General features: G+C 32.8%; 2 protein-coding genes across 5 annotated transcripts; one reads left to right on the forward strand and one right to left on the reverse strand.

Moving 5' to 3' along the window:
* The first annotated feature begins 3,624 nt into the window (after positions 1–3,624).
* On the forward strand, positions 3,625–16,775 carry LOC134240293 (metal transporter CNNM4-like). Its single transcript, XM_062722398.1, has 6 exons — positions 3,625–4,936; positions 6,751–6,894; positions 11,207–11,335; positions 12,203–12,358; positions 13,565–13,645; positions 15,033–16,775. Exons 1-6 carry the CDS (start codon positions 3,625–3,627, stop codon positions 15,659–15,661), a joined length of 2,451 nt encoding a protein of 816 aa, XP_062578382.1. The 3' UTR covers positions 15,662–16,775.
* Positions 16,776–22,172: 5,397 nt separating this feature from the next.
* Positions 22,173–53,061, reverse strand: LOC134240296 (protein phosphatase 1 regulatory subunit 3B-like). 4 transcript variants are annotated; one of them, XM_062722400.1, is made up of 3 exons: positions 52,872–53,061; positions 47,102–47,298; positions 22,174–24,483 (listed from the first exon to the last, which is right to left on the reverse strand). In XM_062722400.1, exons 2-3 carry the CDS (start codon positions 47,172–47,174, stop codon positions 23,486–23,488), a joined length of 1,071 nt encoding a protein of 356 aa, XP_062578384.1. In that variant the 5' UTR covers positions 47,175–47,298; positions 52,872–53,061; the 3' UTR covers positions 22,174–23,485. The 4 variants fall into 4 exon arrangements, with proteins under 4 accessions (XP_062578386.1, XP_062578385.1, XP_062578387.1 ...); XM_062722402.1 differs by lacking the exons at positions 47,102–47,298; positions 52,872–53,061 and adding an exon at positions 28,319–28,339 and having other exon boundaries at positions 22,173–24,483; XM_062722401.1 differs by lacking the exons at positions 47,102–47,298; positions 52,872–53,061 and adding an exon at positions 27,488–27,638 and having other exon boundaries at positions 22,173–24,483.
* Positions 53,062–58,401: the final 5,340 nt, after the last annotated feature.

A 58,401-nucleotide genomic window follows, 5' to 3' on the forward strand; every position in this document is an offset into this window, starting at 1 on the left:
ATGTTGTGTTGCTCAGGTCGTTTCCATCAACCTGTATTCTTGCTGGTTGTTTGATGTTTATTGACATAACTTCAGTTTTCCTGGTATTGATTTTTAATCCAATTTTTTCTGCATTACTCTGTAATTTTGATGTTTTACTTTGCATATACTTTTCTAGATATGATAGTAGAGCCAAGTCATCTGCGTAGTCTATGTCTTCAAGACAGGTGAAAAGAGTCTATCTTATTCCTGTGTTATTGCCACTAAGGATTGATTTCATTACCCAGTCAACTGATAGTATACAAAGGAGAGCTGACATCAAACATCTCTGCCTCACGCCAGATTTTACAATGAAGCAGGCATCTGATGAGCTGCCTGTAGAGCAATTAAACTCCAAGTAAAAAACTTTAATCAGTTCTACTATCTTTGATAGCATTCCATAATGTCTTAAGATCTTCCAAGCTTCTAAGCTTTCTCTGTAGATACTGTCAAAGGCTCTTTCAAAATCTATAAAATTTATTAAAAGCTATATCTTTGCCACTCTGTACATTGCTCTATAATATTTCATATGGTAAACACCTGGTCGCAACAGCTTTTTCCTTTCCTAAAACCTGCTTGCTCTTTCTTATTTTGGCATCAATTGCAGTTTTAATTCTGTCGATTATTAATTTGATAATAGTAAGGTGATGCCCCTCCAGTTAGTGGAGTTATCTAGATATCCTTTCTTTGCCATTTTAATGATATTTCCTTTGGACCATGTCGTAGGTATTGTGTTATTATTCCAGATCTTGGTGAATAACGTGTGTAAAATGTCTGCTGCAAGGTTTGGATCTGCTATAATAACTCTGCTGGCAGTTGGTCATTTCCGGGTGCTTTGTTGTTCTTAAAGGCTGTTATTGCTTTGTATAATTCAGTTTTAGATAGTTCCTCTGTTTCAATTTCTAAATCAGTGTCAACTTCCGGTATGTATACAAGGTAGCGTTTTTTTTTTTTGGTTTTTTTTTTTTTTGCTTTTTACCCACAGCTGGGGACTAGGATTGCAGGCATCAGAGCATATCCAAACACCGGTGGGCCGTGCATGCCGTGCATTTAGGGGAGGGGTCTGGTCTCCTCCAAGACCTTGTGGTTCTGCTTGGGGCCGCAAGGTACCCACTTTCCATCTGCTACCTCGAGGAGGATCCCATATCTGGGCTACAAAGTTCTAACTGTGGAGAGGCTGTACCTGGCAGGGAAGACATATTTTTGCTTCCTTTTCACAGCAAACACAGATAAAATGCTTACAACGTGGTCTTTTTAAAGACTCTGTTAATTTTCCCTTTCAATGCCCATGTTATGATCTTGCCAGGAAGTCTTTAATTACATGTATACTGGTGTCTCATTATATCGCGGTACTTAAAACTTTTGCACAAAAAGTCTAATTCCAAATTTTACTTTAACTTTCACCAAATTATATTCATAAACCAAACTATGGCCTAACATTTTAGTGTCAAATTATTTCCCAAGCTTGCATCATTTAATTTGTAGTCTATTTCTAAAATTCAAAGTCTTATTTACCTCCTAAATTGGGGAGTCTCATAGTATCCCGGTATAGGAAAACATGGAAACTTGAAGTTGACATGGACTTCAATTCTTATTTTTTTTTTATTTTACGATGTAATTCTATATAAAAAATTAACAATTATACAAACTAAAGACTTTCAAACATGAACTTCATTATGGATTTTGCTAGATTCCAAGTTCAGTGGTCTAAATATAATAAAAACGGGAATGAAAATCTGTAAAAGTATGTTTAATTTGAATAAAAACTTTTCCGACGCATGTTTCATACTTTTTAATCATCACAAAAATTTACATTCAGATGACAGACATATAGTTTTTTTCAACAAAAAGGATATGAGCTTTGTATCTGATTTTTTGGAATATACCGCGATACAATGGAACCCGCGATATAATGAGAATGCAGTATACATAATTATATGAGTGACCATGACATACCAAGAGATGTCAATATTGTATTAACTGATTATGATTGTCTATCTCTTAGAGAAAATATGCTGTTCTTTGACTAAGTTCATAATTTAAAAAAAAACAAAACAAAACAAACAAAACACTAAAAGATTTTAGAATGTGAAACTATGCAAGTAATGTGCAGTGTCTTTCAATCTTGACCTTCAGGTTGAAAGTACTAAAAATCATACGAGTATGAGCCTTTCCATCTTTATTTTTTTGTTTGTTTGTTTTTCTTTTTTTTTCATTGGTTAAATATATAAATTTTATTGTTTTTTTTTTGTTTTTTTGCCTACTTTTTACTCATTTTTTCTCCAATTTTGTAATCTTTAACCCTTTCAATATTAGTTTATAATCATGTCTTTGTATAACTTCAAATATGTACAGTATTTACATTTGTACCTTGGTCTCAAATGGAGAGAACTAACATAGGCCGCTCAGTTGTTCAATCTATGTTCATTGTATACTTCTTTGTATATTATGAATAAAATACCTCTTAAACTGTTAGCCAGGGGTGGTGCTGAAAGTGAGTGCGACAAGCACAGATACAGACAAACACACACACTGTATGCATCACACAGTCATTATAGCAGATTGTGTACATGTAATCATAACAGTTTTACTCTGTCTGGTGACTAAACATGCAAAAAAAAAAAAATAATAATAATAATGAATAAATAAATAATTTAAATAAATAAAATCCTGAACTTTGAGGACCGGTGGTTTTCGGTCGTTTTTTTTTCTTCTTCCCTTGGCCACATGTTCCAATTGCATTAATTTTAAAAGCACTGGATGCTCAGCTTTCACCATTGTCACTCGGACACCAAAGCTTTTCCAGACACAGCAAACATGGAAGTGTGATTTGCTGGCATGCAGAATCTATTTGAGATAGTTCAGTTGACATTACTAAAGGATTTAAAGTGAGACCTGGTGACATTGTAAACACACCTCGAGACCGAACTAACTTTGACCTGGTCCCATTTTCAAAGTTTAATCGATAAATATTGTTAAAGAATTAAAACTTGAGCAAGAGTACAAGTTGCTTGCTTTGTTGGCTTTTGAAAAATATTGATATTTTTTTTTTTTTTTACATATATACATGTAGAAACTTGTATATCGTATTCCAGTGTGTATTTAATGCTGAACATGATTCGAAATAAGAATTTTTACGTCATTTCGACCTTGACATGACCTTGACCTTTATTGTGGAAGTCAAATTTGTACTTGATATTATCATTTAGTGATATGGTCTTAATAAATTGAATCTGTGGAAATTTTATTAATATTTTCTAAATATGATAAACACTAGAAGAATCCCTCCTAAGACCTTACATTTTTTCATGTTGTTATTCCATTTTTATTAAAAATCACATGTACACGTACATGTATCTTAGAATGTTTCTCAGTTTGATCGAGTTATCTGTCTTTGTTTGCAAAAAATGGACGTTCTTATAGAATCAATACCATATTGATGATTAATACAGATAGAAGGTTTTTTTATTTGTTTATTGGCTTTGGTCTTGAGACAATTTTTCTTTTCCATTTTGATTTTTCTGTTACTACGGTATGATAATCCGGGACTAGAAACTCACTATCGATTCCGAATTTCTCTTTTAGGCAACTTCCTGTTATAATAAGATGGCTCCTCGATATGTCAGGTTTTTCTTCAAGTTTATTTTCTTGTTAAATTTTACGGATGTTTTCGGTGTAGACCTGCCACAGTTATCTGCGATTTTGTCCCAGGAGGCGGTCAGTACCAGGGATGAGACTGGGACGCTTGTTTTGACCGCCGGGACAAACCAGCGAATCGTGTTAGTCGGGAGCAACTTTGCCAACACAAGCAGAATAGCTTTCACGACTGATGTCCGTTCGCAGAGGGAAACATGTGATGGTCAGAGATCACAGACATTTGCAATACTTTCTATTGCACAAAATGGAACGTTGGCAACTGTTGTGGTCAATTTACCTCTTCCAGAAAATGGAAAGTATTACCACGTATGCTATTCCATGGAGGGGGTAGAGAAGTGGGAACATGGAGGCAAGGAAACGTTGACTCGCTTTGCTGTCAAGGACAAGGAGACTACACTTCTCCCTCTATGGCTGCAAATTATATTTATTTGCTTCTTGTTAATGCTTTCAGGCTTATTTAGTGGATTAAATTTAGGTTTAATGGCATTGGATAAAACTGAACTGAAGCTTATTGCAAAATGTGGATCAAGTTCAGAGAAAAAGTATGCAAAAGCTATTGAACCTGTGCGTAAGAGAGGAAATTTCCTTCTATGTACACTTTTGTTGGGAAATGTGCTTGTCAACAACTCTCTAACAATATTGTTAGATGACCTCTCTAATGGTTTGTACGCTGTTATTGGTGCAACCTTGGGCATTGTAATATGTGGTGAAATTATACCTCAAGCCATATGTTCTAGACATGGGCTAGCTGTAGGAGCTCGGACCATTTGGATTACAAGACTTTTCATGTTACTGACCTTTCCTCTTTCTTTTCCAATAAGTTTGTTATTAGACAAAATCCTTGGGGAGGAAATCGGAAATGTGTATGATAGAGCAAAGCTATCAGAGTTAGTGAAAGTGACAAAAGAGTTCAATGATCTTAAGAATGATGAAGTTAATATCATATCAGGAGCATTAGACTTGTCAAAAAAGTCTGTCACAGAGGTTATGACGAAGATTGAAGATGTTTTCATGCTTGACATCAATAGCATATTAGACTTTGAAACTGTGTCGGAAATCATGAAACGTGGGTATACACGTATCCCTATTTATGAGGGTGAGCAAGGCAACATTGTAGCTCTTCTTAACATCAAAGACTTGGCATTGATTGATCCTGATGACAGGACACCAATACGAACTGTGATCAAATTTTATCAGCATCCCCTCATTTTCGTGTTTGATGATCAGAAACTTGACACCATGTTGCAGGAGTTCCGTCAAGGTAAATTTAGATAACATTATTCCTTTCACTGAAAATTTCTAAATTACACCATTTTACAAAAAAAATCACTTTGCAATTTGAATGTCTAAGATTGTCTTAGCCTTGAGAAAATTAAAAGTGAAAGTGCATTCTCTTGTATGAAATGTGGGAATGCAATGTGTGTGAGCTTTTAGAATACGTTGAATTTCAGTTTTTACCATGTTTACACTTAGTTTTGAATTAATTAATATTTCGCTTCAACATATTTGTCTGCTTAATTTATGCAAAGGGAGTGTATTAATTACTGAGAGTCAGAGGGTCATTTTTCAACATGTCATGCTAAACATAACTTTTTATACTGTAACTGACTGTATAATATGTAAAGACAAACATATGCCGCATTAAATGTGTGTTCTCTAAAACTATTTTACATAACTGTACATTTAACAGCAAAATTTGTCACTGTCAATTAGCATGTTTCATGCTTATAAATATTAATTATTTCCCTTCTGTGTTGTAGTGGATATATAATTATTTGAATTCATTTTTATAAATATTTACATACTGAATATAGTGATACACCTACAATTTAATTTTTATGCAGTGTATAACTGTTGTAGACTTGTAGTTTTATATAATGATTTTGCTAGTACTAGTAGAAAATTTGTAACATGTGATCTTGTTATGTAATGTATCAGTTATATTTCATGTATCATGATTATTGCAGTATTTTGGTTGATAATATTTATGTCAACATAATTAAGGAAATCATGCATGTCAGTTTTGATTCCTAAAACATATCACATGATCAGCTTTGTACAAAATTTGTTGACTTTATCTTGAAGTAGAATTCTAACAGTAGGACATAAAATACTAATTAAATCTTCAGTAAAAATTGTCTGTTCTGCAAAATATTTGCAAGTTTGATGTGTGCTAGCTGTTGACGGGAAATCTTTACATTATCACTGCAAAAAATATGGGCTCTAAACACATAATTTTATTACCAAAAAATATCAACAATTTACAAACACTTAGATTTATATAGTTTGTATTAATCTATTATGTGCATCTATTATTGATATAGCCTCACTACAGTGTATGATTTTAATTATGTAATGGATACATTTTGATTATAAGATTGTACATGTTGATCAATATAAGTAAAAATTTCAAAAGTATAGCACCTAGGCACTTCTTGTATTTGATATTCCATGTTCCCTTTGCCCTATTGCACAATGCAGGGTTGTACATTGTACATGTAATTTATAACTTAGTGTCTCATTATACTTTGTATTCTTATATATGACCTATCTTCTACTTGAAGCTAGTTAAACCTGTCTTGATGTATCCTATTGTCTTATTATAATATCTTTGAAGCACTTGATGTGTCACATTTATATACTCATTAATCATTAACTATTGACAGAGTCCTTGGTGACTTAGATTCCCACTTTCCTTTCCGAACCAGTAAACAAGACAGCAGCGATAGTTTAGAAACTTAATTTTAGTTTTAGCCTTTTCTTTAATCAGATTTGATTTCTCTTTTTGTATGGTTTGTGCTTTTATGTGCTTTTGTATGTCATTGATTTATGGGATTTGAGACCCTCACTGAGGTGATTGAGGTCATATGAATATGAATATTTTTCTAGACTAGTAAATCATGTATGATCAAGAAGAAGAAAAAATAATCGAAATTTTAAGGATATAGAAGCTAGCTAGTTATTATTTTTACATTTAAAACATTTTAAGTAGTGCAAATTGTCAAAACTGCTTGAGTATAAAGTAAGCTGGAAATACATGTATATAAATGTATGATGTGTTCTTTTTTGTAACAGGTCACTCCCACATGGCAATAGTGAGGAGGGTTAATAATGAAGGAGATGGGGACCCTTACTATGAAACACTAGGTGTCTTAACTCTGGAGGATGTCATCGAGGAAATCATCCAGTCAGAGATCATAGATGAAACAGATATCATAAGTAAGAACCAATCAAAATATTACTGATATCATAAGAACGAACCTATCAAATACTGATATCATATGTAAGAACAAATCAAATCGCTAGAACATGCAGAAAGAAATGAGATCATTGATAAAACAGATCATGAGTAAGAAGTTAAGAACCATTCAAAACACAAGAAAAAAAAAAAAAACTTTTGACAATGAGCAGTTTAGTTATTTTATATGAGAAATCATTTATCATAATATTGAAGAGATAAATGGCTTAAATTAAAAAGTAAAAAGTCAGATTATGTACAGTTGAACTTCAGTATCTCAAACTCTGATATCTCTAATACATATGTACCATAAACTGATTTGGAAGTCGAAACCACTTACTGAATTTTTAAAAACTTTAAAGTTTGTAAGCTGTGAATGCCATTCTTTAGGATATTAAAATAGGCTGGCATCTAGTACTAAATATTGTATCTGGGATTTGATATGCATTCAATATTACTCATTACTTTCAAACAGAAATTTGATGATAGTGGTACAGATCGAAGCATGCACATTTTTGCATTTAAAAAATGGTCAGGGAAAAAGTTGGTTAAATGAAATGTGTTTAATACCGGTAGTTTGAACAATGCCTTGTGACAGCCAGAGAGATTCGATACTGGTAGCTAGTACATGTATATTTCAGACCATGGTTAGATGTTAATTACTGGGTTCTTTAATGGGATACACCATGGTGTCATTAGCTCAATTATTCTCTAGCTTTTAAAACCCATCCTCAGCATTGCGGAAAAAAGCTCCTAGATCAGAAAGGTGGATCTCATTGATTTCACATCAAGACTTGTGCTGAATAAGCAGTTAGACATTGGTCAGAAAGAGCGCTGAACTTTCCAATTTATTTTCTAGCAAGAAAACAAAGTTAGTTACAAATCAATAAGGAACACTTAGGTAAGAGACCTGTATACATGGTAAAACGCTTTAATCATTTGGGAAAAAAATGAATATAAATATATTGTAAAAGTGTCATGATACATTTTTCTTTTCAATATAAAATCTTTAATCTAAATACAGTTTTGACATATTATAGTCCCTACAAGTGTAATTGGAGGGGGCTGGAGATCCTTTCTGTGTCTGTCCCTCTGTCTGTATCCCACTTGAATTTTGCACTTTTTTTCTAAACTCAAGGAGGTATTGCCCTTATTCTTTGGTATGTGAGAAAACATTGATCAATGAGTAACAGAGCAGGCTTTCATTTCAGTCCGCTTCAATAATATTTGATTGAATTACAGCCTTTTTAATTTTTTAGAGACTACACTTGCTGTCATCTTTGCTAGCCAGGTTTTATAATCTTCTCCTCTTCTCTTTCTGTGAATAAAAAGAGGAGTGGATTGTCACATTTGACTGGCAAAGATCGTAATCTCTCAGAATATGATTTTGGTGGTAGTTCAATCTTCTTTACATCAAGGTTGTACAAGACTTGACGTCATATTTTTTTCCTATCCTTAGGCCATTAACAATTCTCTAGGTTGTATAAAGCAACAAATGTCATTGGTGTCACCTATGTTATGAAATTAATGAGCAGGAAAGATATAAAATTTTTTTCATGGAGGCTACATTGTAACTGAATTAAAGTACAAATGATTAATTTTATTAGAAAAATTATGTAAAGTTATTCACATGAAAAAAAAAGATGCAGACCATCAGCTATTAAAACTCCCCGCCCTCTGCATATGTTGAATTAGTAGCAGCCTTTTTTTAAATTTTGAAACTTGTTTACTTGAAACTTGTTTATTTAATTAAACGCCTATTTTTACATAAAACGTATTCAATGGCGTTGTACATTAAGAAAATAAAAGATATTTACATATATACATAAATTATACATATTCATAAAGTCCTTTTTTTTACACATAATACTACATACATACGAAGAATTAAAACAAGGAATTGAAGTCTCTGAAAAAGTAATTTTTTAATTTGTTTTTGAAAATGTCAATTGATCCTGAGTTTTGAATACTGGTTGGCAGTTCATTCCACAGTTTGGGGCCGATGGTACTAAAACTTCTGTCACTAAAGGTTTTTCTCTTATTAAATGGAACATTATAATGACTTTCAGAATTTCTTGAAGAGCGTAAATTGACATTTGATGTTTTTTTCGTTAACAGTTCTTTTAAATACTCCGGTGCTTGGCCAACAGAACAATTGTACATGAATGTTAGAATTTTAAAAGATATTCTGCATTTGATTGGTAGCCAATGAAGATCAGAAAGGGCTTTCTTAGAACTGTCATATTTTTTGCGGTTTAAAACTAGTTTTGCGCACATATTTTGAATTCTTTGCATTTTGATGATTTCTCCTTGCGATATACCATACAGAATCACATTGCAATAGTCCAAATGGGATATAACTAAAGATAAAACTAAGACTTCTGTTGCTTCGTAATACATGTACATGTAAATACATGTACATGTAATACATGTACAAATATACAGTGTAGTTCAAAAAAAACTCAAGAAATCTGAGGATTCAAGATATGGAGGGTTACTAAAAATACTGAAATAAAATACATAAGTATTTAGAACTCCCACGTTTCTCAACATGTTCACAGTGTTCGAGATAATGATCTTTGAGATACTGAACTGCTAAAGTCCAAGTGTCATTACTGCTAGTATAGCTTGATCATGCCCTAAAAATAACATGATGCAGACATTTACATAAGTTCAAGGTCGCCTGCGTGGGGCAGTGGTTAGAGTGTCTGCTCTAGAGTTGCGAAGTAAGGAGTTGATCCTTACGTCGTGGGTTGGAATCCCACTATGGAATGTGGAGACCGGCCCTTCAGATGAAATAAACCAAGGTCCCATGTCGCAGTACGTGCTGGCATGAAAAAGATCCCTTACTGCTCAATGGCCATGAGTGTCAAGCATAGGACAAAATTTGCAGCTATCCACCGGTAAAGTGGTGGCATCTCCATGTGAGTGAAAAATTCTTAAAAGGCTATATTAAAATCTAAAAAAAATAGGAATTTTTTTAAACATTTTTTAAGATTTGAGTTTTATCACTACAATTAAAAAATAAACTGGAGAAAAAGATGCGTACTCTTGTTAACTGAGTCAATTGACTCAATTCAGTGTCACAGATTCTCAGATACTGTATGCATACTACACATTATGTAAAGAAATGCCTTGAAGACAGCAGCCAATATCACAGAGCTGTTTACACACAAAATCTGACAGGGCTGACCTTTTGTATCTGCAAAATTACTTATTTTGCATATTTTTCAGAACAACACGCCTTCATCAAAATAAGAGAAATCTGATTTATTCTAATTAATTCTAAAGATCAGGATATTGTCTTACTTAGGAAAAAACTTCAACAATAAGAACATTTTCTTTAATGAATATACTAAAATCAAGCTTTGTGAATAATTGCAATGCTATATTGCCTTTCCGTGCAGAAATATAGTCATATTAAAAATAAGGGGTATACAGTACTTCATCACTGTAATTGAAATAAATGCTAGGTCAATGCTAACACATTAGAGAGGTATCTCATTTATTTTGTACTTTATGGTTGATACTAATTAAGTCCCATTAGGATTGTTATGGATAAGTTTCTTGGCAGGTTTTGTAAGTAATTACTTCTTTTGAATCATTGCTTCTGCAGAAACGAACTGCGGCCTCAGCAGAAGTGTTACAGAAGTAAAGTAAAGGGTTACATTCTCTTCTCGGCTGTTAGCATTAACAGTGTTTTCTATAATAAGGTTTTTTGACATCATTAAGCTCCCCATATTATGACAGAGTTTGATATTAAATTGATAGCCTATATTTGTATTTTAATGAGTGGATACTATTGTCCGATGTGTGATTGATCAATACCTGGCTGGCGTCTGGCAGAGAATCGATTCCAATAGCAACCTCTTCATGTTCACTTGAAATCAATGGGGATATGCATTTTATTACTGGAAGAAAAAATATGAATAGCAATGACTCATTATTCAATGTGTTGCTGCTTTGATGCAGGAGTGTTTAATATCAACAAAAAAAAATATCGGCATAGATTTTGGCATGTATTGGGAGTTAAGAATCAATTGCACATAAGGAACATTGGTTTTGGACATTTTAATTTTTGTAAAGTTAATTAAAATTGAAAGGAGGAAACAAAATCATAAGGGTCAGTTCAGAAAAATTGACATACATGTAAACTTAAAAACTTATGGCCATTCTGAGCACAGACTTAGCTTGCTCAGTGAGATATCAAATATACATATATGTAATTGTATTAACAAAGAATTTTTGCAAATTTTCATCGATTAAATAATAATATAATTTGTTGTCTTATAGTTGACAACAGGAAGAAGACTCGACGCACCTTGGCTAAGCAGGACTTCAGTATGTTCAACACGTCGGAGACCACTTCTATACTTATCTCCCCTCAGCTGGCTCTGGCTGCATTCCGCTTCTTGTCAACGTGTGAGTGCAGGAAAATTTAAGTTTGAAAATCAGATCTTACCTCTGTAATAACTGTAGATCTGCATTAAGAGTTACTGTGCATTTATAGATTTCTTTGCAAGCAAATTGATATTTAAAACAAAAGAAAAAGAAAACCTTAAAAATAACAAATATGTACATTGATTTTTAGCTCACCTGAGCTGAGAATTCAGGTGAGCTATTCTGATCATATTTTGTCTGGCCTCTTTAACTTCTCACAATTTCAACCCAATAGATCATCTGGATTCAAAATTCTTCAAGTAAGGGCCTTGGCCACCTTTAGGGGGAGATAATTAAAAAGTTCATTAAAATTTGATAAGTTTGTGATATCTTTCAAAAACCTTTTTTGAACCACTTGAAAAGAACTATACTAGAGTCTATATGATATAAAAGGAAAGGTCTTTTAAAATCTCTCTCTTCTGAACCACTGGACCAGAAGTGTTAAAATTTATTTGAAAGGTTCTTGACATTAAAATATATTCAAATCAGGATGTAAGGGGGCAGGGTTGGGCCACAATGGACAAACAAAGTTTTACACAGGAATAGAAAGGAAATTAAGAAACTTTCTAAAATTCTTCTTCTCAAGTGCAGCAATTGCATGATAAGTCATAGATTTGAAAGTATGTATGTAGTACATGTGTATAGATTAAAGTTTGTTTTAAATCTTCAACCCCCAGGAGTAGGGTTGGGCAATAAATGAGAATCAAAATTTTACTTAGGAATATACACCATGTACACTGGGAAAATTTGGCTTATGAAGAGCATGCAGGGGCAAGGTGACTCAAGTGAGTGTATGAAGCAATGTTGTCCATGGGTCTCTAGTTTTATTTTGTGATGCATGTATTTCAGCTGTTGATCTGTTCAAAGAAGAATTTGTGTCAGAGAATGTGCTGAAGAAACTGATTCGCCAGAATGTTGTGGAAGAGATTGTCAAGAAAGAAAACTCTGATCAATACCTCTTCAGGGAGAATGTGCCCTGTGATTACTTCATACTGATTCTGCAAGGTAGGATTGTGGAGTTATCTTTCTTTGACTTGTATTAGAGAAAAAAAGGAAGTCATCTATTTTCTTTACCTTTGGTTGTATTTTAAGGTTCAGTATTATGTTCTCTATCAAAGAACCTGTACACATATTAAAATAAAAATATTTACATTTAGTGTAATTTTCTTTGCGAAATCCATAAGTAATCCACGATGTTCAAATCTCTATAACACACGCGAAACCTTGTCACCGCGCGCTAGAATATACTGTAGGAACTATACCGGTATGCCTTTTCAATACTTTATGAACACCAAAATGTTCATTGTTTGACACAATTTAATAAATAAAAATTATCCCTGTTGAATTAACCTAACAATACAACAAATGTGGATTTAAAATTAATGTGTCCCTTTTTTTCCTCGCAATGTTTGTTTGCGTTATTTAACTTCAAGACGTCACAAACGTCACAAACATCTCTTACGTCTATAAAGCACACCAGTTTTGAAGGGCACTAAATTCACATGAAAGATAACAGAAATAAACAATTATGAAGAGGAAAAATTAAAGAATGTAAATATAAGTATTGAAGTCATATTTTGGGATGTCTTAGATCCTATAACACACCTGGCCGGGCCGACAAATTATCATACTGCGCTAACGCACGGTATTCAATTTGTTGGCACGGCCAGGTGTGTTATACATGTAGGACCGAAGACATCCCATAATATGAATTCAATGCTTAATTAACTTCCTCATCAATAGAGTACAGTAAGCTAAGTACAGATTTACAGGTTAGATTGACATTTATTAAATGTTCTGAAATTATGATACCAAGTAATGTTGATTGTTTATGATATGCAGGTAACATAGATTCTATTTGATATGCAGGTAAATTAATGTTGATTGTTTATGATATGCAGGTAACATAGATTCTATTTGATATGCAGGTAAATCGATGTTGATTGTTTATGATATGCAGGTAAATCAATGTTGATTGTTTATGATATGCAGGTAAATTAATGTTGATTGTTTATGATATGCAGGTAAATTAATGTTGATTGTTTGTGATATGCAGGTAAATCAATGTTGATTGTTTATGATATGCAGGTAAATTAATGTTGATTGTTTATGATATGCAGGTAAATTAATGTTGATTGTTTATGATATGCAGGTAAATTAATGTTGATTGTTTATGATATGCAGGTAAATCAATGTTGATTGTTTTTGCAGGTAACGTTGAGGTGACGGTTGGTAAGGAAGGATTGCGGTTTTTCACTGGACCATTCTCTTATTATGGCAGTCAGGCATTGAGTATGTATATTGTTATAGGAATATCTGTCTAAAGAATTTATATACATATAGTATAAAATGTATTTCAGGGAAGCATTTCCAAAATTCATAATTATCTTTCAATTTATAATTATTTTTTTTCATCATAAATGACCAAATGTCAAATGGTGCTTTTCTGTTTTGTGGAGTATTTCAGAATTATAGGTTATTACCAAATGATTTACTGTATGCAGGGAAATTTTCGCCCCCATTTTATTTTCGCCCCTTTCGCCCTACCCTCATTTGGGCAAATTTAAAACATTATTATTATTATATGAATTAGGCCAGATAAAATTAATCTTTAGATTCTCATCCCCGCCCGCCCCTCTCAAAGTCTCCCGCCCCGGCGTTTTTTATTTTGATTTTTTGGTGTTAATAAAGGCATTTTCATGTATTTTTATTCAGTAAGAATTTGGATGAAGTTTAAGAGTTATCTCCCGTCTGTATTAAAAGTCGCGTGTCGCTATTTATAGCAAAAGAGCCATGTGAAGAATGGAGAAAAATCGGCAATAAATGTCAGGAAAAGATTATTTGTCAGTATAGAGAAGGCAGAGAAATAATAATAGCATAAACACATCTAGATACCATCACTGGCATGAGCAAGTTTTTTAAAGATTTTTTAAAACTATAAAGTATATAATAAAAATAGACATGGAAAATGACACCTGGTCAAGTTTTAACGATCTCCAATTTACTGTGTGTGATTTTGATTTGATTAAAAAAAAAAATAAAACATCGTAGGCAGACTTTAGAGAATGTTTAGTGCTAAGAAAATATTAAATCTTAAAACTGTTCAGGCCTAGGTTTTTTCGGTAGGATATATTATTAGAATATTTTATAGATTTTGTAAATATGACCTATTTTATTGTCGAAAATGTCAAGTCTCAAGAACGATCCAATTTTTGAGGAAGGTGGAAATATATGATATTTTACAGAAAACAGAGGGATTTGTAGGTAAAACTTAAGGATATTTAGGGAAAGGCCGATTAGAAGTGATGCATACAAAATTTATTGGTATCAGAACCCCACCTCATTTAATTTTTGTTTTGCGGGTGCCGTATATGTGTACTTGATAATTTGTTAATTAACAATAAATATCTAATAATTTAAGCAAGAATTTTCTTTAAATATTTAAAAGAATATGAAAAAAAATCTACCGTATTCATATTGGCATTGACATAATAAAAATATGTGTACAAGAAATCCATGTTTTGTTGATACTTACAATTTAAGAATTATAAAAAATAAAAAATAAAATCCGCCCACCCGCCCCGATTTTTTAGCAAATTAGGATGAGAATCTAAAGATTAATTTTACCTGGCCTTATTGACAATTAAGTAATCAATCTAACTTTTTTTAATTTTTTCAGAGATTACTGACAACTCTCTGATTTATCCTAGCAGTACTGAGAGCCTGTATAGTAAGTTAGAGCCCTACATACCAGATTTCTCAGTCAGGGTAGAATCAAACCTACTGTTTGTTAGGGTACGACGTGCCCAGTACATTGCAGCTAGAAGGGCAACCATGATGGGCAAAACCAATGTCAAGAGTGAGGATGAAGCCTTTGCCAAAGAGTGGCACAAAGCAAAAATCTTATCTAACCTATCTAATAATGACAACCACCATCTTAACGGCAGTCGTAATCCTGATAAAATGAGGAGGGCTTCGAGTCTGTCGGTTCCGTTCACCAACCAGATACAAACCAGAACCGACTCAGGTGAATGGAGAGTCCACAATTCAACGGATGGAGGCATCGTCATCCACAACATGTCTGGAGACCATGGTAAGGTTGAGACTAGAGAGCGATCCGCTACAGAGCCAAATGAGAACGATTTAGCCCGTCAGTGTCTGGAGTCGAAGGTCAGCTCAGGTGACAGCGATAGTCTAGGATGGGAGGATGCAAAATCAGACAATGAAGGTCACCCAGAACAGCATGAACACACCCCCTTAATAACAACCACCTGTAAAACTGGTGACAAAGATCAAGAGTCTTCATGACACAGATTCTGTTCTCCATCATCAGAGGATGAACACAGAGGTTCTGCTGCTATTTCTCTTTCTTCTCTTTGATATTTTCTTGTTCCGAAAAAAAAAAAAAACTTTGAAAATGTAGACAGTGTATTGTTATTTCCAGTATTGAGGAATATTGTTATGTTTTAATGGCGCTTTTCAATACTTACTTGTTTGACTGATCAATGGTTTGAAGTAAAGATACTTAAATTATTGTTGTTTATAGACTGAGCTCATTATGTCAGTTTTCTGTATAAAAGCATATCATGCATTTGTTAAAAAAGATATGTACGTGTATTAACTTTTTTTTCAAGTGAATTTTCAAGGAATGTTACTCATTTTGTACTTGTAGTTTATAAAAAGAGACACAAGGTGGTTTGCTTTTTGTAACACTTATTTGTTTGCATTTTTCTTTTCAAGACAGACATCACTTGATAGTTACGTCTTTTATCTTTTAATTTGTATATTATTTCACTGTTAGTAATGTCATAATAATGTGTTTTACAGTTTCAGCAATGACCAGAGTAGATAGAATACAAAAGGTTAAAGATATCTAAAAAAAAAAGTTGTTTGAAAACCCTCATCATTAGCTTGTAATGTTACTGTCTAAACAAATTTATATGAAATTTAAAAGAGAAAAGGTCATCTTTTATCACTATATATGATTCTCTCTTTCTTAATTGTTGTGGCAATTCTGCAGTTTTATGCAAATATAATATGTAAAGTCAATGTACAGCATTGTTAATATCCGTGTTATTGTTCAGTGTGTTTTCTAAGTGTTTTCTATTGTGCTGTTCTGTTTCCCTCCTAAAATCATGTTTATTTTAGTTATAGATGATAAAAACATGTATGGATAATTTATTTTCCATAGACACGATTTTAGCAAGAGTTATTTCCCTTTGGTTGCCATATTGGAGGCATGCAAGAATAAAGAATTCCTTCATCATTAAACAAATTTTTACTTGTCATAGTGGGCAACTGGGTGAAGATAACATAATTTTTCTTATGAATTTATGTTAACACAAGCTTCCTGTAATTCATAATTTTAGAATTTAATGATTTTTTGCCATTATATTTCTGCCAAGTTTAAAATCGGTTGCCCAAAGAGGCTTGTTTGACTTCCAGTATGGTGTCGGATGGGAAATAACCCCTGCAAATTCAGACCTATTGAAAATATGAAGATGTAAAATATGTAAATGTAGTATACTGCTTGTGGCATTACCTATATGGAAGTGAATATTTTAAACCCTGTCTTGTGAAGCACCCAGTATTATGTGAAGGTATGCGAGTGTTCAATATCTTTAAAAGAAACCTATATGTCTTTCCTCATTACTAACACAGAGTAGTTTTTTCTTCACCTGAACAAAACAGTCCAGCGAGATTATTCTATCGTGAGTTGTTTGTTCTCTGTCTTTCAATTACCTTTTCATATTTTTATCTTCACAAGAACCCTGCATCAGTTTAAACCAAACTTTTCCAAAACCATCCTTCAATAAGATGATATAATTTTTATAATTGAAGAGTCATGCTTTCTAGGATTTGGCCACAATATTACGTCTTGAACGGAATTTTAAAAAAAGGGGGATTTTTCAGTCTGACTAAAGTCAGCCCCTACTATTTCACTTGATTCGAACGAAGTGAAATTGTAGGGGCTGACTTTAGTCAGACTGGGGGATTTTTTTGTCCCGAGAGAAGCAGGACCCAAATGCAGAAAGCAGAACCAAGGAATACAGGTGAGCACTGTGGCCTTTGTTTTTAATGTTTTGAATTCAATTTGCTTTCCAAGCATATTTTGGAAAAAATGCAATGAACAAATGCAACAAGATTGTGAATGAGCAATTCAAACTTTATTCAAATTTTTTTTTTTAATCTCAGAGTAAATAAACATTGAGGTCGAATGTTGGAAGATGTATGTTGTTTTTCTTTGTTATGTTTAACATAGTTTTGTAGTTTATTGTGTCTGATATTAATTAGTTATTTGCCAGTAATTTGTACAGTTCATATTGTCTCCTGACATTCCATACAAAACTTAATTTGTGCAGAGTAAATTGTTACATGTCTCCTAGTTTATCCTCATATTAACTACATGTATGTATAATTTAATCATGACTTGGGGGGAAAAATTGCAAGTTTATAGATATTTTTCAATGCAGCAAATAGAAGTATGATACAATTTTACTATTAAATATTATTATTGATATTAAAGTAATCCTACACAAATTTAAAATGCTTAACTTAGAAAAAGTCATTGTAGAAAGTACTTAGAGCACAATAGTTATTTTATAACATAGTTTTAAATGCATTCTTATTTTGCTTAGATATGAGTTAAAATATTATGATATTGTTTTTATTTTTCTATTCATAATTTATTTTATACATTCTTGTGACAAGCCGTCCAAATGTAGAAAGTAGTCACCAAAAATAATAATTACTTTGGGATCAAAATGTCTTTATTAGTACAAAAAATGTAGTAATTTTGTTAATTTAATAGTTAGTTATTCAACAAAAATCCTATATCCTTATCATGCAACTATAACCCCCCTTTCTAGTCCTGTTTTATGAGTTTTTTTAAATGAAAAGTTTATTATTTAAATAATTTTGAGAGGAAAAAAAGAATCTAAGGAATAACCAGAAAAAAAAAAAAAAAGGATGATTTTTAAAAATGATTTGTATTAGGTGTTATATGTAGAATACTGTATACAGGGAAATTTTCGCCCGTGTTTAATTTTCGCCCCATTCGCCCTAGTCTGGTGTGGGCGAATTTAAAACGGGGCGAATTCAATGTAAACAGTATAATATCTTAAATCAAAAATCTTTTTGGACGAATTTAAAACGGGGCAAACTTGTTTTCAGATGTGAAAGGGCGAAAATAAGACGGGGCGAAAATAACCCTGTATACAGTATTTGTTCAAAGGAGGAGAAGCCATTTTCTTTATCTAGACAGGTATAAAAAGAATAATTGAAAACTATTTTCAAAGTCTGCATTGCCCAAGATGATGTCAGATATTGTAAAAAGAAAATCAAATTTTCTTTATCTAGACAGGTATAAAAAGAATGATTGAAATTGAAGGGAAAATATTCACTCCTAGAACAGATTATTTAAAACTTTGTAAACTCCTACTTTGTGCAATGTTGTTCATCATTGGTGCATCTTACTTTTTTCATACAAATTCTTATTTTAAATTGGTATTCAAGCTTTTCCATGCTTTTATAAGTCAGTTAATTATAACAATCCTTCATATTTCATCTACATTAGAAACTTGTCTTTAAAACCCCAAGCAATATCTTTTAGCAGTATTCAACATGTATAAAGTATATCATAGTTTTCAGTATTGTGGAATATTTTATCTCTCTGTGAACTGCCAATTTTTTTTTATATATATATTCTTCTTATACTTAAGTTTGAACAGTGTTTGTCCAAGTTTTTTTTTTCTGAAAGAGAGGGAAGGGGGAGGGGAGATAATTAGTAGAGATATTTATTATTGTAGATGGTTGTTCACATTCTGTGTCTTTGGCAAGTCTGTAAATTTTCATGTGCCGATGTAATTGTATTCACCCTACAGGAAGAGAAGTCAGGGTATTGTGTAAAAAGAGCTTTAAGGTAGTGGATTTTTGTGTTTGTGTAATGATTCATCAATACTTACCATAGCACCATCATAAGACATGCATTACGCCATCAAAAATGTTTCCCATGATTTTATCTTATTTTTGCACCAATGTAAATGATTTTATGAAAATAAAAGAAGTTGAGACTTTTGCCGCTTACACTGTCCACTGCTATATTCAATAATTGAGACCTCTTTGTAAAGTTTAGAGTTCACTTTGTCTATAATTAAATGTTTATTCTGGAAGAGAAAAAATGGGGATGGGGTGATGAACTTTATGAAATTTTGTAGTAAAATGGTATTGTTTTACTTACAACAAATTGTTACTTTTATATATTTTGAAACTGTTAGTAAAAAAAGTGTAAATTGTTCAGTTTTACATGTAGTAGAATGAATTATATATATGTACAGTGTATACGTAAAATAGCAAGGAGAATGTCATTGTTTTTCCCCACCTTAAACTAATGTTCTGTATTTTTGTGATGTGTACATAAAAGTTAACAAAAATAAAGACTTTTAAGCAGGGTATTTGTTATCATTTATCACTGCTGGAATATAGGAAAATATAGCCAACTTGAACAATAAATTCTGAATGTTTTCTTTCACGGTGTATATTTGCTGGCATATAATTATTACATCTACCTCTTCTGTAGTATGTCTTCTTGTCAGATTGATAATGAACATGGATAAGTCAACATCATAAGAAAGATATAAATGTATAAACGTATTGTATGGAACATTTTATTTGAGGAATATGTATCAAATATTGTCACTTTTCTGAAGATTTTTGGCCATGTTGCTAGGAACTCTGTTCTTCAAGAGTCCTCATGAAAATGGATCTTTTAATTCCTCGTGTACAACTCCAGTGTATTAGAGCTGTTGATAATGCTTTCTAGGGATTTCTTTCTCAGTCATGATGCCCTATGTACATTCTTCTTAGTTTAGCGTTATTCATTCCTCTTTTTATTTCATAAAGCCACATCAGATTTTTGTAGAGTTGTTTAGATTTACAAGGAGAATTTGAGGCTTGTTTAAAATCCAGGTAGTGCATTCAATGGAATATTATAATGTTTTTAAGAGTTATCACTCTTTGCTCATTTTGTTGTTTCCAAGTTTTGTAGATACATACAAAAGATTTTTACACCAAATTGTAATTTTATGATCTTTTCCTAATACAAGTACTTCGCTCTTTGCCAGAAGAGTTATTACAGTGTAATTACAAGTAAATGCAAGGTGAATTTCTTCACATTCTGGTTACAAGGTACGTTTGATTGAATTTATTCATATTTGAATTTTCATCCTTGATATTATTTCTATCCTTCTTGTAGTGGAAAAACTTTTTGTACAATTGAAATGGGAATTGACCTTTTATTTTACCAAAATTGTAAAATTCATGTCAAGAGGTTTTAAACATTCTTGCTATAGGGTGCGACTAAGTTGGTCATGTCACCTTCAACATGTTAACTTTTAAAAAAGGTCTTGTAGAATTTTTTTGTGCAGTATATACTACAGTAAAACTCAGATGTGAAGAACTCATTTATACTGAAACTTCAGTTATTACTATTAGGATCTTTTAACAGTTTTTGTAGTCCATGACTTTTCTCTAGGTTCCTTATCCAGATGAGTATTAAGAATCTCGGTTTTATGGAAGCAAACATCAAGGTCTCGGCTAAAAATTTGAAAATATGCAACCATCTCTAAAATCGTAGAGGTCAAGATCCATGGTGAAGGCCCCAGAGTAAGGCTAACTTGATGTAAGCCTGGTATATTATAAGCATGTTGACTCATGTTGACATACTTTTTTTCAAGCTAAACAAATGTCAAATGAACAGGTTTTTGATATTTTTTATTGCTTTTAAATGATTTTTCTCTACAGGAAAACAGATCTTATATATGACTCAAAACTTCACTCATTCTACATGTACAAAGTGCAGAGTAATCTCTCTCACATGATAACAATATATTATTTCTATTTAATAGTATACATGTAGATATTACCAGGTATGTATTGATTAGCACCCAACAACAGATATATATTATGTATATGTACACCATAGCAGACGAAAAAAAAAATTGTCTACCATGTTGCTTAATTTACAAAAGGGAAGCTATTTACAAAGGGGACCAGGCTGTTCTTTATCTTATCACAGTAACAAGGTTTTATTTAAAGCAGACAATGAATAAGGATAGAAAATGTAACATAAACTTCACTCGCTTAAATCCCCTTTATAAGAAAAAAAATAAAGCAAACGTCAGTACCATAAAAATAACATACATGTAAAACTGAACATGCAGAATGGCACTGAAATCATCAATAATTTCAAAGAAATTCTACCCAAATCTAAGAAATGAAATGTTATTTAGATTAATAATTACCAATTCGTAACCGTTAATTGATTCGTTGATGAGATAAAAAAAGTTAAGACACTTGATTTTCATTATGACAAAATTTACAGATGGAGATTCTACATAAATTACCAGTTATCTCCCCCTGGAGCAATTCTTGTATTGGAATAAGCTCAATCAAGGAAAATGGAACTTTTTCATAAAAATTTCAAACTGAATGATGAACTGTAACGCTTATATGGATTTTAAACATCAAGGGTTGAAAATATTAGTTAATATAAGCTTTAAAACTATGACACTGAAAGCAAGTACTAGAAATAATATTGCAATGATTTGATCGTTAAAGCTGTGAAACAAAATTAAGGCCAAAAGAAGAAATAGTCTTGTTTCCTGTCCCCTGACCGAAAAAAATAGGGTAGGTAGGTAGCGAAAAAATTTTATTTTGAGAAAAAATTTTATTTTCAAAATTCAATGAATGCAGGACATATAACAGATAATAAAAATAAAACAGTATGTTTAACAGTTTACAAAGCAAGTTTGTTAATGAAGATTTATAAGGTAAAAGTATCCTGTACACTTGTGATGTATTTAGTTCTATGAATATTGTTGGTCGACTACAGTATTTCAGGAAAATACCCCCCCAAAACGAAAATGTAATAAAAACTTTTAGGGTCGGAGGGTAAAATATAGGGTAGGTCGGGTGACAGGAAACAAGAGTATATTTTATTTTGGCCTAACAACAAAAATTAATATCGATAACAAAACAATAAAAGCAACAAAGTATTATTACTAACCTACATAACCTGCAGGTGGTTGTTTTCCACCCATTGTTGATTAAAGAAAAATCAATATTATGACAAAATATACAAGTCCTCCAACTGTAAGAGTTATCTTTCTTTGTGTTTATTGTTATGCGGGGTGGGTAACATCAAACTACTTGATAATGCCCATGGTGTGACTGTGTGAATGGTTAATGGAGATGCCCTATAGTTCACAGATAAAGAGTACCTGTTCCCTTCATCAAATTTTGTACAAGAAGCACTCTGTGCTGCAGATATAGACACACAATACATATGTACAGTTGCAAGTATAAATATTAATAAGATTTAAAAATGACATGCACATGCTACAATGAATAGCAAATTAAAAGAAAATTGCACTGCAATAACTTATATTTATAAGATATTTCTAAAATTGTATTGACTTCAATACGACTTTCTTCAGCATTCTTCACTATCAAATTTGTAGATACATCTATTCTTGTGTGGCACCAATATATTTGTGTCAGTTTTTACATTCCATCCACTTAAATCAATCAAGCTTCTTCTAATAATCACATATTGAAGTCAATACTAAGAGATCTTAAACAATACATAAACAGAAAATTAGACTGTACACCAGTATTCAGTAATTATATTACTAAAGTAATTAACGACATTCCTCAACAACTGAATGAACCTGATTTCAAACTGATGAGAAAACACTCGAATGACACATGAAGTATATATTACAAAAATGTATCTTATCTGCGCATATTTACAAATGAATGTATATATACATGATTTCTACGTTTGTACAAATAATGTACAATCTCATGCCAGCGTTACACTCTGACATGGGCATCTATCACATCACAGCCAGCACAACCTTGGTTAAACAGTCACTGATGTCTGATGGATGAATTTGGTGTCCATTCCATGATGACACCCCCGTTTTCTAGATTGACATAACTGACTAAACCTCTGTTAAAGAGGAACTTCATCAGAATTCTTTGGACATCAGTCCCTGGTTCTTCTTATACTTGTGGGATTATTACCACCACAGCAATGGGAATAATCACGAGGGTTACCTGTAGATGCTACTACCAATACGGAAGCGTCGTGTCCACTTTGTTCCATGGAGCAAACTGAGTCCACTCCACATTTCTAAGTTTGGAGATATCATCTATTGGCTTCAAAGGTTTGACCTCCTCCTCAGAAGGTTTGGCATCTGCTGAGAAAATTTTGTAATTTTTCCCTTCATTGTTATCCCAAAACTGCTTTCCATCTGCTTCGAAGCAGACGGCAAATTCCATCTTCTTCTGCCGGTCGAAGTTTGTAGGCACTTCAAATTCGAAAGAAAATGTATCGAACACAGTGTTAGTATCAGAATATGGCACATAGTTAGATTCCACATCCATGTGTGTCTCCCAAGAATCAAAAGTGCATCTCAGAAACACTTTCTTTTCAAAAGATAAATTTTTAACTTTAACGGTTCCAAGGACTGTATAGTCTCGAATTATGACATTTTCCAACGAAACACAATATTTCTCCAATTTGTCTCTGAAGGAGAGGTAGTCCGAGGCTGGTTGTTTGAAATCGAGGACAAGAGGAGGTCCTGAACAGACCCCAGCTGTAGCCCCTTGTGTTATGGACTCCAGAATTTCGGGTTTTAGTCTTGGAGGTACATCTGAAGGTTCTGTCATGATTTTAACAGTTGCAAGAGCAAACCCTCGATTGTCTGCAAACGAAACTCTTTTTTTCCCCTTTGGAGAAGGAGGGGTGGGTGATTCGCGTCCAGATGAACATCCTGAAGAAGATTCGACATCTTCTTCTTCGTAGCTGTTACAGCGCTGAATTATTGACTTGGGTGGTTTCTTTTCAGTTTCATTCTCCATTAGTTTGACTTCAGCTGCTGTTTCTGAGAACGAAAACACATTTCTATTTGAGTCGTGTACAGGTAACTTGTCACAGTGGCTCGATAATATCTGCTCCAGCATAGAAGCTGGTGGGCTTGTAGACAGAAGATAAGTTGCATAATCCACAGGCATGGTTTCTTGATAGGTAAAACTGTTGGATAGTGTTCTTAGCATTTGGAAATCTGAAGAGAAAAAAAAAGAATCCATTATCAAAAGCATGCATATATATTTGTAAGCTGTGAAAGATTTCATTAAACAGAAATACTTTTATAAAGCATGCAGAATATGAAAATACTAAGAATAGCTACAACATAGACCACCGCGTACTTTGTTTACGTGTTCGGAATAAAGGACAATTAAATTATAGTCGTAGTTCAATGACTATATAACTTACTGAATCCTCCCCATTTTTATTCTTTTTCTACCTAATGTATCCCTCAATTTTTTTTCAATAAAATGAGTCAACAACAATTTGCTGACATTATTTATGTAAGAACATAAAAACATCTGAGATAAACAATTTAAAATATGCTAGTCAGCAAGGTCACGCTATCTATTTTTTGTTCTATAAATAAACCAGACAGGGAGCAAACAACTGCGTAGTACTTATTATTGCAACACAGTGTCTCCTTTTTAAAGATAGCCTTGTCATCAAAATTACAGTTCTACCCATTCATTTCATTCAGTTGTTCTTATCCATTGTTTACCTGATCATTCTCACTTTTTAGTTTATTATTATTTTTTTTTTGTAATAAGAATCAAGGGTAAAATATGCATGCCTGAATCATGTTGACATTTACAAGTGTTTATAAGCTTATCAGCCAATCCAAGTATTTCCCTTTCCTGAACATTAATAACCTGACCCTTCATCTTTACTGATGCTAAACTGATTTCATTTACGGATATGAATAAAACCGCTTACAGCACGTTACACTACCCGCCTTACGTCATGTATGCCATCTCTGAGTGAAAGGGGGGCTTTAGACATGTTAGATGTTATTTAATAACTAGTGAATTTGTTGAAATAATTCAAATATATTTACAAGTACGCATTACCAGAATGAACAAAAATATATTTCCCAATAACCCTGACAATAGGAAAATCTCAACTGTTCTGAACCTCAGTTCCTCCATCAGAAAATGCAATCATATTCAACTGACAATATTATAATGAAAAGCAAAAATGTACCTACTGAAGACTATATCAGTTAATTATCCATCTTGTACCACCTGCAAACATAGGGGTATAGACACAAAAATTACTATAAACTAAAGGAGCCGACAAAGAACCAGTTGACAAAGATTAGGGGAAAACAAAACCCTTGCTCTCTTTATATATGTTATACCATGTACTATCTATTCATCATGTTTATACTCAGAAAGTCCAACGGTTTACATACAGGTGTTGATTCTCATCCAACTAGCTGTCACAAATAATAAACACTCTTGTTTATGAATCTTTGTTGATTTTTTCAGATAAAAACTTGATGAAACAGGTACGTTTGATGTTCTACCCATGTAAAGGTATTTAATCAGGTTAAAGTATGGAACGTTCATTACACTTTAGTGTGAAAGTCCTCCGAAGCATTGAGCAATGAATGAATTGTCCTGACATTACTTTCAGTGATAGAGAAAGCACTAGTACTATTCCCATCAGTAATGTCTGATGTGAGTATGACCTCTTTTCCAATGACATATTCCACACAGGTAGCAGGCACTGAACAACTGCACTTCATGGTCAGATTTAGCATCAAGGTCGCTTACATGTGTATCGTGCCGCGTGAATGCATGGCCGCAGGTAAATGTATCAACAAGCAAAATAGTTGTAACCATTAATTAGAAAATAAAGAATAAGGTTACATACACAGACATGTGCTCGACTGGTCATGCTTTAATTATGATTCAGAAATTTAAAAAAAATTAAATTTATTTTAAAAATATGCATCTTCAAAGACTATTGAAGATGACAGGTTCTAGAAGAACATATGAAAGTGAATGTTTAATTAATATTCAAATTTTGAATACCAATGCTAAATAATGTCAGCGAATTTAAAAATTATAGTCCCAATATTTTTTATAGCATATTGAGTTTGAGATAACAAAGTTTGGTTGTAAAAAAACCCAACCCACTCTGTCTTTTTTTTTAACAGGAAACAATTGTATTTTTAAAAAAAAATTGCTCAAAATAATGACAGCATCTAACATGTCTAACAAACAGACAAACCTGCAACAACAGTGACCAATTTTAAAAAGCTCAAAGATGTCAGCTGGGATTGAATGCTAATTTTGCTCAATGTGGTAATAACTAATAAAGGAGTGCTGATCCTCATGGTATGACTGGTTTAACCTTGGTTATTTAAGGTGAGACTAAAATATAACTTTTAATCTGATCAGAGTAATGTACTTAATCATATTGAATAAGAATCTCTTTAAAGCTATTGTTAATAAATCTTGAGTATACTAAAGCCATAATATTAGATGACCAAGCATAATTTGTGGATACTGTAATGAAAGTATGTTGTAAATTATTTAATTTTATGACCATGATGACCAGACAAGCAGTCATATAAATCAATGTTATTCCAAGAACACCTGTATAATATGCTCATTTTTAATTTACTTAAATTTCCAATCTTATACAAGTTTATTGTCAGTTTGTCAATAGTCAATTTTCTAAAGAGAGGGGGGATGTCACGAGAAATGATGAACAGGCTCAGCATCTTTTCTGCATTGATTCAAAAGATAAGCTGTGCTTCAAAAACTTAATACAACTGTACATAAAACCATGATTAAAATTGATAAACCTGCACGTAAAACACAAAACAGACAAGGTTTTGCTTGCCGGTAGTTTACCGACAGCTCAGCGATATTAGGCTAAAAATATCGATATCTAACGTTAACGTTTAGAGTTATTCTTTGCATGTTTTATGGAAATAATTTATGCAACTGTGCACATAATTTACATGTACCTTACTCTCGATCTGTCATTAAAAATAAACAGCCATTTAAAAATTGTTTCCACTCAAGAATACCAATAGATAAAGCCTTTTTTTCCCTCCCATTTGATCAAATAACGATATTAACATGAGAGAAGTTGCATGTAACTACTTCCATCAAAAAACCCAAGGCCACAGGTAACACAAATGATTAAAAGCGACTCATAAATACATATCTAAAGACAAATACCTTATTGGATCCTGTATGAAATAAACACATGTACTTTTCTTCTGAATTATTCCACAAAATATCACTGAACATGTGTATTTCACCGAGCCTCCACATTGTTGACAATGTCAAGGACAGTTCGATGTTCACGTGTTAGACAGCCACTTATTAATATCGACCAATGAACACCGAGGAAAGTCGGCTGGTCTACCGGCGGATGGCACGTGAAATAATGAAACATGTGCAGCGCCTAACTTCATGCATGTCATAATTTCATTTAAAAAAAAGAAACTTAATTTTGTTTCAAAATTGATTTTTCCCTCGATTTGCATGTATGCACGTTAAATTGTAAGAAAGTCAAAATAAAAAAAAAAGATTAATTACTTTTAGCCCTATTAATTGTGTTTAGAAAGATCCAATTATTCAATCCACAGAAATTCAGTACACACAACCACAACATCGATCTCTGACCAAACTATTCTCTTTAGAAGTGGACAGGCTTTCGCCAACATCCATGTATAATGTAGGCGAAAACCTGTCCACTTCTCTAAAGAATATGACCACACATATAATTTCCCGACTTAAAACACTAACAGATCGAGTTGTTGACACAATTATATTGAAACAACTTGAAAGAATGGAAAAAATGAAATATATATGCTATAGAACCGATTACGCAAGAGATATATAAAAAATTAAACATGCAGTTAAACATAAAACAACCCGTTGACGAACAGCAACTTAAATTGTCTCTATAAACAACAATCCGTCTATAACAACTAAATCAGAAGTGAATCAAAATCCTTCAGTTAATAACATGCCTATATCAGTATACACCACGTATACACTTACTTCTCCATTTTTGTACCCGAACACCGTCACTGAATGATTTCACTCTGTTCGAAGCTCTACTTCCTTAAATTACATTTACAGAGTGAGTACAGTTCACTGCATGGTTGTGTCAATGTTTTGATGAGTCCGCATTGTGGCTTAAGTTTTCATAAAACTTAAAAATTAAACAGGGAAGAAGAACAGACACGTCTAACTATTTGTAATAATATTATGATGAGAAGATTATCTCTTCCTTACACGTTTTTTTCAGAATTACGTGTTTACTTTACTGTCTCTCCAGTTTTGTTTGAGCTATAATGAATTGATCGTGTTATAGTTGTCACCCCTCACACATTAATCACACCGGCATATATATATAACTTGAATAGCATCATCGATGAGAATGTAAAAAATGTTTGATAAGTAACGAATTATACTCAGATGGATGCGCAATTGTTTAAATTGTACTAATTTGATAGAAATATATTACAGTTATATTACTTGCAGGGTGCAATGAAAGTATAAATACCATTAATTACCTAAACAGTTGCAGATTGAGTAAAAGTTTCCTTCTAGGTAGCCCTGATAGACAAGCAGAATTTTCTTAAATAAATAGGCCATCAGCAATTTCAATGAGTGCCCTAATTTTCCGACCTTCACATAACAGACCCTGAAGCCATAATGAATAAACCATGCTAAACCGTCTCTAAACAGCTGATCTACAATTTTTAATAAACCTTCGACTGTTGTACAATGAGAGGACAGCCACGCGCCTACCATGCATACACCACTCATACTTGTTTCCTTAGCCCTATACTATCGCTGCCTAGCTATAAATACAAACGTTACTAGATATAAGTGTGAAAATCATTATTATAATGAAAATTATAGATTATAAGGTAAGCAGGTGTGCAAAATACAAAAAAAAAATAAATAATTAAATTATTAATAACACAAAATAGGTTATCAATAGTGATCGATCCTTACATATTCAGAGAACATATTAATTTTTAAAATATCACTATAAAAATAATCCATGTCACAGTCATATGTAATTCTACTGTTCAACTAATCATATTGAATAAGGCCATCTTAAAAAAAATGTTTGGTTACTCTCTCCCGACCAAATGACTAAAAATGGCCCGACACAAACTTTTTTTTTTCATTTTTCTTCTTTTATTCCTCTTATCCCGTCAACAAATATGAAAAATTTCCTGACGAGAAAAAAGATTTACCCACCTACATGTAGCTACCTACCGACCCAATAATTTTACCCTGAGTCGAGAGAGGGCAAGCAAACATTATTTTAAAGATGGCATAAATCTACAAAAATATATCTACTCTTCTCTTACGCTTGAAAACTCAGCATATGTATAAAATGTATATGGCTTCAAATTTCATTAAATAATCCAATAATAAATAAAATAAATCTTTGATTACTTTGGATTCATTTTATAATTAGTGGTGGTCAATGTTCGTGGACAACCAATGATGTGGGAATGTAATTTCGTGGGTACCTCGAACATAAAAAAAATTAATCGTTATTTTGACAACTTTTTCGTATACAAGGGGTGTTATGGTGACCCATGGAATCTACGGTCATTAGTTTTCAACAAACTTAAATATTCTATAGAGTGTTCGTCAAAAATAATCCAAAGATACAATTTTGATCCTGAGACTTTCTCTGAAAACTTTTTCCACTGCTTCATCACGATACGACCACCAGATACTCATGTGCATGTACACTGGGTAGACATATACTTGTGCATAGACTTTTAATATTCCATATATATGTACCGCCCGATCGTTCATCACCCCTCTGCACATACACAGACGAATTAAGGTAAATGAACTTAATGTAAATCCTTCGAATTCGACATAGAGATACAGTGACCCCTATCTGTGATTGAACTTTATAAAAAAGAACAGTTCGGGAAAATGAAGTATTATTAGTTACATAGTCTTTTAGTGACAGGGTATGGGATGATACCTGGTTAGTAAATTTCATACCTTATATATCAATCTCTTTTTGACATTTGGAAAGATTATTCAGTGCATTTTGAATTCAGCAAAAAGACAGAATTAAAGTATGAAATGAGAATAAAGTGAATGAATGAAGATGACAAACAGTAATAAATTTAAAAAGTCCATCAAAACAATACAAATCTAGAGAAGATCACACACGGACCTCTCTAAACAGCTGAGTGGGATCAGGTGCCATAAGGGAAGAAGTGTTCCTTGTCAACCCGTCACACCCACACTGTGCTCCTTGTCATGATGGAAGAAATGAGGAAAAAATTCGTAGACAGCTAAGTAAGTGTAACGTGTGCATATATATATATATACATACATGTACATGGTGAACAAGTTGAACCTTCAATATTTTTAACAAAATCATTTTAATTTTTGAATTAATTTAAACAAGAAAAAGTTTTCTTTGGTTTGTTAGTATGGAAATGTTGCACCTGTTGTGGGGGGAAATACACACTCGGTGTAAGACACTGTTCAGAACTCTACAAATATACAGATGGCTTGCTTAACGGCGTTAAGGTTTTTGATAAACAGCCATTGTTTTCTTAAGAGGTAAGGAAGGTAATATTCAATGGATGTAAACACAGTGAGTTAAATGAACTTGAAACAATATAACGGAAAGATGAAAGGAAATTAAGAATTAAAAGCAGAGCCCCTGAATTGGACACAATAGCGAAAAATTACATGGAATGCATTTTGATACAACATTGCAATATATCCCAAAGCTTCTTGCCAATTGTTTTATATTTATATCTGTTAAAATGTGTTAGAAATCTTGGCATTGACTCGACTCGAAAGTTGCCAGAAACTGAAATAAGTCAATGCAACATTACACTGCATTTATCACGTATATCTGATATTATTGTAGAATTATCTGCTCAACTTTACACTTAGGATTAAAGTCGAAGTTCATCATATATAAGTGAATATTTTCCCCCTTTCGAATTCATTTAATCGAGGACAATGTCATCCTTATTTAAATCAAATATCAGTGGAGGTTGAGCAAAACGTCGCAACAGGGAAGATGATTTTTATGTTTAGTTAGTCTGGGACATATATTGTCAACAAAAAAATATTACAAAATATAGATCTGTGATAAAAATAGCATTTTAAGGTGGATCATTACTATTTACTTGCTTACTTAATCCTCTTCATGCCAGATGGCACATAAGGCAGCCACACGGTCCCTCCACCCAGTCCTATCTTTTGCTTTTGTTTCTATTGCCTTCCTCGTCAACTCTATCGCTTTCAGTTCGCTTTCTGATGTTCTTCACCATGTTGTGTTTGGCCTGCATCTTTTTCTCTTGCCATCGACCGCCCGGATAATACTTTCTCTGATGGTATTGTGCTGGTCTTTTCTGAGCACATGACCGACCCATATTCACTTCCTTCTTCCAATTTCCACGACAATATGTTCTTGTCCTTACATCTCTCTGAGGTCGTTGTTGAACACTACTTTTGGTCACCTGATCTTAAATGATCCTTAGGCAAAGTCACAAACACTCTTCTTTTTCTTGCTCGGAGCTTCCAGCATTCTGATCCATATAGTAATGCTGATTTTACATTACTAAAGAAGATTCTAAGCTTTCTCCTAGTGGTCATATCGGAGAAGGTCCAAACTGGTTTTAAGATGGCAAACAAAGGACGGGCTTTGTTGATTCTTGCTCTGATATCCTCGTCAGTACCTTCTGATTTTGTTACAATTCTTACAACACACCTTCACATACCTGGGTAGCATTGAATCATTATTGCACCTTAAGATTTGCCTCAGAGTTTTCACAAGTCAGGAAATATTTTCCTAAAAAATCTTCCCTCATCTCTTTCAAAACAAAATCCAACCTTGCAATTAAATCTTCCCAGCAAAAGACAAACGGAGAATAAATTAAAAATAAGGCATACTATATCTCTAGAGTTAGAAAAGAATTCCATGCAAGAACATGTATTTGCCATGGAAATCAAAGACGTGAATCATGATCGAATTCGAAAACAAAACCAATTTACGAATTACAAAAAATGAATATTTTGTCCACTTGTCTGCAAACATTATGAATTCGAACATAATTTTGTCAGCAATAATATAATACTAGTAATATACTAGTTTTTTAATTTTATTTTGCAGCTACATGTACAATTTTGTGCATGCATAAAAATTAGAACAAGAACTGCATTGAATCTTTACAATAAAGAATACAAGCATACATTATTCAAAAAACTAATTTCAAATAAATATTGAGTTCAGTTAATTCACTTTCAACTGCCAAGTTCTGTTTCATTTTCATGATTACAGAGACCACAAGTAATCATGATGTACTCAAAATTAATTACCTTCATCAAGTCTTAACATATAAAATTCAAGGCCGAGTGTAAGACAATACAATCAATTACTAAAAAGCAGGCATCAGACACTTATGGTTGGTCAACCAGACAGCCACATATGTAAAAAACAAACATCCCTTGCGGGACAGACTTATTATCTAAGATACAATCAAGCCCTGGATCTTCTTGCTCAAGAAAAAAAATAAATGTCAAAAGATTTATATCATTTCTCTTCTTCTTTTATGACTATAAAAAGAGAGCAAATAAAGAAATTATACCTCATTGTGTGTAATGAATTTCTCGCTACGCAATTTAGAAAAATCCTAGAAGGACAGCCAAGGTGAATGAAAATTCTTAAACTAAAAATCATTTTAAGTCTTAAAGGATTTATATTAATTAAAACATCGGTATATACTTCCGATAGTATCGGACTTTATTTTTAAAAAATGTGAAACCCCTCCATAAACGAAAAAGTAGGAACTTTTGTCAATTTTCAAAATAAAAGCAAGAGAAACATGATGAAAATAAAGTACAAGAAAAAAAAATGAATAAACTGTGGCATATAGTTAAGAAACAGCGGATGGAATTTTATAAGACATACATATACTGAGGCATGAAATTAACTTAACATGAATTAAAAATATGGAATAAAAGATGAGGAAGAAAAACAAAACTATGATGAGCTAAGAGGAAAATTGAAAGGAGATCTGTTTCAATTCAGAATGGTAACAGACTGTGTTGCTAAATCAGCAAACAGCTGATATACATCAAAATAAATCAATGACTTGAACTTATTAAAAAAGTTAGAACTAAAAAAATATTTATTTTATTGTGTAAGCCAAACTTCACACCTAAGTACGTACCTTGATTCCATTGTGTAATGAGGATAAACCATTACAAATCATTTTCACGTTTTCTCTATGACAGAGTGCTTGTCCTAAAGTACAACGAACTTTCTAGAAAAACCCACTAGAGGCATCATGGGCATAGAACGCTAATATCAATGTATTGGTGTTTGTTATTATCGGCAACTGTCCCAATTACAGTAATAAGTGTTCAAATACACCGTTTGTTTTCTACTCTTTAAAATAAATAAGTTCAAGGTTATATTTTGCATGTTTGTTTGAATGAAATCAAGAATATATTTTGCATGGTAAAATTCCCTGTTCAATTCCAAACCACGGATAACTAATCAGAGGAGTTACATGTATGTATTCTTGTATCGAATCTATATGACAACATGACGTGGAAAGTAAATGAATGTTGAGGAAAATCTCCTTTCTCTTAAGTAGAATTGATCTAATACCTTTTATTATGTCAGACCTACTCTAAAGACATCCGTGTCCAAGTGATGATTACGTCTTATAACAATGATAATGATGACAGTCTACCTGATCAATATATAGGGCTCACGACGGGTGTGACAGACCCACAGGGGGGTGCTTACCCCTCCTCGGTATTAGATACCACCTGTGGGATTTCCGGGGGTCCTGTTTATGCCCTTTTCACAATTTTGATTTTTATTATTATTTTTTTTTTATATATCGATCTCTGTTCGTTTTCACCATGAACCTATTCACTTTATAAACAGAGAGACTCGAACTTTAGAACCTTCTAAAGCATATAAATTAAAATAGATAATTGACAAAACAAATTAATTAAGATCAACAAAATATGCTATAACACCTAAACAATTCTGATTTTTATAAATAAATCACTATGCAAATTCAACCTAAGACCCGTGGATTTATAATCAAATGAGGTTTCCAGATTAAAGATAACCTTTACAACAACAATAATATATTTATTCACCAATCAAGGGCCCTCAGGGGGCATGAACAAATTATTACAATATGATTACACTGACTACAATTGCATATTATAGATGTATAATGTATATGACTTAGTAATTAGGTTTGACATGGAGAAGTGCAATACCACAAGTAACACAAAAACAGGCATTAAGGTCATAAAAACATTGTATATCGTCTAATCTATTCTGTTGTCTCACACGACATGTTTTTAATGCCTTTAACCGATTAAATAGAACCAGAGACAATTGAGCATATTTTCCCATGCAATTTTGCGACATCAGAAGAAAAATAGCACGTATTTCCTACAAAGAAATTCACCAAAGACAAGTAATGCACATAAAATACATCTGTACTTACCGGGTGACTGGTATTATGCATGTTTTACCATTGCAAAAATAAGCAGATGCATTTCACTGAAATGTTTACTAAAAAAATCAAACATCTATAAACGCTGTTTGGCTACGAACAAATTGAATCCTGCACCATAAAAATATTGAAGATGTCAAAATGACAAACGCATTTCACCAGAAGAAAAGCATTGTATAGGAGTGACTTAAAATAAAAATAAGGGATTACTGTTAAACCTATTTATATTACAGAACACGATTCCTACAACGAGATCTGCAGCGGCTTATCATAGATTTACATGTAGACCTTATATTTAGGAAAATATTCGCAAACTTTGCCAAAAACAAAATCTCCGCAAGTGTAATTGTAAGGCAATAACGAAGTTCAATGTCAGTTTTCTAAAGAAGGAAGGTCGTAAGTACTGAAAATTAAAATAAAGCAGTACATACATAAAATTCCAAATTTTACTCAGAATCCACAATGGGTCGAAAGGATCAAAGCGCTGCCTTGATCCGACATTTTATAAGCATTGGGCCATTACATTAAACGTTGAAACTTTAATTCAAAATCGCATACGTGTATTTAATTATCTGATATAAGATAAGTTAAAAGTAAGATTGAAACTTTTAATCAAAAACGCATGCAGCCACTCACCAAAATTCAGAGCCTAACAAGAAAATCACTATCGCTCATGGAAGAACAAAAAACATGCGATATATGTATAAAAATATCCAGAGGACGGGAAAAGAAAATCTGCAGAATAGCAGGAAAGCAGATACCAAATTAATTAATGAAAGAAATCTTCTTAAGGGCAATCTTTATACGATGTGTGCATCACGTACCTTGATTTTTTTTTATTTAATTAATTACAAGCTACAGCTTTAATGTTTCTGTGGCTGCATGATTTAAAATCGGTCTGCATAAATCAGAAAAAGGGCAATGACACATGTTGACCTCCGACATTTAAAACAGCGAAAAGGTATTGTGTCCAGATATTGTCAACTGGTTAACCTGTCTAGAGACCGAGGTTTAAACTTCGATGAGATGTCCACGGCAAGTGTACGTGAGATCTATACATGTGCCCGTATAAACATGATTTTCATTACAAAAAACTTGGTCTGATAATAAGAATCTTCATTTGATGTATGTGTGTATAAAACAAATACTGTAAACCTTTTGCGCCATACATGTTACTGTAAGGATTCTGCAGCAATTACTGTCCACTATTAAAGATAAGATAAAGATCAAATTGTTTAATTTTGATGTTTGTTATGTTGATGGACGACATAACCATGAGAGAGGAATATTGAAATTAAAGATTCTGGACCTAATGAAATCCAAGTATTTATCATGAAACAAATGCTAAGTTGTTAACCCCAAATCTGACAAGGATGTTCTAGCTTTCCCTAGTACGATGGCCGATAGCGTCCAATACGTAATTCGGGGGATGATGATGAAACAATTATTTTATTTCATAAAAGTGTTGGTGATTTACTTAATTACTACTGCTATTTTGCCACAATAGAAATTACGGCGGGATCCTTGATGAAGGCAGGGCCGTGATTTAGATTTTAATACACCAATACGATATAAAACCACCGAAACACATTGCTGTAAAACAATACGGTCAATAAAAAATAACTTATTCAAAACGATGTAAAAATCAAAGAGAAATACGAACAAGAGGCCCATGGGCCACATCGCTCACCTGAGAAGCTTTGACCATTCTGTTCTTTACCAGATTTCCCCCTTGTAATACATAATGCATCCCCACCCTACCCCGCTGATCATAATTTAGACATTTTGAAATCTACACTACCCCATGATCCTTCCATGTGAACATAAGTTTCATCTTTCCTGGCCCATTGGTTCTTGAGAGCAAGATTTTAAAGATTTTTCCTATATTTTTCTATGTAAAACTTTAATTCCCTATTGTGGCCCCGCCCTTTCTCCAGGGGTCATGATTTTTACAATTTAGAATCTACATCGTGTACACTACCCCAGAATGCTTCCACATAAGTTTCAGCTTTTCTGGCCCAGTGGTTCTTGAGAAGAAGATTTTCAAAGATTTTTCCTATATATTTCTATATAAAACTTTGATTCCCCATTGTGGCCCCGCCCTTCCCCCGGGGGTCACGATTTGAACAATTTAGAATCTACACTATACCAGGATGCTTCCACATAAGTTTCAGCTTTTCTGGCCCAGTGGTTCTTGAGAAGAAGATTTTCAAAGATTTTTCCTACATATTTCTGTGTAAAATTTTGATTCCCAATTGTGGCCCCGCCCTTCCCCCGGGGGTCATGAATTTTACAATTTTGAATCTACACTATACCAGAATGCTTCCACATAAGTTTCAGCTTTTCTGGCCCAGTGGTTCTTGAGAAGAAGATTTTCAAAGATTTTTCATACATATTTCTATGTAAAACTTTGATTCCCCATTGTGGCCCCGCCCTTCCCCCGGGGGTCATGATTTGAACAATTTAGAATCTACACTATACCAGGATGCTTCCACATAAGTTTCAGCTTTTCTGGCCCAGTGGTTCTTGAGAAGAAGATTTTCAAAGATTTTTCATACATATTTCTATGTAAAACTTTGATTCCCCATTGTGGCCACGCCCTTCCCCAGGGGGTCATGATTTGAACAATTTAGAATCTACACTATATCAGGATGCTGCCACATAAATTTCAGCTTTTCTGGCCCAGTGGTTCTTGAGAAGAAGATTTTTTAATGACCCAACCCTATTTTTGTCTTTTCTTGATTATCTCCCCTTGCGATGGGATATGTCCCTTCATTTTAACAATTTAAATTTCCATTCATCCAAGGATGCTTTGTACCAAGTTTGGTCAAAATTGGCCCAGTGGTTCTTGAGAAGAAGTCGAAAATGTGAAAAGTTTACAGACGGACGGACGGACGACGGACAAAATGTGATCAGAAAAGCTCACTTGAGCCTTCGGCTCAGGTGAGGTAAAAATCACAGCACAGTGTCGGGTCCTATGAATTTAAAATTGCATGGCTGATGGGTGTTGCCTATATGCGCTTGCAGGTACCAATGAGGGGGAAGAAAAAAAGAGAAAGAACAAGAATTTCTCTCTTTATTTTGTTACTTGATACCACCTTTAGATGTAGAGTGTACATGAAAATTTCCATGTACACTTTACACAAAAGTTGGTTTAGAGTGTACATGGAATTTTGCAATGACACTGTACACTTTGTACACTTTTTGTTTCAAGTGTAAGTTGTCATTGGGTTTCGTTGAAAATGATGTACACGTTACACACATAACATTAGTGTAAATTGACCGCCGCTATCGGCCATCGTACCCTAGATCATGGTTAGAAACCAGATGAATGGCACAGAGCAAACATAGTCCCTATAGTAAAACAGGAAAGAGGAGAAACGTCAACCATCAAACTACAGGCCTGTCTCCTTAACATCAATACTTAGTAGCCCGCAAACTCCCGAAACGTGTTGTACACAGAGCATTTAAGGGCCATTTTGATCGGAACTACATCCTCTGCCTGGACCAGATAGTCATACATATTGACCAAGGGTATATGACAGAAATCTTTTCAAAGGCTATTGCTAATTGTAAACCATCAACTTCTTCTACTGAAGTTAGAGCACCCAGGAGTGTCAGACACCACCCTACGCTTGATTAAGGACTTCCTAAGTTGTAAAACCCAATCATTGGTTCGGGATGGATATACAACGTACATCTTCACCGCTGAATGTTATCTCCGGGGTACCACAAGGAACCTTCCTGGCACCGCTCCTATTCTTGGCCTACATTGATGATCTCTCGGAGAGAAACGATTTAGACGCTAGAATGTTTGCAAATGATCGACTGGTCTATCGTCAGACGTGCAACCAAGTTACAGGAAGATCTTACTGCCTTAGAGGGATGGGAAAAGGGGTGTTTCCATCCCCCAAACGTGCACGTTTCTTCGGGTCTCAAACAAAAGACAGCCACTGCAAACATCATACAACTTGCATCGAAGTGTTAGAGAGTGAAAAGTAACGTGGTGTTACCATTCCAACATGAAATACTAGTATATGAAGATAACGAACAGTATTCAAGTATTCAACAAGTATTCTACAATGGACCAACCACATCTATACCAACATAGAAAACGCTATAAGAAATTTGGGCTTTCTGAGACGATACCTGTGTCAATGTTCACCATCAGTAAAAGTAACGGTGTACTTTACTATGATCAGCAAATCATCGAATATTCTACATCTGTGTGTCCTTATCAGACCAACTAAGCGAAGAATCTTGAACAAGTACAACTAGAGCAGCCAGGTTCGTCTTCAACTAGTACATGTATGTAATTCGATACTGGGTCTGAAACATCATTTCTGAACCAACTAGAGTGGTGCATATACTCTCTCCAGCAAAGGAGAACATAAACACCGTCTAGGTCTATATATGCTAAAAGATTAAGAACCACCTATTAAATGACATTAATCCAGACAGATATTATACACCTGGGGACAGAAGAATCAGTAGACATAAATACTAACAGCCTATCATCAAGGGTGTTTGCAAGAAATCCTTCTTCACTTGTTCGGTTAAAGACTGGAATGGTCTGCCAGAGACAGTGACAGTAGCACCAACTATTGAGGAGTTCATGACCGGACTAGCCAGTGTCCTTGAACCAAACTGCTACCCTGGAAGACGTGATGAGCCATAATGTAAATGTTTTTTTTCTGTTTTTAAAAGAGGAAGCCTCTTGGTTTTAACCGAGTGGAGTTATCGTAATTCTAAAATTAGAGGTCAACTCCTTCCCGGAGGAAGAAGAAGAGGAAGAAGACGAAAAGTATCATTATCTACTACTTGAGATACTTGTTGCTTGCAATGTAATAGTTTGGGTGGGGACGATATTTAATCTTCTTTCCCTACTAAATCTAATCCATGGACAACAACTTAAAAAGATTAGGCCTATAAGTTTTCTGTCAATTTGGACAATTCATGAACAATACCTCAGTAATGCAATGAAGATACATTCAAAAGAAAAAAGATAAAATAGCTAGAATTCGTTAGAATTATTTTGCTTTTTCTTAAAAGCAAAACTGCATTCAACGTTAATTTTGTAAAATGCTGGTTAATGTAAAGGTTCTGACATTTGTAGCAAATAATTAACATTATATTAACTTCTTGTCAAAAAAAGTTTCTTAAAAGCTAATAATCTACTGTTATATGTTAAACTTGTATTTAGAAAACTGGATAAAACAAGATCGTACTAATACTTAATTTGGCATAAAACATTTAAAATTTAATTTTTAAATTTGAAAGAAAAACGCTTAAAAATAATTGAAATAAGATAAATACATAAATTGGTCCTTTGGGTACGGAGTTGAAAAATGGTAGGGAATGATAATAGTTTGGAAGCCAAATACACAGATTGACTGGTACAAATCTGTAAAGATCCTCATCATAAAAGCTGGCCAGGGAACACCTTTTTATTTCTGTTACACTCTTTGCCAAATCTCTATTAACACTTCCTACGTGCATGTAGTTGTTAGTCACTTCTAACCTGCTAATGTTAGCATTTCTTCCTGCATGACCATGATCTGATTAAGACTCATTAAAAAAAAAAAAACATTTTAAATGTTCTTATTACATTGAGTTTTCAAGGACATGTATATATATAGTACACTGTGCTTACACTGCAGAATTCCATTTTTAAAGTAATATTTTGTGCAGAAATTTATATATTTAAAAAAAATATTGATATTTATTGAAGATGACTCATATAACAGATATTCATATAAAAGCAATAAATAAACATTTAAATTAAACAGCTAACTCTGTTGAAAACGAATCATTATATCCTACTCTTTTTTGTAGCACTGCTTTTCCAGTAAACGAAGATACATTAAAGAAGTTGCTTTCCTATTGTTTATATCAATATACGAATAGTTATATCGAAATGCAATATAAATATGATAAATGTAATACAATATAGTAAATTGATAGAAAAAGATAAAAAGATATGAAATATAATTTTTTAAATATGAAATATTATTCATAATATTTTTCTGGTCATTACATTATTTTCCCAAAGAATATATAGACCTATGAGGCTATAATATCTATTCAACACAAATATTTCAATATAAAGCATAAGTTGGACGTCTGATCAGAAGAAGAAAGAATTATTATTCAATTATAAGAGAAAAGTTTCACCTTAATTCTATCGTACAAATGCAACTCATTTACGTTGCAATGAATCTTAATTTTTATGATGACACACAACATATCTATATTTACATGCATTTTGTCATGGATTTTTCTTCTACTTGCATGCATCCTATGTATTTTGACATGCAACTACACATATTTATGGGAATTTCTATTTAGATTTTCAAAGGAATTATAGAGTTTGCATATTTTAACTTATATGATTTGTTTTAAAGCAATACAGCTACCAATAATCTTCACCAAAGAAATATTTGCTGCACGGTGACATGAATATTGATGTTGCCTTGCAACTTACAAGGTTACATTTCAGAATAAATAAATGAAATCTCTTATGTCATCTATAGTAATATTTTATGGATGGCATCTTTCTTGTCCACATAGGTATTATAAAGTAGACACATTCTACAAAGGGTAAATTGCAAGAAGGTGAAAAGATATTTCACCATAAACGTCATTTACACAACATGCAACAAGCAAAATGCAACTAATTTATGTTGGCATGCAAATTACTAGTACATGTATTTTAAATTGATGCTGATATGCAAGTTATTTTTGTTGATATGCAATTTATTATTTATTCAACTACTAATGTTGATATGCGGTTTATTAAAGAATGTCAAAGTTTTTATTCCAGTGCAAACCTTCAACTTTCTCTTAAAATGAATTAAATACTTATAAAGCTGCATAGCAACAATAAACAGTTAGTTGCAGGTTTACCTAAATATGTGCAATGGGATTTTTATTTTTCAAAAAAAAAAAAAAAAAAAAAAAACTAGTTTTCATTCAATCTCAATTTTTTTAAATGTTGACATTTATGTTGCATGCTGACATATATTAAAATTGCTTGTTGCAACACCTTTCTTGCATATCGAAATAATTTTTTTAAAGAAATAACATTTAAAAAGCGAACTTCAGTTTATGCGAAATCTGCCAGCATACACAAGCAAAAGAAATGGAAAAAGTAAAACGGTTAAATGATAACCGTCTTTAAAAGTTCTCGTTACTCTGATTCCAAGTGTGTTAAGTACGTAGTAATATATCAATGGGGTGATTCATTTTACCCGGGAAAAAGATAGTGACTGGTTTTGCACAAAAAAACCTGTCTGTCCGTTGCCTTGCAAACAAGGTCACCTATCGGTAAACAGCTGTACGGTGTTTAAGCACCCTCGGAACTTTCATTCATAAATACCCCGTTTTAGCGGTGAGGAGGTCAAGGCTTTGGTGTATTTGTGATAGACTCAGGTAATGATTGATGGTGTGTTAGGTTACTGATAAAGACGACAGGTCTATCCTATTACACATATACATAAAACTGCTTTGCCAAATAAATAAAAAAAATAATTTAAAAGCACTGAACAGTACACTGAAGGTAGAGGTTGGGGATGAGGATGGAAAACAGCTATTATAAGAATTCTTACATGAATTTTATATGTATATTTCTTTCTGGAGGAAACAGATAAATACAGAACATATCCTGGTTTCTAAATTGTTTGAACACAATCCCTTTTTTAAAATTCTTTATTTTTCTTAATTCAAACCTAAATGGGAGAGCTAATAGCATTTTCAGATAACTTTATCTTTGTGAGTACCATAGTTCATTGAAAAAAAGTATATATGTCAGCTTTAAAGAAATAGCATTCAGGTTTGCTCTTAATGCATATTTAATTAAAAGAAATAGCCAGTTTTGCTCTTAATGCACAAAACTATCAATGTATTCATTTAGAATTTCAGAACAATAAATATTTGCTGAAAAGTAACCTTATTTTTAATACGATATACTTTAAATATAAGAGAATAAAATATATTATCTATATATGTGCATCATTTAATGATGTAAACATTTTGCAATTTATATTAAAAAAAAAGCAAATTAAAATCGTTAATTTACAGTATTGAAATAGGCTAAGGAAAAGTTCGACGAATAACGATAGAAGCCTTTTAGAATTGCCTTTGAAGTGCAATGTGTATGTTTCTATCACGTGTGATCTTTCATAAAAAATTTTAGTGACATGTTTAAGCTGACCTTGAAACATACATTTCATTAGTTATAATTACTTTTAACACAATGAAACACTATAATTATGATAATTACTATGTTACTCAAAATGTGCCATTCTACTCAACATGTCATGAGTTATTCTATCTAAGCCATCTGTCACTCATGCTCAGAATTGTGCTAATTGCCATTGTTATAATTTATTATTTATATGTTACATGTATCATTGTTAATCAGTTAACTCCTAGGCTTCGGATTGTTCGGGTGCAATTTTTGGATTTCCAGAATTCACCCTACCGACCTAAGTTTATAATAAAGTGTTATTCCATCGTTAGCATTTTTATGTTTTATTGTTGCCGGAAAGTTTAACGCTTATTTTCCCCGGTGATAACTTGGTGGAGATATCCTAAGGGTATAACGCCCGGGGCTGCTGCATATATTTTGTAGCAGTTTGATCCCGAGTACCATCAACTAAGCGAGTTCCCCCAAGACGACCTATCTAAACAATACCATGCCAACCTGGAGAAAAGGACTTTACCGCTCCTCCCAAACATCTATACATCGCCATTGTCTTTCGCGTCCTTGGTTCACACCAGGACCAGCACGAATTTTCTCGACACCTAGATCCAATCCACGGTGCTATAGGTGCGGGAAACCCTTCTTCCACGGCCACCTTTTCACGTGTCCAGCTACATGTTCCGAGTGTTTCGTGTGCGGAAAACATGATCACTATGCGCAAGTATGTTTTTCTTCTGCAACCACACCTTACCGTTCCCCCCAAAGGAAAACATTTCCAGTGGCGTCCATCGATCACTCAACGATCAAAAGGGATCAAGCCAAGGGGTCAGGACGGGCCTGCTTTAAAAGACAAACCCGGGAAACCCATCTGTAGGATCGTCTGACAACAAGTCAGCAACTTGCGATTCTACTGCAGGTGTGTGTTTTTCTCGGACTGCTACCAAATCTAGTCAGATGAGTGTTGCTGTTGCGGAGACGCTAAGGAAGAGCATACTTTGTCTGCAGACCAAGTCCGTAAGCAAACGGCGCAGGGATTCAAGAAGAATAAAGGATTATTACGATAGGTTGCAGTTAGTAAAATCCTTACCATTTCAAGACCTAAGTTCTGAAGATATTTCCAATTTATTCAAATCAACAGGCCATACCACCCAACTAAATGCGTTACAGAATGAAAACAAGACTTTAAAGACAAAGATAAGTGAACTAATAATGAAATGTGAAAATCTTCAAAAAGTGACATCCGCCCTCCATAATCGAATATCAACATTGCAAGGCAATCAAAACCCAACGAACAACGGAATTGGGAACTTCAACTAAGCTAAGTGTGTTACCAAAGGACATCCTTTTCTTCCACTACCAACACCAACCAATAGTTACTAGTGCCAACAACCCAGTGCTGCGCATTTCAGTTCCGGATATTCCTGAGACGAGGACGTCTCTTTTGCGAAGCGAGAGGGAATTATCACGGTGTGATTTTTGATAAAACAATTTTAGTGACATGTTTAAGCTGACCTTGAAACATACATTTCATTAGTTATAATTACTTTTAACACAATGAAACACTATAATTATGATAATTACTATGTTACTCAAAATGTGCCATTCTACTCAACATGTCATGAGTTATTCTATCTAAGCCATCTGTCACTCATGCTCAGAATTGTGCTAATTGCCATTGTTATAATTTATTATTTATATGTTACATGTATCATTGTTAATCAGTTAACTCCTAGGCTTCGGATTGTTCGGGTGCAATTTTTGGATTTCCAGAATTCACCCTACCGACTTAAGTTTATAATAAAGTGCTATTCCATCGTTAGCATTTTTATGTTTTATTGTTGCCGGAAAGTTTAACGCTTATTTTCCCCGGTGATATTTCTCTCAGCTATTGGCGAACTCCTTCTTATCAGCTTAATTCAGATGACATTTATTCTTGGTAAGTCTGTTTATTACGGTACATGTAATTTATATCTCCAATTAAAGTACACCATGATATATTCCAGCTGACAGGAGATGACCTTGAATCAGGTTGGTAAGCATAGCATTTCCTTTTCACTATCTTACAGCATGTTCAAGAGCAATAAAAAATCATTGACTTGTAATTTTTTTTCAAACAAATTTTTTAAAATGATACACAAAATGACATACTCAGAAACGATTATTTTATTACATGCAAATAATTGATTGAAAAATGTAGGATGATGATAATTTATCATACCGGTATGCATTATCTTTCACCGTCTTTCGGCATGTCCAGGAGCAATAAAAAAAAATCAATGATTTGTAATTTTCATTTTTTTCCAAACAATTAAAAATGTTACACAAAACACTACTCAGACATTATTTTCAAAAGAAAATGCAAATAATTGATCGAAAAATGTAGGATGATGATAATTTATCATAAACAACATGCTCATTAATTTGAAGATACATCAATTAATAACATTGGCTGACTCATTTCAGATGAAGATAAACGAGACAGTATACGTGCCCTGATGCAGATTTCATCCGATGATATGAATATTTCTTATAATGAATCCAGGGAGATGTTTTACATTTTAATAATGATACACGTACAAATAAAAGTTAAAAAGAATTGAAATGAACTTTGTCATTCATCTGTAAACAGTTTCTGAAAGATTTGGTCTACTTCAACGCATTTATTCCCACTGCCTTTATACTTGAGAAGCTTCGTTTTATTCAGTTCTCTGTTGACCTTGACTGAATGAAAATGAGGGGTAAATAGCTTTGGATTTCTTTCGTGCTATGATCTTGTTAATATAATACTCATTATGCCAGGAATTAGGTAGCTACTAAGTGTATGCCATCTTTTTCTGTCAATGACCATGGACTTACACAACAGTGGCCCTGAATGAGTAACACAATTAAATTTTTTTTATTCAGGTACGAGCATCCAATGTTTTTTTAATTACCGGGCTCGGATATGAATTAAATTTGTACTTTTGACCATAGCACTGGGCCTGGTCAAGGTCGGGACAAATCCACAGAAAGTAAAAAATTTTTCTGAAGTAAACGTTTCATAGATAGTGTTATTATCATTCCAATAAAGTGATGACCGAGGCAATATTATGTTGAAGGTCAGAAACAGACGGACAAGGTATACTTATCTATCCTTCTTCCCACATTTTTTTCATGATAGAGGGATACATTTTTAATTTCTTGAAGATCATGCACAACATACATTACGCTTCCTTTTGAATTACCTTTCCAACTGATAATTTTCTGAGGAATTCTACTTTCTTAAAATCAAAAATATGCCATTAATGTGCGATTAAATTCTCTAAGAAAAAAAAGAATACACTGCAGATGAAAAATGATTTTAAAAATTGTATTTTAAAAGAAAAATTAAGGAAAATTGTTTTAGCTGGTATTTTCTTAAAATTTGCTTCAGAAAAGGTGTACCAAAATTACCAGGATTAATGGCATCGCACAAATAGCCCTTAATTATCGGAACTTTTAATCAAAAAATATATGCAATAAGAAAATAAAGCAAAAAAAAAACTACCTTGTGGATGATCTAAAAATCCAATATTATGAAAACTGTTACATGTAGTTACATCTCTAGCGATGTAGCGATGTTTCTAATTTATGCAAGCATGATCATAATATATTCATACAGATATAAATCTTATTCTTTAAAACAACCAATGAGTACTCTCTCATGATGTGTAATCTGGTTCTCCTTAAAACAAAAAAGTTCGCAATTCCGTCAAAAACGAAATGCAGACTTGATCTTCCAAGCTTCATATCTGCAAGCGTACAGAAAATAGCGGAAAACCAACTGGGACAAACGGTTGAAAAACAGGGGGCACAGACATTGGAAGAAGACATTATACAGTGTATAGTCCCGCTAGTTCCACCAATAGGGGACTGATAAATGCTTATGATTTTAGTGAATATTTGTTCACATATCACTTGGGCTTTAATCTTGTTGACAATTATTTCTTATTAAAAAATTTATAAAGTACCATCACAGATTTATCCAAAATTGATTCCCATTTCAAAAATGAAACCAAACAAACTTTACAGAAATTAGGATTGTGTGACACTTACTGTTGATTCCAAGCGTTTCACAGACTTCCATCTCTTCGTCTGATAAGCTGTTGTCGAAGTTGATTCCCGCCATGCTGCTTGTAAAGACAGAAATCAGCTGATAGTCCCCTCCAGTAGTGAGATATATTTATATCCTATCCCAGGGTTCGGTCCTTAGCCTCTACAGTGAGCTGCCGACGAGTCTCAAGGTTACATCACTAGTTAAATAAGGATGAGTGGCATTACAAGATTAATTATAAAAACTTTAAAAGATTCACATATATCTTATGTTCCTTGACCAAATAAAAGAGAAAATCCTACAGACGATAACGAGGGATTATTAATATATTTGCTATCATGCAGAAAAGCAGAAGGTCATATACCTTTTTTTATATATATGCTGCGAAAAGTTTACATTTCATGGCTTTAAACGTAGTACATTGTAGTTTAACAAAACTAAGGAAAGGGGTGAAAGAATGATGAATATTTCATTGGGCTACAAGTGATCATACAAATTTCAGAAACTGTTTAATCGTTTAGCTAATGCTTTTGTTTGGTCCTGTTCAACAAATTAAGAGTCAATGTTTTTCTAATGTGAAATATTTGATAATCAATACAATTCACCAGTTTTCATCGACCACTGAAATTCATGAGCAGTCTTGACAATCTTTTGGAATTCCAATGGGTACTGATTGCGTCCCGTTATCAGCAGAAATATTTTTGTATTCACATGAAGCAGATTTTGTGAAAGATCTTAAAAGTGAAAAGTGAATTTGCTGTGGCCTTCAACTCTTATGCCCTGTTCACACGGAGAGTTTAATTCGCAGTAAATTAATGCGAAGTAAACTAATGCGAATTAAAATAATGCGAATTAAATTGCGTTCACACGACAGCTAATTCGAAGTAAACAAATGCGAATTAAAATTTTACTTCTGCAGCCAGGCGTCAGCACGGCTATTATGACGTCATTTGCAGATCACGTCACCTTATGCAGAAGCAGATCCATTTGACATAATGGCAAAGTGTCTGTATACACATTTTGATGATTAACAAAATTTTCCTTAGTTTTTCACTCAAAAATAGCACAAGTACCTATAGCTGACCACCGACAAGTGGCATTTGACTAAATTTTGCCATTACGCATGCGTCAGAATTTAATTCGAATTAGCTTCGCTTAGCGTTCACACGGAGCTAATGCGAAGTAATTTAATGCGCAGTAAACTAATTCGAATTAAACTAATTCGCATTAAATTCTCCGTGTGAACACTAAGCGAAGCTAATTCGCAGTAAACTTACGTTTAATTCGAATTAAACTCTCCGTGTGAACAGGGCATTAGATATATCGACGGCGTATTGTCAATTAACAATTGTTATTTCCCTTCTTATGCCGATACGATTTATCACGGTGAGCTTGAGATAAAAGATACCACAGAGTCTGACACATCAATTTCATTTTTAGATATTTTACTTGAAAAAAAGTCAATGGTGATCTAACAACCAAGCTTTATAATAAACGTGATGATTTAATTTTTCAAAAATCGTCAATTTCCCTTATGCGCCATAATACAGTGTACCTTCGTCATCTGCATACAGGTTTATATTCTCTCAGTTGATTCAATACGCGAGAGCATGCTAAGTTCTATGGTGGATAGAAAGACCGGGCATAACCGGTCGGCAAGGGATGCTCACTCCTCCTTGCCACCCAATCCACCTCCGATGTTTTGAAGATCCTTGTTTGCCTGCTCAAATTTTGTATTGTTTAAATGGACTTCAAGATTGAATACTGTTTGTTATCTCCATATACTAGTATTTCATTCTATATAATCTTCAGATTATACTATTACAATTCCATTGTAATAATAGACTGACACTTTTAAAACACATCTGTATTATTTGTCACTTATTGGGAAGCATGTTAAAATACTATGAAATTGTTAGAACTACTTCGAACTACATCTTAAAGTAAGAAGTCTTACTTTAGCCGTTAAAATATAGTTATATTGATGAAGTTTTATCAATTAAAAAGATTATTTCCATTTGTATGTATACTCGATTTGATCCAGTAAACTTAAAATAAGAAAGATTGATGTTGTATAGAAAATTGAAGATAATGAACAGTTATTGATCCCAAAAATCTATGAACAAGCGGGCATAAGACACGGACTCATGGAAATTCCAGTTGAGGAGTAAGCATTTGGATATTTTTTTTTAAAGAAAAGATAATTAAAACTTAACCGCTAAACTTTAAGATCAACTTTTTCTCCATTTCCCCATTCCCTTCTTTAAATCTTAGCTGCACTTGGCGTTCATGACTTTCATATGATTCCATACACAAGAGCATGTTTTCTTATCAATTTCTATACCAAAAGACTGCTAAAAATAATTTGGTGTTAGACGGGTATCAACAATATCATTTAAAGTAAACAGTTTAGAAAGTCTAGATCGATGCTATCATAATGGCTTTGTTTTCATTTACAGCCTATCGTTTGTTCAAATATTAAATATACGTATTTCATACAAAGTTTAAGACAATTTTTATCAAAACTGAATTGTCTGAGTTACTTTTTTGACAAAGACAAAGGGCTAACAGAAGGTAACGTCGGTCTACAGGGGTGCTTACTTCTCTATTACACCTGATCGTACCTGTACGAGGGGTTATCAAAAAGTTCGTGGACTGAGACTATAAAATTAGTACTATGTAGTCTGTGCTTTCAAAATTAATATGGAACATAAAACAACACAAAATAAAGAAAAGTTGAAAATTTTAGCCTGATACGTTCATTATTTGCCAAATTATTACAAAATATAAACTACATTATATGATCCCCCGGCGCTGTCGTCGTTTATTTTCATGACGTCCGATAACGTCATTGTTTTTTCAATGTCCTCTTCTCCTACCTCATACACTTTTTTGATGAGATTCCCTGGAGCTGAGTAAGGACTTAAACCCGCCTTGTTTATATGACTTTGAAATGTCATGAACATTGGCCTTCAATGAATATAATATTCCAGATGGATTAATATATCGGGAGAGATCCGCACTTGATTGTACCGGCATATTTTACTTTTGGGAGTTCAATATCTACAACACATGATCAACGTCATTTTTGACGGGATTGATTTTTCACACCTTGACTGCAAATCGACATTAACTGTGTATCCCTTTACTCTCTGAATCTATTTTGACATTAAAAGACAGGTACTCTGGATGCATATTATTTCTCTGTAACCAGTTTCAACATATTTTAGGTCTATACTAGTTTTTACAGGGGCAAAACTTTATGGAATGTTGGAAACGGAAACCCCTCACCCCTTTTGGCGTCATTTTCAAGGCCTCATTTGTTTGGACATTCCGTGTAAAATTTACGATAAAATTTCATAGAACTTCCAGAATGAAATGAAAATTCCATATTTTATAAAACAATTTTGTCCCGACACATACCTGAATTAACGGGATTTTTGGATGTCAAATAATCATATCAAAGTAGTTTTTCTCAGTTACACACAGGTCGAAAAAAACGTCGTTTTCGAGGTTGCGCCGCCTGGACATACCATTGCTTACAGAAACATTACGAATTTATTAAAAAATAACATTCATGATTTGTGGTTTATTCTTTGGATAGAAAAGATGATGCTAACTAGATATTTCAAAATTCATTGATGTACCCTAAGCGGTTTTAATTTTATGGCGCTAGTCCACGAACTTTTTGATAACCCCTCGTAAATGATGTTTTCGGAGGTCGTTTTGCAATTTTCTAAATTTGTATTGTTTAATGCATTTTGAACATAAATATTCTGCTTGTTTTCACCATCTTGGAAAACACTCTCAAGCATCTGATATTAAGGTAAAATAATTCATTTTACCTTTTCTTTTAAATTATTTTTTGCATGTTTGCATTCTATTCATTTGTTTCTTTTGTTTGTTTTTTAACTGTATTCTTGATTTGGTTTTTAGCATTTTGCATGTATTACCATTCCTGCAAACATTATTGAAATTTAAATTTTCTTCGAGTAATGTTGAAAACCACTCAAGAATTCAGCACAATTCCTTCTTTTATGAGCACCCCTTAACATTCTGAAGAACATTTTCACTCTGCCAGACACAGTGGTCAGATGAGTAGATGGTTCTACAGTTGTAACACTGATTTTGACTTTGGGTCCATGTTGCCGCATTGTCCATATTATGTCTGTGATAATCATTTCGAGACAAATTAAATTTGATGATTCAGGAGATATGGATTTACAGGAATGTTTATTAAGAACTTTATTAATATTACTTTGCATAATTAAATTTTAAATTAAAAATAATGAATATTTTTCTAATAACTGGAGTACTTGTTAAATTCTAGTTACTTTTTCTGCTTACTAATGGAAGATAAAGTGTTATGTGTATAGTTGACCACCTTCTTAAGTAAAGAAGGGGAATAGAAAGAGTCTACATATAAAAGTTGGGTAGATACTTGGGACAAAGGCTCGAGTAGGCTAACCCTTCAAGCATTTTGATTAACTTCTGTGTATGTGTGCAAGTGTGACATTCTAGTATTGAACGTGCAAGTGTGACATATTGAATTCTAAGACCATAATAAAGATTCTTTAACGTGTTTGATGTCAGCTTTTAAAACTTTAAATGGCGAGAGCAGAATACATTTCAATTCATACGAAAAATTTTTGCGGCGAGTTCAATCATAGGAAAAACCGATCCCGTTTTACAACCCTTTTTACGTCTTATTCTCTTTGCGCAGTTAGTTAAAGTTATCCTGCATTGCACATTTTTATTCACCTCAAAGGAATTTATCTTTAAAATGACAATTCAAGTTAAAATACCAGTAATCAGATTTCCAGTATAATTATATTACCTGCCTTCTACCTTAAAATGGCTTAAACACGTTTTTGGTAAGTGAATATAGAAGTGACTTTTGGAATTGTGCAGAGAACAATGCATGCTAAAGGTGGTGAGACAATGTGGTGATAAAAGGTTGCACTGTCTCTGTTGTATTTGGATAAACAACCCCAGACTCCCAATACAAGTCCACGGGCCACGGCTACAAGGCTGCTATTGGTGAAGGGTTGACAAGAGGTGTCATAATATATATTGTTGTTTATCTTACATACTTAAAAAGTTAATCTGTACTGTAGGCACTTTTTTGAGCATACATTTTTATATTTCTAGCATCCTTTACCAGTAAACCATACGTTTTTATTGACATCCATATTATTTCTTGGTTGCTGAATGATTTTAATATAAGTGCAATATTATATCTTTACTATTCTAACATATTTGTCGTTATCTGGCAAATGAAATGTGTCATCCAGACGATTTTTAATCATTAAATATCTAAATATAACACTTTTTAATTATTAAAATTTTAATAAATAACACACTGAATTCTCTGTTTATTACAATAACGTTAGAGCAAATATTTTACGAGTTTCTTTAAAATTTAAACAAAAGTAACGACACACGTCTTAGGGAAATATTTTTTTCTTCTATTGTTTCGCAATAGTTATACGTCTTTTGGATAAAAAGAAGATTAATAACTTTCTTTAAATTATTTGCTCGTATGTTCACAGAATTCTGTATTTGTAAGGAAAATCTCACTCTAGACACGATAAATCATTATTGCCTTTATGCATCTCGGAATCAAGCACAAGGAATCGATAAAAACCTGAATGAAACTGAAGGTTACTTGAAGGTGGATTCTGATGCAGAATAAAAAATTGAAAATTGTATTTTGTAACACGATTGAAAAACAACTGCTAATAATCAATTTAAAATAGGTAAAATGCTTACCTTAAATTTGCTGAAAATTAAATCTCCTAGACACGGGAATCAGCTGATCTGGAACCGCGAACCTTCTGGATCGTCTGCTCAGCGATAATGCTGACGTGCAGGACTTGGGCACCTTGTTTATAAAGTGCGTTGTTTACGTTGTGTAAGGTATGCAGGCAAAATTGTTATGTTCCTAAATAAAATGTTAATATATTATATATAAGTATAAAAACAAGTACCTCTATCACTCGATTACAAACAGTTATTTGTTTTGTTATTTTAAAAATAAATTAGATCAACGCAACGGTCACCAATCCATAGTCTAGATACTTCCTTAATGTGGGTTTTCTTTTAAAGCAAGAATAAAAATAAGAATTAAGTTTGAAATAAAGGGTTTAATAAATTATCATAAATGTTCATTTATACACACAATCAGACATAAAAAAAACAAACAAACAAAACATTGGTAAATAAATAACAAAATCCAAACCGTTCACACTATATGTAACTTCCTCATGCTGGAACTTGTAAATAATGCGAACGTTGCAAAAAACATTTCACAAACTGAAATCCGGAAATAAGTCTGTGCCCATATACCCATATATCTTCAAATAATATACATGTACATAAGGAAAACTTTTTTTTACGTTGCATTTAATAAGGAACCGTTACGTCCAGTTTTGCCATACACAGTGCCTTTTTGGGTTTATATGTTTTATTAATTCGTCATCTGGAGATAAAAGAATTCTATAAAGAAACATAATTTTAAAAAAAACATACAGTCTAAACGGGAGTTCACTACACTGGAGATATCTTCATAACCCACGGGGCTTTATAATCGTCAACCGTTTCCTGTTAATCAGTCTCTCTCCATATATATTGTTAATTACCCTTATATCGATTTACTAAGACTAGAATACTTATTTTATAGCTCTGTTTTGTAAAATTTCAAAATCTAACCAAAGTTAAATTTATAACATTTATCAACTAACAATCCCATATTTTACCTTTACTTTCATGTGACAATTCGTCATTTGATAGTAATTTGTACAAGGTTCACCCATGGTCATTATTCAGTGTAGTAAAATTATATCTACACCACATACAGTAATCGTGGATCTTTTTTAATTGCGTCTATTTTAAAGTTTATTGATAAGATTGCAAACATACAGCAGAGCTAGATTAGCCTATATCAATGTCTGAATGAGTGACGTCGGGATAGTGTTGTCCTTAAATCGTTACAGGTTAGAATTATTACCTCAATTGACCAGACTTAGTGGACCAATGTCATTGACTGAGTAATAAGCATTTAAAAGGAAGTTTGGCTGGTCATTGATAACATTTTGTCATTTTGTGTAGATAAAATAATTAAACAATGCGAACGTGAAAAAACATGACCTAGATAAACACACCGGCCTTGGGAATTTTTGTTGTGTTACTATTTTTACTTAAACGCAAAGAAGCCGGTGGCATAACTTCTAGAAAATTATAACATGTTTGTTGATTCATGCCTGTTTTTTTCTCAAATAAACTTTTAATTGAGAATCACCAGTATGATATTAAGTCATTCAGTTTGAGTGAACTATATATAGTATATAATTCCTGCTGTTAACTATATTGTATATACATGTAGTTCCTGCATTTTTTTATGTTCACGGATAGGAAAGACAACTCTATGTGGAATAAATAAGGGGTATGTGTAAAAGAAGAAACAGGAAATGAGAAACGAGAAACAACAGAATGAAAAAAACAACCAATGACTTCAAAATGTCAACCAGGAGTGCGGTTTTTGCCATTGATTAAATTTTGTTTTACACATACCCATATATTAGTATTTTATCATTTAAGAAACGACATTTCTGTTACATTGAACATATTACATCTGTGGTTACTATTCAAACTTGATTTATGCTAGAACAACATTAAAATTGGTAAATGCATGTTGCTTTAATATATATTTCATTAAAAACGTAGTATTAACCTTTGTATAAAAAACATATTTCAAGAGTGTGCATTTTGATGATTTTCTTTGTATTGATTGTATAAACTAACAAATGCTCAAATGATTTCTGGAATTAGATCTTACATGTTTATGCACGAAAACAATTTACAATTAAAGTATTGTTTAACTGAGAAAAAAAAACTCTGTTATAGTAATAAAAAAAAGTATGGAAAAATCATCGTTCGTTTTTTTTTCGCCTTTTTATTCTTTGGGGGCGATTTCGTTGATAGGTCAATCATTGAAATGAAACATATTGAGATAACGAACAATATTCAAGCTCAAAAGTCCATTAAACAATACAAAATAGGAGCAGAGCAAACACGGATCTCCGAAACATCAGAGGTGGAATCAGGTGCCATGGAGGAGTCACGAGTGAGTGTCCCCTAACGACGAATCATACCCGCCGTGTGCTCCTTGTAATGATCGGTAAATTACGGAAAAATGCGTCGTCAATTCAGTGTATAATTAATGGACTAACAATTAGTATGAAAAACTGCCAGCATCAACATTTGACTCAATGATAAATTGTAATTTGCATAACGGGTAAGCCCGTTGTGCAAAAAACTTATAAAATGATGACTTTCCCACAATATTTAACATGTCCCAGTGGCATATTTTATTGTAATAGACAGTGATTCCTTTATATATTTCCATTTCATTTTGACATAAAATTGTAGATTTATATTTTAAAAATGTAGACACAGATTTAAATTACACGAGGACTCCCATGCCAATTTCAATGTAGTCCTCGCCCACTGACGACAAACACAAAGGCAGCCGCACGAGATTTACATGCATATTTGCCTCCCTAGCTCCTGACCTATCGACCTGCCTAATTTACATTCCGGTAGAGTTATCAAAAATTTAACTCCTCTAATTTCAAAGAGTTATCACAGAGAAAAAAATTAGAAATGGAAATATATATTGGTCAAACAATAAGTATGAAAAACTTCAGTCAACATTTGACTCAATGATAAATTGTATTTGCTGACAAGGTCATTGTATCGACCAAAATATATTATATAGTTATATAGTATTAGTAGTTATATTATTATATTACATAATTCTTTGAATTTCATGTATAAAGGAATGTATAAAACACGTTCAGAAAATATTCTTTTCTAAAAATCCATAATACGTACATATATTGAGGCAATTCTCATAGCTTACTATTTTTTTTAAATGAATTAGTATAAATAAAAATAAAATACATTAAAATTAACAAAGAATTATATATGTACATTTGTAAAGCATTTGTTTGACCTTTTCTCAATTCTGATATTAGAATGATATATAATGAATGCATACTATTGAAGAAAACAATTTATGTGTCAGGATGTCTTCTGATTCAATTTCCAACATAAATAAAAGTGTATACGTAATAATAACCCAAGGACGTATATTTGAAATGCATAAAACCAAAAAGCAGGGCCTGTGTTTCAAAAGCACATAAGCAAATGGCAGCAAAAGTTCGGAAGACGAAGTAAATATACTTAAAAATTAACATATTTTCTTTGCACTAAAATTAAACTTTCATCCCTAACCCTATCCCTATACTAGAATATATAATTTAATTTTAAAATGATCTCTGTTAACATATAATGCTGCCTTGCAGATGCATGACCGAATTCTATTCTTTGCCAAGAAAAACAACTCGACCCTGTCATCTATCTCTTGTTTTAAGTATAGTTTGTCATATTAAATAATTTACTGTGACTTAAAAATACTTATTTATCATTAACTCTGAAAATGCATGTTCAGCAAATATATATCTGTTTGTGAACGGCCTACATTATCTCGATTCACCTTATAAAGAATAAAAGGAATTTATTTTGCAGTCTTACTATGCATGTTCCGTGATTAGGAATACACGTTGTAAAATTAAATAGATACTGAAGTTATCAGTTCTAAAGCTTTAAAAAATAATTCAACGAATCAATGTTCAATAATGCTGACTTTTTTTCTTACAACTCTTTTAAATTTCGCAATACGAACCGAACTTTGTATTTCAGAAGCAGCAGGTCAAACAATAATTGTCGAAATGATTAAAATGCTTCCACATTTAAAGTATAAGGTACCTTTATAACTGCATATCAAAATATCAAAAATGTTGAAATGCAGATACGTCGACCTAATTTTTCCCTTGTAAACAAGTTATTTTTGAGCTACTATTGTTAGCCTTATAAAGTGTATTGATTGCAATTACTGTTGTTCTCAAGAAAATATATGTGGCAATGAAAATTATATGAATTTGTAGATTTCAGGAATTTCTGTAAAATATAGGTTATGAAATATTTTTTACCATTGAAATCGAATATATGACGAACAATACATTCTGCTCAAATAAGCCAATCTGGAAGTCAGAAATGAATTTTAATTAAAAAATGTATGTGCTTGATATATATATATATATATATATATATATATATATATATATATATATATATATATATATATATATATATATATATATATATAAAACATTCTCTCGTTCTTCAAACTAACTCGTGAAATACTATTTTCTGTAATATCAATTATGCAAAAATAAAGTTTGTCTGTTTCGACACCCAGAATTGATGGGAAAGGGATAAGTATTTTTTTGTTGAAATATTTTATATATTTACAAAGATATCTAATTTATGTAGAAAATATAAAGTGTTTTCAAAACTTAATATCTTATTCAAAACACAATATATCATAATATTGTTTTGATGCACTTCGAATGCAATCCCATCGAATCGATTAAAACATGAATAGTAGTAGTAAATCTGATATTCAGATAAAATAAGAAACAAAAAAGAAAAGAAATCTTGATTTGTAAGGATATTGAAAACCATCTATTGGTAAATAAAGAATGTTCAGTTAAAATGCTTACCTTAAATTTGTTAAAATTTTAAATCTCCCAGACACAGGAATCAGCTGATCTGGAACCGCAACTTTCTGGATCGTCTGCTCAGCGATAATGCCGACGTGCAGGACCTAGCATACCTTGTTCATAGAGAATGTTATTTGTTTTGTTTCAGGTATGTGGCGAAAAATTTGAAAGTACAATTACAAAAATAAAAAATACCTATATCACAGATGACAAGCAGTTATTTGGTGTTGTTAAAAATAAGTTGAACATAAATTAAAATACCACGAAGGTCAACAACATACAGATGCTTCATCATTAAGATTTTTATTTTTTATTTAATTACTAGTAAATTATTTTATCAATGGAAATATTCGAAAGCGAAGGAAAGAAAATGATAAATTGTTGTCTCTTATATTAGTATGCAATTCAACTTTGAAAGAATAATATCAAGGTAAATTCGTATCATCTTTATGCTTAACATAAAAATGATATGAACTTTGAATATATACAAATCTCTATTCATATAACTTATTTTTCTACCTTTGTAGAAAGCAGTTGTATCCAAGTTTATAAGTACCGTTTATTATTAAATGGTTGTCAAAAAGAGGGTGAGTGTGATATAAGTAATATGTCAAAAAAAAGAAGAGATCGATGAATTCAGTAAAGAAATTAAAATTAATTTTTAACTAGGGTAT

The sequence above is a fragment of the Saccostrea cucullata genome, unplaced genomic scaffold (assembly GCF_032062105.1).
Source record: "Saccostrea cucullata isolate Sc308-1 unplaced genomic scaffold, CSIRO_AGI_Scuc_v1 ctg43, whole genome shotgun sequence".
Lineage (NCBI taxonomy): Eukaryota > Metazoa > Mollusca > Bivalvia > Ostreida > Ostreidae > Saccostrea > Saccostrea cuccullata.

Bases quoted from the DNA above. Each gene is read 5' to 3' on its own strand.
- LOC134240296 (XM_062722400.1), bottom strand. From the start codon at position 47,174: ATGGCGGGAATCAACTTCGACAACAGCTTATCAGACGAAGAGATGGAA. The intron at 24,484-47,101 runs GTAAGTGTCACA...TTTTCTCTTCAG, and splicing joins TGAAACGCTTGGAATCAACA to ATTTCCAAATGCTAAGAACA.
- LOC134240293 (XM_062722398.1), top strand. From the start codon at position 3,625: ATGGCTCCTCGATATGTCAGGTTTTTCTTCAAGTTTATTTTCTTGTTA. The intron at 4,937-6,750 runs GTAAATTTAGAT...TTTTTGTAACAG, and splicing joins GTTGCAGGAGTTCCGTCAAG to GTCACTCCCACATGGCAATA. The intron at 12,359-13,564 runs GTAGGATTGTGG...TTGTTTTTGCAG, and splicing joins CTTCATACTGATTCTGCAAG to GTAACGTTGAGGTGACGGTT.